The following is a 72,089-nucleotide window of genomic DNA, read 5'->3' on the forward strand; positions in this document are numbered from 1 at the left end:
CAACTCTGTCTGCCACTTGTAACTTCCAAATTTCCAATTTACAAATGTGTATCCTAACTATATAAAAGAAATTGAAGAATTTTCTAGGAAATGCCTATTTATTTCTCAAGATCATTCAAAGTTTATTTATGAATTGGATAAAGTTTGCAATTTGGAGCTGTTCCCTATATTTATAAAGGCACTTGTATTCATTCAAAATACTACAAGTATATGTGAATCTCAGTATGTAAAACTGTCCAACTGAACAAAAACAATGCTGAAGGAAAATGGGAAATTTTCATTGGATATTCTAAGACTCATACCTTCCTGCACATATAATATATTTATACACATCACCTTCCCTTTTTTAAGAAAGGGGCTCTTTATTTCAGCTCATTTTTATTCCATATTAAATATAGATACTGACTGATTTAATGATATTTGGAGATGATGTGCATCAACAACTTGCAACCCAGAAGAACAAATGTGCCCTGGGCTGCATCAAAAGTACTGTGGCCAGCAGGTTGAGGGAGGTGATTCTCCCCCTTTGCTCTCATGAGACCCCATTCAGGGTGCTTCATCCAAGGCTGGGGTCCCCAGCATGAGAGATGTGGATCTGTTAGAATGAGTCCAGGGGAGGATCACTAATCAGAAGGTTGGAGTACCTCTCCTGTGAAGACAGGCTGAGACAGTTGAAGTTTTTCAGCCTGGAAAAGAAAAGGTTCTGGGTCAGCTTTACAGCAAAAAAACCCCAAACAACTGAAATTTTAAAATGCAGATAAACCTTTTCCATCTCCCTTCTGAAGAATATTGGTTGAAATTACTGTCATCAGCGCTACTTTATGATAATTACCAATTCATGCTGAGACAGTCTTCTGGCATAGAACATTTCAGTACAAATGGTTCAATTTTAGAAAAGACCTATCCTACTGAAAACAGGATCTTTCTCAAGTAATGAGTGAGAAATCAGACTAGGCAGTGCTAGCTGCCCCGCCAATAATATGATTGAGTGTATTATAACTAAAAGTCTAGAAAAGCAGATTTTTTTGCAAATTACTGCTTTAATTTGAAGTACTTCCATGTGTGTTCAGGTTTACTGCCTGCTATCAGACACTTGACACAACTCAGACAATGTACTCCTTCCAACCAGGTTTTTTGTCAGAGCAATTGTATAATAATACAATACCAATACTACTACTACTACTAATAATAATGATCTTCATAAAGAAATACATGATTTTCTCTGTGAAAAGTAAGATTTGAAATTTAGACATAAAGAACATAGACATAAAGACAAAAACTTCCAAAACAGAAGCACTTAGACAGAATTTTTTTTACTACTTTAGTACACTTCCACATATTGAAATGCTATCAGAAGGCTAATGGCATGAGGGGTAATGGTTGACACTTGGATTCCTTGGTCTGCTTTGCTACCAAGTCTCTTGTGCCAACTCTGAGCCCAATCTAGAGCAGAAAAATAATTTTAAAAAATTAGGAAAACAGTCTTTTGTCACAGTGGTGGAACAGTAGTAAAGAATTTAAAGAGCTAAAGGGGCATAACCCTGGGATTTAATAAAAGACTCTTTTGTACTCTTCAGTGTACTACAATGGAATGTAGTCAGTTTTTTCAACAACTCATGACCAAAGAAGTGGAGGTTATTTTCTAATTTGAATTATTCAGTGTGTCACAGGGAAATGTAGTTATTAACTTCCCTCATCTCTCCCTGTGGCATACTCAGGTCAGTCTCTTTGCCTCTCTCCTTTTATACAACCACGTCCCAGTGGTGCTTGCCTTGGCTTTTATGTGAAGCAGCAGCTGACTGAGAGGCCAAGACTCCTCATGTTTATTCCTTCACTGGCAGCCCTACTTAATTTTGGCTGAAATCGGTGGAAAAACTCCTGCTTACTTCAACAGGATCAGGGTTCCTCCTGGTTGAAACATCAAAAATTATTTCAGAGAACAAAGGACTTGAAGAGATAGTGGCATATGGTGGGGATGAGCCTGCCTAATCCCAGTTTGATGCATTTATCAGGAATATTGCATAATGTAAGGGTTTTGTGTAATTTAAAGAGGAATTCATATTAAATACGTGAAGGAAACTTGCTATTGCTGTTATTTTTCATGCTAGTGGACATCTTGCTATCTATGAAGCATCTGTGCAAGATTTTTGCCCCAAAATATTAACTTATTTATGAGGAAGCACATTTCATAAAACTTCTCAGTAATGAATACAAAATTGGGCTGGTTTTCTATTATAGTACAGCAAATTTCTTGAGTGTCTGGAATTAGATAGCTATAAAAATGATACAGGTATAAATCTCACAGGCTGAGGTCAGGCAGGACTTTGTACATGCTTGTGAGATGTGAGGAAGGATCATCTTTCAAGATGTGTTGTCCCATTTCTCTCTGCTGTCCTATTTTAGTAACCATCCTGGTCCTGGGCATCAGGAAAAGAAATCAATGAAGCTGTGGCAGTTCAATGGATAAGAAAGACAGGGTTCAGGAGACAGTGTAAAGTTTTTTCTATTTTTTGTAGGAAGAGTCCTTCCTTCCTGAGTCTGGCTGGAGAAGTCTCCTGCAGCACAAGTCTCTGGTGTGGTGAGTGCTGTACACATCAGAGAGGCCCGAAGGAGCTTCCCACAAAAAAGAGGATTGTCCAAAGAATTTAGATGAGAGCAAGGTGTCTTCTGGAGTGCCCTCTGAGCAGGCAGTGAGTGGGCAGATCCCACTGATGCAGAACACATGGTTTGCAGCTGACCAAGCTGGCACAGGCAGTTTCTGAGGCTGCTCACATCTTGAGATGGGCACGCAAGAAAGAGCGGCAGAGTTGGCCTGGGGGCTCTCACAGCTCTGACCTTTTTTTAGGATTTGGTTCAAGTCATTCTAATCTAGTACAGTGTCATGACATTTATGCTGCTTTTAAGAACAGAGTTTGAATCTGATACAGGCCATGCCCTGTGTTTAAGTGTCTTTGATGGCCAAGGCCACTGGGGCGTTTCAGAAAAGCCAAGATGAAAACAGCTTGTAGGAAGAGTGGGATCCTAGGACTGCTTACATGCTCTTTCCTCAGGCAATACAATGTCTCAGGCACTCCTTGGGAGACAATAGCAGCTGGACTCATACAGATAAGCTTACAGCCATTTTAAGGATATTTTGGCCGTGTCCCTGTGATCATCAAAACAGTATTTAAAACTAATAGTTCCTAGGCTGTGTCTGAACTATTGGGCATAGAATTAGCCTAACCAGGCATTCAGCCAATATGAGAATATATGAAAATTTCCATTGTGCCATTTTCCAGCAGAAGATTAGCAAGATTAGTAGCAAAATTTGCACTTCTCACTGTTGTTTACTGATGTCTGTGACTGCTGGGCAATGCAGTAACACATCTGCTAAAGAAATGGAAAACATTCAAGTGTTATCAACTTTGTGAGCAATGCCATATGGGCTATATTTACTCAACTGGCTTGTACTCAGCTTGTCATTACTGTTAAGCATTTTGCACAGAACACGTTCTAAAGGTCACTCAGACTAGCCTGGTTTTAAAGGTAATAAGGAAAACAACCATGTATTAATAAATCATAATAATTCAGTGTGTGCAATCAGATAAATTTTTTTCTAGTTACCAATAAAAGTATTTTGTAAGCACCAATAAAGCCACTGATACCACTTCCTTCATGCAGAGGAAATGTAGACATTTCCAGCACCATAATGCTCCTGAGTGCATTGTGAGATGGAGACTATTTGTGCCTGCAAGTGGTTACTCAGGCACTAGCCCAAAGGAAGTGACATTTCATTGTTCTGCATGCTAAACACAACTGGCAATATTTACACTTCTTCAAAGGAATAAACATTAAATCGGTTCTGGAAAAAAAATGTCTTTGAGGTGACTTGTGAATTCTGTTAGTAACTTGTGGTACAGGCACTGCTTATCATTTTGATAATTGGTTCTGACAGGACTTTCTGAATTAGGAAAGTGATAAACATGCACTTTAGTGAATGGTGGGAATTTAGTTAATAAATTTGGAAAAAAACCTGACTAGTTTGTTTAAGATGTGCAGTGTCAGGAAAAAAGCTCACAAGAAGGGTGCAAAACATTATGTCTAAAAGACAGAAATAAATCACTTAAATGTATGTCACATTGCAGCAAAATACATAATTAAACTAATGCATTATTTAGTGATTTTTTAGACTACATTTCTAAAAAAATAAATACAAGTTATTTGGGGGGTTTTTTGTTTCCTTTGGGGTTGGAAGGTCTGGCATTTAGAACATGCAAACATGCTTTGTAACAACATGCAGAAAAACTTTAGAGGTAAAATGAATTTAACAATTCCCATCTAAACCATAAACATTCAAAGGTAAAATCTCCTACAAATTACACAGAAATTTATTAGAAATATATGTATTTGGTGAGAGTGTGTTTTGTGGGTTTTTTTCTGAAGAGAGAAAGAGAAGGATTTTATACTTGAAGAGAACTGTCCAAGACTTGCTTCATTTCTCCCAGACACTCTGAAAGTGTTTTGGCTTTATAAAGAAACACTTGGCATGTGAATTAATTGACCATGTGTTTTGTGCCTTTTGAATGCCCTGGCACATCTCAGTTGCTCAGCACCAAATAGCAGTCTCTAACTCCTGTTATAGATTTCTCCCCTCCTCTCCAAGGATGCATCTGGTGCCCAGGTCTGACACAGCAGCCTGGATTGCAAAAGAGCTGTAGGAAGGTAAGAGCTGTTAACAAGGATAGAACCATTGAGATGAGAGTATCTACAGCTTGAGCAGACAGATGCATTTATCTACTGAGCACTGATAGGAAGTAAACAAGATGAAAAATGGAAAACCCAAAATTCTGTTTATTTACCGGAATATAGTCGTGGCAATATTAAGAAAGGAACCCATCAGGAAAGTAATCTCATTCTATAAACTATAGTGGATTCTGTGGTGACAAGAACAAAATCTGCTGTTTTAAGATAAAAACATGAGCTTGGAAAATGCAGCAGAGCAATAGAGTTTGCAGTCCTCTGGAGTGTACACATAAAGGTCTGGTTCATGACTCAAAACCCATACACATTCTTCACAGCAGCTCATTTATTTGTGAAAATAATGCACCATGCAATGAATCCAAAGAGGCTTTCCTAAATACCACTCTTCACAGATTTCACTTGGGTAAAGCCAGTGCCAAACGTGGGATATTTTGTTCATTTAACCTTTACAGCAGAAAATTTTAATGCACTGTCCCCCGTTTACATGGAATAGCAGAAACAGTCGGAATTTGACAGGAATTTCTAGAACCAGCTGAACCACATAAGAAACTAATATGAAGGACAAGTTTGCAAAGCTTTGGAATCATTCTGCAATCTTGTTAAATCAGTACAATTGGGACATATGCAGTGTAGACATCCTGTGTCTTTAGATCTCAGATGATTGATGCAGACCCTGCAGAGCCCTCAGTGGACAGTCTTGGGAGAATTGCCTGCCAAGTGTGAGCAATGGCTTGAAGCTTTGCTACTTGTGGTTCACCTAAACTGAAAGTTTAAGAGAAGAATATTAAAGGTAAGAAAGAAAACTATTAATATAGCAGCTTTTAGATAGCTAAACAGATGCAATTATTTCTATAAAAGACCATAACTACAGATTAGAAGACATATTGTAAGACATATAATTACCATTCAGAATAGAACAGCTATTTTAAAATTAGGAATTCTACGTCATAGATAGTTGTCAGGATTTCTAACACAATAAAACTGCTTTGAGAACTGTTTTCATCAGTAAAAAAAAAACAAAAAAAAAAACACATTGAAAGGAAGCCCACATAAATAGGTTAAGAGCCTTAATAAGCCCAGATCTGTTAGAAATCACATTGCATTTTATTTATCCTATTTAAAATTCCAAGTGCTTTTGTATTCCATTAACTGCCAACATTATTATGAATTTGGCTGAATAGGCAGTAGACAAATTTTCTTAAGGTGGAAAAGACATATTTAGGTTTTCTTCTACTGATGTTCTCATTAATTGACAATAATGGTCTTTCAACCTAATTATTTGGAAATTTTTTATATTTCTATGTTTTCGTATCTGGGAAATCCTTTATGTGGTTGCCTTGCATGGATTCCATGAGAGTTTTGTATTTGATGATAAGTAAAGCATGCTCTGCCAAGTGTATTTGATGGGGATGTTACCATTTCTGTTTCTGAAGGATTTTTATTTTGTTGTACTCTAACTTAGTTGAGAATCCCTTCTGTCTTTGCACACCATCCATAAGATAAGTAAGGCTAAGAGATCTAGATACCTTACTGAACATAAAATATACAGGATCGTCCTGGACAGAACAGCACTTCATTGAGCAGTCCCATCTCAATATCTTGTGTATTCAGCTATTTGTGGATCTCCATGGTACCTCTTCATGTGCTTTGTCTCTGGGCATTTCAGTGGAACTGTCCTTTCCTGTGTCCTGACTTCATTTTAGCTACAGGTGCTGCTCCACTTTCAGCATGCATTTATGAGTTTGTAATTGCCAACAGGATCCAAACCCCTCACTGCCTCTTCTACAAGCTCTCATTTTGCCTTTAGCAAGCCCAGAAGCTTCTTTCTTATTCAAACCTAGTTTCTTCATAAAGGATACCTGCCTTCTCTTCCCCTTCATTTTCAGTTGCACAGATAAATTTTGGGATAGCAATCTAATTAAACAGGCAAAAATTCACAACAAATGTTTGTGATTTTTGTATCTTTTTAGCATTTCTTTTTAAAGTATCTACAGTTGTGGAAAGCTAACAATTATAAGAAATTTTTATCCTCTCCCCCTTTCCCCTTGTTTTTTTTCTTTCCTCCACAGAAAGAAGGCAATCAGTTCTATAGATTTTCTGATGCACTTTGGTAGACTGCTAGTGGAAGCAAATAGAGAGGAATGATGTTTGGATGTTTGGAGCTTCCAGAGTAGGAAAACCTCTTTAGAAATTCTAACAGGACATAGGGATGAAAAAGATTTCTACACCCAAGATAACTGTGTTGCTAAATAGAGCAGCTGAAGAGTTGCTATCACCATGTCCAATCTCAGCAAACTTGGAAGAGCTGCTGTGTAATTTTTTCTGAGACCACAACACTGAAAACATACAACAAACCAGGTTAAATACCCATTACTGCTCACTCAGCATCACATATCAGATTTTAAAAAAATACTTCATTTATGTGATCATTGTGTCCCTCACTCAGAAATCTATCTGTATCTACTGTTAAAAAGAGAGACCTTAACACCAACCCCAGATGAGTTTCTGCATTTCAGAGCACCAGCAGAGAAGCACAGCTGAGTACCTCATCAAGATAAGTATGAGCATATTTCATGAAGCACAATTCAGTGGGTAGCCTGGTCACACAGTACTCAAGAAATTTGAGTGCAAAGCATATAATAAAAAGTTCAGATGCTGTCAATTTCCGTGTTACTTAAGAATATAAAGGGAATATTCATGAAAAAGAAAAGCTAAACCAGAAAACCTCTAATCAATTTCTTCCACAAATGCTGCAGCGTCATATCAATTATATAAATGTTCATCTAGTGACATTTTAATCTGCCAAAATAAATCTATTTAATCAACCCCAAATAAATAACCCCATGGAGGTTTTGTGTTGGTTTGGTTTTTGTTTTTTAATAGTTCCTTCCTTATCCTAAGCTGTGTTATCAAAATGACTTTGAGTGCCTAATCAGACACATCAGTCAAGCACCTTCAAGCACAGTGCCACCCCAAGTATGGATACCCCTCACTCAACAGTCAGCTGCAGTCAATTGCAAGTCCTTCAAAAGAAAAGATGCATGTGTAGAGGAAGAGGAGAATTTAAAAGTCAAATTATGGCCCTGACTCTTACAGCTGATCAGCTGAAGCCCTGAAGAATGAGATCTGATTATAATCACAGTCCTAATGTAAAGCTGAAGTGTTATGGGGGCATGCTGAGGGCAGTGAAATCTATCCTGCTCTATTTGGGCGTAACAGATGAAAAAAGAAGTAGGATGACTCAGTCTCCATGTCTTTTTTGGATGCAGGCAGAAGAATGCCTCCCCAAAGTGAGGTTACGTAATAACTGAACAAAATGTGTTCTTGCTTTACTTAAAGTACTAGTTTTAGAATACACAACTTTTTCGATATGAAAAAAGAGATAGGGATTTAATGTTAATTACATGAACACTTCTCATGCATTTTACCCTCTCCTTTAGCTGGGAATGGGAAGAGAGTAACAGAGAGTGAAAGGAAGAGGTATGTTCAGAAAATTTCTATGTGCTTGAGTTTGATGTACTCGATATTTAAAAACAGGCTTGTCCATTCAATTCTGGTTTTTATTGTTGCATTAACACTGCTTATTGAGTTACTACTTCTCTGTGACTCTTCTGACTTACTCTGTTTTTACTTTTATTGAGATGCATCTCTCCCACTGGCACAGGAAAAAGGAAGATTTTCTTTGATTATTTCTTAATTATTCATTAGGCAATTATTATTTATATTTGTCCAGCAAACTAGAGACATTAGGTCTAGGCCAGCAACAGAAATTGTTAGCATTAAATTGAGGCACAAGATATAAATTAGCCCTGCTCCAGAAAGTTTGCAGCCCAGTCACAAGACAAGAAACAGGCAGCAGCAGGTGAATAACTGAGGTAGTTATTGCTCATGCAGTTCAGTGTGCAGAGAGCACTGCTTATCTGTTGTCAACAGTTTTTTAGGTAACCTTGCAGAAGGGGTTTTTCATGGGTTTCAAGGCTATTTGCCACTGGTACTAATGAGTGTTCAGAAGAACATAATGGAAGAAAGATCTAAATAGGTCTTTCCCCTTAAATGTATTTTTATAAAATGCTGTTCTTTTTTTGCCCCTCTTCTTTGAACAATATTTGTGCCAGAATTTATAATAATGGGAGATTATGTAGTTTTTGAAAACCCTGACCAGAGATATATATGTTCTTCCTACGATTCATCTCACAAATGACATAATTTTTTTTTTGTCAGCATTTTGCCAGTCTGTTGTTCAGAATGTGCCAGATAGATTTTAGTGCCAGCTGAAATCCATCTTTTGAAATAATTTATCCAGAAAAATGTACTTCTAAACACAGTGAGGCATAACAGCAGTCAGTCAGTCACCTACAGTGCTAAATTTATATAAAACCCGCTAGGAATGTTATAGCCTTTCCACTCTGCTATGTGCCTTCAGGTGAGGGATAATTAAAGATAGCCACTAATTTGAACATGTAAAAGTAGTATTAGGCCAAAAATGTCTGAACAGCATTGTCTTCCTTCAAGAATTGTCTTAATGCAGCCTGGATATCCCAGTGTGTTGTTTAAAGAATGATCAGTTCTTGTATCTGAATCCTTTACCATTCATGACTTGTTTGTTAAGACTTCAAAAACACACCTTAGGGGAAACTCTCGCAAAAGAAGGGTTAAAAATATGAAATAAAAACATAGAATTTACTGCTAATCTGTTAGTAGCTTAGTTTAAAAGTTTTCCTATTACTCGTAACTTCTTGAAAATAGTAAAATAATTCTAATGCAAAGGCCGGATAGAGTCTGTCTCTGCAATAATTGCAGCATATTTTCAAAATCATGACACCCATTTTAAAACAAGTGTTCTGAGAAAAATTAATGTGTTTATTTGATCATTTGGGTTCTATCAAAACATCCAGAGCAGTCCTATTTCCTATGTTCATTTTGAAACCAAATTAAAGCAAATGATCCACTGAAGTTTTACTGCACAAATTACTAGCGGGTATTAATAGTTAGTCTGACTTTTCCTTCAGGTAATGAGGCCATTGATTTGGAGTCAAAAAGCTACTTATACAGAGTTTCTAGATGTTCTGTAGCAAAGCTTAACCCACAGAAAGCCATCATTTGGGTAGGAGCAATCAGTAACTCACCTTGGATAAATAATCCTATTCACAAGGCTTCTTTTCACTGCTAAATCAGGAAATATATCTGTGGTCTTCTAAAAAAGCTCTAGAAAATGCTGATAATGGGGTTACTATAAGAACTGGTGAATCACTGACAGAGAGAAGATGTTTCTCATTTGTGTTCCCACTTCCAGTGCAAAGGAAACCTCATACAGAGGTGGACATACAAAGCTGTGCATTCATTTTCACTAAACCACTGGATTTTTATTGATTTTTTTCTTTTTGAAAGTTTCACCATGATGTTGCAGATGTGGATTTGACTGTAGCTTTGGCCTGTCTGTGCTGCTTTCGGGAAGGTGAAGAGTGGGTTTTGCTGCCCTCTCTATCTGTGCTCCTCAGACTGAAGATTTTTGTAAGTCATTTGTCAGTACCTTTACTGTCAGAAAAGAGGAGGTTTGCTATCTCGAGCTTTTAAAACCTTCATGCATATTCATTTTGTCATGGTCTTTGCCCATCTTTGGGGTGCTGCTTGAGGAAGTGCAGTTGGTCTGGTACATTAAGTTTCAGAAATATTTTCTTAAGGAACAGGACCATGGAGGTTAGTAGAGACTACTGTGTGCTCATGATGCTTCAGTCAAGAAAACTTTTTTAAGACATGCCTCATAGATAAGTTTTCAAATTTACTAGGCCTTTGTACTACCAAATAATATTTTTGGCTGGGAAAAACTTGAGAAAAAGTCCTTTTCCTTTGTATGTTTTTTTAAAAGTGAAAGTTTTCTGGAGCATAAAAAGATTCTCAATCCAAATAATATATAAAGTATAGGATCACCATCAGTGCACCACACTTGTTGAGAAGAGTTTCCTTTCAGAACTGCGAAGTTCAAGGAATGCGATTTATTCTCTCTTGATTCAGTTTTCAAATCTTTGAATGCAGAGATTTGCTGCATTGTAAAATTTATTTAATAGAGATTGTTTCTACCTGGGGGAAGGAAGAACAAAGTTCATCCACTAATAAAATAGATTCAGGTGACTTCACCAGTATCTGTCAAATTTGAGCATAAATTATATTTGGGGACTCAATAAAAAGAATGGTGCTTTGGTTCACTGACTTTGCAAAAAGTACAATGTCATTAAGCTGGCCTTTTCACTGAGTAACTGAGTATAGTATCAAATATGTTGTATCACATTAAAATAATACATAAAATATTAATATTGAAAAATAATTAAGATTGTGAAATGTAAGATGTCAAATGACAAATGTCTGTAAAATGTTTGGTTTAAGCTTTTGCACATCTCAGATAAGCAATTCAGTACAAACAGGTTGATAAGCTGACTTCCCACAGGCATGTGGCAGAGCACACCTGCCTCATGTGTAGGAAAGCTGTGGCTTGTGATAGCCTCACCTAATGACAGCAGAGAATTTTTTAGAAAATGAAACCATTTTTCTAGGAAGATGAAGTTTCATCTCAGGATGAAATACTTCAATTCTACCCTGGACTGCATATCTTGTATAACAGCTATTGCACATTTGCAGATTTTGGGACAAGAATAGGTTTTAGTGATTCTTCATAAGTCCATGTCTGTCATCCTCTAAGAACTTGCTATTTTATACTTAGATGTTTAAAGTGGAATGGCTTTATAGTTCGAAAAATATTGATGGAGAGAAAAAGACAATAAGAGCAAGAGAAGGATTGAATTGCTGTGGTAAATAAGGCATAAGAACACAAGGTGATGACAGGATAAAGCAGAACAATGAAAGGTGGTTTTGTCACTCATAGCCTGTAGTCCTGAATATGCAAACTTGAGCATGGTGGAGCCTAATTTACAATTTTGATAATTCATTTTATTAAATATGACCATTTCAGATTCTGCTGCTTCAGAGTTAATATTTTGAGAAAGTGAAAAATGTCAGTTTCCTAAGATATAATCAACTAAGTTTAAAAAAGACATGGAAGCATTTCAAACTTGTCTCCTAATATCTTTGAAATTGTAGAAATGCACTATTCTTCCATCTAATTTTTAAACAGAGAAGAAAACAAAAAACAAACAAAAACCCCCAAACAATTGTTAATTTAAATATTGATTTCTTATTACTTTTTGAGGTTTTTTTCATGTCACAGAGCACATTCAACTAATCAATAAAAATCTGTCAGTGTGGTGCAAAACAGTTCTTGGATTCTTAATTTGATAAAAATATGAGGAAAACACTTTTTTTGAAAAATCCTTTAAAGGAAATATCTAGAAAAGGAGGTAATCCTTCTTCCATTGAATAGGCTTCTGTATTTCCAGGAAAGCTGATAATCATGAAGGTTCAAAATTTGTCCGAAGACTTCCCTCCAAGTGTGGCTGTCCTGTTAGTCACATTACAAAATGTGGTAATTGCAAAAATTGTGTTACAAAGTTACAAAAATTTTGTCCTCAGTTCTCAAATGCAGAGCAAAATTTAATCTAACCCCACAATCACAGTTCCTTTTTAGTCGTCAGCACTAAGTTGCTGCCAATAAAATAATAGTCATCAGCATCATCTTGTAAAGACTTCAGGGGTGATCTCCCAGTAAATATTTTTCATCTTAGAAAGTATACTGGCAGTAGAGCCTCCTGAATCAGACTAAGTTATCACTGCTGCTATTCAGATTATGAAATCAATGTACCAGAGGCATCCTATCCATTACTCAGAGATGGTAATATTTTTCCATGGTACTTAGAATTAATTCAGTTACTTCTTTTTGTAATACTGTAGGATTTACATGTTGGTGGGTGTGGACATCTCACTGCCCATTAAACTTCTTTTACATCAGTCTTAAATGTGAAGGCCACAGATCTGGGTTTCTTAGAATGTGAAGAGCCCTATAACGTCCTGGGATTTTTGTGGGTTTCCCTTTTTTTTGTTGTCAGTTGTTTAGGGGGATTGTTTGTTTGTTTTTATCATTTGTTTGATTTTTTTTGTTGTCTGATTTTTTTGTTGTTTTGGTTGTTGTTTTTGTTGTCTGTTCAGTGATTTTTTAAAATTTTAATATAGACAGCAGATGTTCTCCTGTGAAATATAATTGATGTTTAAGTGATAACAGAGTGCCTGAGAGTAGGAAAAGTATCATTTAGCAAAATATAGCTGTGGCAGCAACCAGCACACTATTTATCATCATCTAGTCAAATGAGGCATTTCATTTTGAGTAACTTCAACAGTATAATATGTCAAGACTGGTCAGGCAAAATTATATTCTTCTATTATTTTCCTACTACCATTCAGGTGATTACAGTTATAAACTCCACAAAAATTCTGGTTTTGAATGATTCCAGATGAAACTGTAGCCCCTAATCCTTAAATGGAGAGACCCCTTAAACATGATAAATGCTTCTGTACTTCCTTGAAAAACTATTGCACTTTCTTGACAATGGATTTGGATTGTCATTGAGCTGTCTTTTTCGCCTCAGAATAACTGCTACTTCCAAAAAGGTGCTTTCAGTTTCTTCTAGCCAACTTGTGCTCAAATATAAAATTTGAGCATAGACAAGCAATTAATCATACCTTCTGTTATTAGATACATGTATGTGTAAAGTTTAAAAATTGCATTCTATTCTAAAAATAGGGTCTTTGATACTCTATCTTTAAATGCGTCTCTTATAACTCCAAAACAAAGCAGAAAGGCAGCCATTAGAAGTGTAGGCTCCTAATCTACATGATACTCAAAAGCACATTTATCTGCCGCCCAACCAGGAAAACATTTATAAATGAACCCCATAACTTGAAATTAGCTCATCTTGGCCAGATGAGGATGTGCACTATCATTAGATTGTGTATCAGCATCTGCTGCTTACCACTTACAAAATATTCTTCTAAATAAATCACTATTAGATAAAATAGAATACAAATTAAGGCAGAAGTTTACAATAAATTAAAGTCAAAGATGAAGTTTGGAATCTGTATGAGAGGAGAAAAGGGAAGACAGTGGGACACTGCAGATTCACAATAGTATACAAATTCTAAAAACAAATATACAGCTTTGGTGTTAGATCTGGTCCCAGGTTCTTTAATAAAGAAATTTAAGTCTGCAATTATTCTGCTCTGCAGTACAGCACAGTCAGTAAAGGTTAATACATGTAAACTTTAAAGATACATAAGCTCAGTACAACTTTACTAAAAATTTGAAGATTCAGCACAGCAATTTGGCCCTCTGTTTTTTTGTTTTTCTTTATGTTTACCTAAGCTATCCTCAACTAGTGAAATATATGAAGGGTTTGCCTATTTAAACAGAAGATCCTCTAGTGGCTTGAAGACTTTTATCTTGTGGCTTTTTTTCTTTTTTTCTTCAGTTAATGTCAAACTTTGTAATATGAAAGATAAGCCTATCAACCATCTTAGTCAATTTAAAAAAAGCAATGAGACAGCAGAAAAATATTTGTATACACTGAGAAAATGTACTGCATCTTATTAAGAAAGCAAAAAAACTAATCAGTGGGAAGTTCATGTTAATCTTATATTTTTATTAAATTATTAGTTTTAAATTACTGTATCATTAGTTTATAATAGAATAATTCAGATAAATTAGATTGTGAACCTAAATATGAATTATTTTCCGTTAATATTTATTTTTTTAAAAAGGGAGGAAGAGTGAATTTTCTTTCCATTCTAATATATCAATTTTTCTTTTCAGCAGATTTTATCAAATTACTTTTGAAAATCTTGTAAACACAGGCAAATGCAAAACTAATTAGTCTGATGTGTGATGCAATGGTCCTGCACCCATAGAGGAAGTACAAAACATCTGGAATTCAAAGGGTAAGATCACATGAGTAACTGGCCAGTTCAAGTTCCATGATAAAAAATACTTAGTATTGTTATATGGAAATGGAAACAGAATGTTGAAAGCAGTGCAAAAATCACATTATGACAAATTGAGAAAGAGTAATCAGGCTAGCAGAAAGTGTTCAAATTTGGAAGTAGAAACAAAGTAACTGATTAAAAAACTTATTTGTTTTCACAGACACAAAAGAAGGAGATTTTGTCCATGTATTTAGCTGAGCTTTTGGAAGTCTAATGCTGATGGAGAACTTTGGTAATTTCATGCCTATGAAACAGAGCTATTCTTACTGGAAAGCTGATCAACTAAGTACGTAGAACCTAAATTGCAAACATTTGGACCTTTTTGAATTCCCAAGACTTCAGTGCAAGGAGTTCAGTTTTGTTCACTAGCCCCAAAGCTGAAATGGCAGCACACAATTTCATTTTAAAAGAGATTTTATCTGATGATGAGAAAAATCTCTGGTATGGAAAGAAACCACTTTGTGCTGTTGTTGAAATGAAGATTAAGCAGTCCACACATGAGCGGCTTAAAAATCCTTGCTATTGAGAAAGGGGATTTTCATGTTCAGTTCTAGTATCAAACTAAATTTACTTTCATAAAGCTTATAAAAAGTTTTCCAGACACTTCTGGCATCTCTACTGAAAGTGACATGTGCTATAAGCAATTAATGTTGCAATCTATATTTGAAAAGGGACCTTGACAAACAAATTACTCTTTAAAACTTTTAATTGATTTTTAGCACTTTAGTAACAAGCTAAATGCAAATCACTGAAAGAATATTTTCCAGTCATGTAAATAGCTGTGTGATTCATTCTGAAAAAAAAAGAGTGGTAAATGTGAAAGACTAACTTTCATTATTTTCTATTCAAGTAATTAAGCAATTCCATACAGTTAAATACGACAAACACTTGGAAAAAGATTTATAGACAGTCAACAGCAGCATTAAATAATTTCTAGAAATCTGTAACTTTGCAATTCCCTTAAACTCCTAAAGCTAACATAGCTGTAAGTTATGAAAAAAAATATTGCTTTAAAAATACTCAATAAAATGAAAAAATACAGAAAAAACATAGTAGCAGTTCAAAGCCTTTTTGATGACCATGAAATTTAATAGAAATATTCCATGTGATTTGAATAAGTTTGGGTCAATCCATGACATTCTTATCTGTAATGCTATGTAATAACTTAAATGGAATATATGGAAAATACTTTACATCTACATCTTACTATTTGCCTCGATGTGGGAAAATAAGCCTGCAGTGCAGGCAGGCTCTGTTCCAAATGTTTTGAGGCCATAATGTCAAACCATGGACCTGGTTTTAGAGATGTCCACATGCTTGTGTAAAGCTTTCTTCTGGACAATATGGTTGCTTAAGAAAATTTCTCTTCACAGTGAGGAAATCATAAGAAAACTGAGTGAGCAATGTTCAGTTTACAATTGGTTATGTTCAAAATCCAATGGGACACACTGTGAGCATTCTGTTGTAGGTGATGTTCCTGGTTTGTGCAGGAGGTTAGATTAGATAGCCTTCAGAGGTCTCTTCCCACTACAGTTATTTTTCAATTCCAAATTTATCACCAGAGGTCTCTAAGTGTGCTATGATTAGTAACCAAAAAAAGTAAAAAGGTTAGAGAAAGCTTCTCTTGGACATTAAGGAGAATCTTTTGTCCTTGTGCAATAAGGGACCTTATTGCAAAGATGCTTCAGGGCTTGCAGTTAAAATAATGAATGGACTTAATCAGTTTAAGTTTCTTTAGTTGGAGCATTCAAAGCTTTAAAAATTTTTAGAGATCTTGATAATTTTTGAATAGACTTCTGAATATCATATAGTCCAGCATCCCTGAGTCTGTCAGCTTTGCCTTGATTTAAGGATTATTATGCAAAAAGTACATTTGTATGCAATAGGAGTTCTCTTAACAGCTAAAATTACAGTCACCATTAGTCATCAAGCTCTGTATCAGGTACTAAATAAACAATAGAAAGGTCCAGATGAACAATTGAAAAAAAAAAAACATTTTGCTTTGATAGTCACAATAATCTTGAAGAATGTCTTTATCTCCTCACATGTGACCAACCAAAAAATCAACATAATTTAGAAATTACGTTTTTTGGAATAAACCATTTTCTTATATGGACATTTCTACAGTTGTTTTTATTTGGTGTGCAGATGGTCTATGTGATCTGTGGTGAGATCTAGGACCCAGCAAGTCCATACCTTGTCAGGTGTGGCAACCTGGGTTCATAAATAAAAAAAAATAAATAATTTAGGGGATAGAGAGGGAGACCAGACAAGACAGATTTAGAATTATAGAAAATAATTCTAAAAGATTTGTGGAGAAAGTGGAAAGAAGAAAACAGAAAGCAGAAGACAGACAGGAGGCCAGACAGACAAATAGGCCAGAGATTGAGAGGGATCATGTGCTGTCAGTAAGCACATGATGAAGTATTTTTTTAACAAGATATTCTCCTGTCAGTAGTTAATAAAAATGCAGAATATCTCACTTGTGAGAAGGTCACTTTGATATTCATAATAGCACAAGAAAATCTGTGCATGGCAAAACACTCTGCGATTAGCAATGCTTTTTCTAAAGGACGCTGTCGACAGTTATGTATCTGCACAACTCTTAGCTGTAATAAGGGAGTAGCTGTATTCAAAGAACACAGCTTGACATTTATCTTCTCTAAAAAATAAAAAGATTGAAAACAAGTAGGGTTTCTTTTTGTTGTTTTTTTTTTCTTTTGACAACACTGAAAGTCCTACATGATTAGTTTAATGAAAGAAACTAAAGATCATTAAAGGTCATAAGAACTTGGATGGTCTGAAAACTAGGGGGAGCACAAATGATGAAGAGACTTAGAGGAAAATACTTTACAATTAATATACTAACAAATAACATTTTACTTGGATCAAAGACACTTATAAAGATGACAAAGCATAAATTGCCTTTCATTTTATTTTGAAAAAAATCTCTGTATAGAAAAGAAAAAAGGATTCTGTCATGAATCCTCAAGTAATTTTACCGTAATGTAAATAGGTGGTATGAATAGAATCTCATCCTTCATTTTGTTACAAAATGTGACATTTCTCAAATAATAGATCAACACATCCCAAAACCTCCATCCACTTTAGTCACTCACAAATTACAGAATATAAATAAATATTTTAAACTGTCTAATGATAATTTCATAGGTTTTTCACTGCATAAACCATCTTTGTATAAATATAAGCTCAACGAGTTCATATTTAGATTGTAGATACAAATATGTTTTGACATTTTATTCTCTACAATTTACTTCAGGTTCATCTAATATAAAAGGGAATTTTTATGATTTTTAGAGATTCACAGTCCTTTCTGCTTTATTGAAGCATTCTTCTTACAGAACCAAGGGAAATATATTTCTAATTTTGGACTTAGGAGTTTTAACTCTAAGCACTAGGAGTTGCTGAAAATTTAAAATCCTTTAAATTAAATATTGTTAACAGAGAGAATAAGTTAAAACTAACTTGATTCAGGTTGGTTGAGCTATTGCATTGAAATAAATATGTAATAAGTCCAAATTTATAAAAATGGTAGATCAAGAATGCATCAAAAGCCTGCAATAGAACTTTTTAAACATTTTTGCCAGTGGATTTCCCAAGAAAGTGTGAAGCATGAAGAAATTTTCAAAGTCAGTAACGAGTTATAGAGCAGGATTTCCTTATGGCGAGAGTTTTTAAACTTTCAACTCAAGACCTTCTCAAACATTTTCCTTTCATTTTTCCTTAACAAAAATCTCAACACTTGTCCAAAGTGTCAGCTCACATCTTCATAAAAACAAAAAAGCAAGGAAGATCAGAAGAGCAAATGATTGAATTACTAGATTCTTTGCTGTCCGTAAACTTGTCTAGCTCCTTTTTGAACCTGAAAATACTTCCTCTTTCCCTGAACTCCCATGGCAGCATGCTTCAGGTGTTCATGACCTGCTCTGTAAAATTATATTTTTGTTTGAGAATGGTTACCTAAGAGTTTTGACAATTGTCCCCAATTTCAGAACTGAAATAAATGATACCAGCTCCACTGTAGTTTTATACAGTACCTTCATGGGTCTGTAAATCTCTTATCATGTATCTCTTCAGGGTGTTCCTCTGTAAACTAAAAAATCTCAGGGTCTCTCCTCATAAGGGACATTCTCATGCTCTATTCCCTTCATCTATCTAATTGTGCTTCCCTGCAGCATCTCTTGCTGTTAAATATGTTTCCTGAGATACATATAGAACTGAATATGATACCAAGATAAAGATGCAAGAAAATTTTATGTAGCAGGAAAAATGAATTCTCCATCTGTTTTTCAGTACCCTACCTGAAGATGGGCAGCATTGTCACTGTTTTTTTCAGATTCTGATGCATGTTGACTTGTTAATTTCTGGAAATTATTGATGGCTTGAAGACCTGAGCTGTAATTATTAGCTCCAAGTTAGACATCATGTTTTCTATTATTTTTTCTTAGATATATTCATTTCAGTTTTTGATACTTAAATTGCTTTTTCACCATTTGCCCACTCGGCTTTCTGAGGTTCTTCTGAATTTCTTCTGCAACAGAGAAGCAATGACCTATCAAATATAGTTAAGAATATTCTGAAGAAGATGGATCTTTATTAGTGCTTTCCCTCTTCCAGGTAATTGTGGAAGAAGATATACAACCCTGCTCCTTGTGAACATGCAGCTCTAGTTGGTCCTTAGTGGACAAGAGATCTTTATAGACAGGCTAATAATGACTAAGGAAGATAAAATAAAGAATGGGCTAAAACAGGATTTTAGAAAATCGGTAAAATAACCTTTCTCAGACCATGTTCAATACAGTAGTTTAGTGCTGTGAAAAGTCATGAAGTATTTCAGCCTGTATGCATTCAATTTTTCAATTCAATCATGAAATAGGTTTCCAAAGCAGTTTTTTTTATTGGAAAACATCTACATAAAGAGTGACAAAAAAGAACCCCAACAGCTAATCCATACAAATTGATTTTCTCATTCACAAGGAAAGGAAAGGAAAGGAAAGGAAAGGAAAGGAAAGGAAAGGAAAGGAAAGGAAAGGAAAGGAAAGGAAAATTACTCAATTTGAAAGAGGGTTTACAGCTAGTTTACTGTTACATGTGTTAATCATCATATCTAAGTGCCATTTCAGTTTTTTGTGTTATATTTAGCCTCTCAGATTTTTTGCTAGCTGAAATGCTCTTAATCTCTGTAAATAAACTGTTGGTTTTATTCATGCACCACTAGTGAAAATTTCTTCAGTGTGTTAAACTGACCATGACTTGAAAATACCAATCCCTGCTGGTCTGAAACTGATCTCTCCAGAGACTAAAACCCATTTTGCTAAATCTTTTTTTGCAGAAATGACTGACTCCTATAAAGTGCTTTGATTTTGCCTAACATTGATAAGACAAATTAATTCAAAGGACTCCTTCTACCTAGGCAGGAAAGTGTTATCTCTGTTTTTCAGGTGGACAAACTGAAAAGGCGAAGAGGCTTCCTAAGGCCACAGGGTAAGGATACAGCTGGTGCTTCAACTTGCCAGTGTCTGACTTCTAGTCTAGAATTGTAAATGTCAAATATCCTTCATAGTTAACACATAATTAATAGGATAAGTGTAGATACATTTTGCTCATAGAGAAATAATAACATAAATACAAAATTTATACTAGTCAGTTACTTTCCAACATTTTAAGCAGATATTCAAAGTGTGGGAGAAGCAGCAGAAGGGTGATTTTCTTCTTCCTGGCAGGATATAGTAAAAACAGACCTTTTTCCCTGACTGCACACTTAATTCCATTAGAGTCCAGCTTTGAAGGAAATTTCCTGCTTGACTTCTTCTCATTTCCATTCAAAGGTTTTCATTCTTGTGGTTCTCAAGTGTGAACTTACATGTTATTAAAAAGTATCAGACTAACAACCATGAACAGTAAAGTTTCACATCTATATCTAGACTAGATACTGTGCAGCTTTTTCAAAGGGTGGTTGATTATAGATGTAAAACTGACCCAGTCAAGAAGCAAAGTGGTCATGAAAAGAATGACTCTGTCTTACATATCCCAAGGGTACTAGTCAGCAAATATTCAGACTTCCTTCTCAAAGTGTGATACCAAGAATTATTTCACTCGCACTAATTATGTTTAAAATGTATTTATTTTTTCTGGAAACAGGTGAAAGAGCAGAATTTAACTGAATTATCCAGAACCTACTCTGTGTAGAATGTGAGGAATTGCAAGAGCCTTTTATGCAATGCTGCTTTCACAGAAGCAAAACTTACTGTCACACCGGAGGCAACCCAAATACCCCTCAGGAAGATCCTTAATCATTGGTAATCTTTATAAAAATTATCAATTATTATAGCATATTATAAAATGACTACTACAATATGGTAACCTGAGCACTACTGTTTGTTTAGATCCAATTAGTTCCAACATTCTGAGAATGAAACTAAGGGAATAAACATGACACACAGGAAAAGAGTACTTTCAAAATGAGTGCAAAGCGGCAACATTTGCCATCACTGGAACCAGACAGAAATTGGAGGATTGTGTTTTAAGAAGAATGTTAAAGCCAGCTATAAGAACAGATGAAAGAACTTGGAAAAGTAAGAGAAATCAATTTGCTCCTGTTCAGCTTCTGATCAATGCAAAATGAATGCCTGGTTGTTACACTTTTTGTGAAAGTGAGAGTCATATTTTGGTATATGCAGGAAAAATAGGCAATCGATGCAGACTATTAAAAGACCATATTGAAAGAGAGAAAAACAATTCCATGCAAGAATGCTCATGCTTTGGCAGAAATATTGTAAATATTGAAATGCTGCATACAATTTAACAACTACTGAAACAGAGGCTGGATGGTTCTTTGTCCTTTCTATTGGAAAACCTGAGAAGAGTTTGTCATTTGAAGAATGTAAAAGAACTGATTTCACAGAAAAGCATGTTCATATTTTAATTAGGGAGTCTAAAAACCCAGGACTTTTCTTAAACAACCTTTTGTAACTGGTACAAAATATGCCAGCATTGGTCTTTGCAGAGTATTATACAAGCTCTCTGCACATACACTACATCCTGCACCACAAATGCAGGATGACACATCTCCAGAGCCACAGATTACTGGTTTCCTCTAAAAAATTTCCTGAGGATGAAGTAGTTATGGTCAAAGTCCAGCCACTGAACTGCACCAATACCTTCCAGAGATGCAAGTCAGAGAGAGAAGAATCTGCTGCTTTAGTGGCCCCACTGCAGCCTTGTTGCGCCTTTGTTCTGGGTGGGCAGTGCAGCCTCCCCAGGCATGCTCTGTGCCCTGCCTTGCTGGGTGCTTGTAGAAGTGCATGGGGGCTGACACTCTGAACCACTCCTCAGCACCCAGAGACGTTGTGCAAGAGTTTGGATGAATCCAAAATCAAGGCTAGTAATGAAACAGTAGATACAGTGGAAGTATGCGGGAGATAATAATTCAGATTCCAAAAACTGCACCACAGGAAATTGTCTCTGTTTCTGAGTTATAGCCATATTTTTTATGAGTTTCTCATTATGGAATTCTCTGTGACCATGAGTGTGACTTGATCTTGTCTAGTCTGTAGTAGTTAATGAGATACTCATTTATTGCAGCAGAGTCTATTAAAGTAAACTGCTGAAAGTCTAAACTGCATTGACCTATATTGGGAACCCCAGGCACCTAGAATCAGAGTGGATTTATGGCCTTTGATAACATTGGCAACAGCTTTCTCCTGGTTTTCAATATGTGGCATGTTATTCCTGAATACAGCATACAATCATTTACAGTCTTACTGTTCTTGCCCTATTAGTGTACTAATTATTTTCCCCCATTATTGGCTAAACCCATTTATTTTGTCTTTTTCCAAGCCACAGCACATGTGTACATTCACATCCTGTATTTAATGACACTTCCTCTTCCTGATGAAAATTACTATTGTGTTCTTGCAGTATAATTCTCAACAGATAGAAATAGCAATTCAGTCACTCTTAATAGATGCCATTTAAAACAGAATTTAGCATGAGCAGAATTGCTTTTGTTTCTAGCAGATGCTGTTTCATGATGCTCATGGTGTGCTCCATAGGGCATTCCATGCAGTTTTTGAGGATATTATAAAACAAACTGACAGTGATTAATGTTAATAAAAAGAGGTACAAAATTACCTGCATGCAATCACTGCATATCTCTTTATTAAACCTGTTGTGCTGTTGGCACAACATTTGTGTTCAGGTTGCTGATACAGGAAGGCTTTTGCACACCATGAACATTCAGTTAATACTATCTAGGTCAGTTTAAAGCAATATTATTTCTTTGATTGAGATATAAATTGTGAAAGACATAATTCATATCAAGGCAAATTAGAATCTTTTCAGTTCACCGTACATAACATGTTCTAATAACATTAGCATTTAATCTACTTCATCAGAGGCATGAAACTCAGACTTAATTATTCTACTTAATGGTGGAAAGGACCTTAAGAGCAGAGAATACAGCAAAAATCAGAATTATATTTTATATCAATAGCAAATGTCAGGCTGTGTTTGATGCATATCCTTTGGGGTTTTAGTACTTCAATTCCAAATTACTTTGGTATTACCATAGCTGCATAATTAGTCTTCTCTTATCATTGAATTTGGTTCTTAAGAAAAAACAGTCAAGAAAAAATAAAAAGAAAAAAAGAATACTGTATAATAATGTATAATAATAATAACAACAATAATAATAATACCAACATGATAAAAGATTAATTTTTCATGTATTGTCTCATTTAACTCATGTGAAAAACTGCTGAATTATTTTGTTAACACTACTGCAACTTCACCAATTCTAAAATTTTGTATTATATAAATAAATGGTCCTGTCACCTAAAACATCTTTTTTGGTGACATACTCATATGTTGTGTAAACTAGAGGTGTGTTGGGTTAGCTTTTGCATCCTTTGTTACTACAACGACCTTAAAGAAGTACAACAGCTTATTCAACATCTCATAACCTCCAAGAATGACATACTTTAATAATTTTAATTTTAAAAAAATATAAGTGTTTGTACTATTCGAATAGATTTCCTTTTTTATTTAAAAGTAATGTTATTTTTTTCCTGGTTTTACATTAATTTATTAAAATCTTCCTGTGTTTGCTTCCTTTGTTGCTCTTTATTTTCAAGGTGACACTGAATTTTTTTAATGAAAGCTGTAAGAGACCTTCATAAATATTTTCTGCTGATATAATGCCAACAAACACAGAATCTCATTGGGGATTCATCAAATATCTTCAAATAAAATGGAACATTATAAATGTTAGGATGGTTTCCTTTTGGCCATGCAGCTGAATTGTTTGGGGTTTATTCACTATGTAAAAATAATAAAATACCTCTAGTAGACATGGGCTAATATGTCCTGTGACTATGCTGTAAGCTGTGCTATACAGATAAGCTCTAGGAAAGACAAAAAAGTAAATTCAGCCCAAATAGTTTTTGCTCCACATACTGCATTGTCACTCTCTGAATGTCAACACAATTGCTATTACCTTATCAGTAATTAACTTATACACTGTTCATCTTTGTTATCTGCTCTCATCCTTATTTTCCATTTACTAGAAATTCATTAGTCTCATTTTAGTGGTAAAGAAATCATTCACTGGTAAGTTCAGCTAAGAAAATCTTCCTTTTTTAAAATAAAACTTGAAAATGCCTCAGAACAATTAACTGTTATAGTATTCCCACGGAATGAACACCGTCAAATCATCTTCATGATCATCAGACTTTGGCTAGACTGTAATCCTTAATCCTCTCCAGACATTCAGAGGATGTTTGCTGAACTAAAGGGCTTTCTGTAGTCATTTCACATGAGTACACAATGTGTGGATTTTGTAGCACACTAAGGATGTGCTCTTATTCTTCAATCATCACGACCCAGTCCAGGAGCAATTATAGGCTGAGTTGGAGCTTTCTCCATGAAAAAGATTGAACATGTCCTGTGATAAAGAGGTTTGTTATGTAAACATTGACTGCTCATCCTGGTTTAATGCTACAGGAACTACATTCATTAGAAACAGAAGGCTCTAGTAAATCAGAAATGGAACAGAAGATAAAATTTCCTTGAACCTTAGATTCTCAGGCCCAGAATTAAGCATCTGTCAAAGGATTTGGAGTAGGTCAGGGGACATTTCCTGCTTGAAGCACTGCAGAATTGATGACAAGAAACCTGCATTCCTTCCTACAAAAAGGAAGGTAGAAACTACCAAAACCACATTTATCTTGCCACAGGGCTGTTTCCCCACTTCTGCAGAAGCAGTCAGCTGGGCAGAAAAACTTTTACTAGTACTTTTTGCTTTCAACTGGATTATATCTGAAGAAATGGAATAGTAAAGGCCAGTATAGAGAAAATGCAGATCAGGGGAAGTCAAGCTGGGGAAGGCAATGTCAGGCCAATTTTAATAAAAAACCCTTGGTATCAGTTATGCCAGGTTTCCAATATATTTAATAAATGAATTTACCTCCAAACCAATAACTTTCATTATATTCTTGTGTCCAGGTGAACCACTCAGTATAAAAATAAGGAGAATTCTCAACAAGATCAAGCAAAAGAAGTTAGCAGATTGCATATCTTTCCAGTCTTATGTTATATACTATTGTCTTGGAGAGGCAAGGCTGTGATGTGGAAATCACTACACTTTCTCTACTTTGTTACTTTCCAGACTATTTACTCTGAACAGCCAGTGCCAAAAGTATAATTAGCCTTACTTGAAACGTGGAAGCTACAATGGCAGCTGTCCAGGTGTATAATCAAAATGCTTCTTAGGGGAAAATAAAAGACTGATAAAATAGTCCAAAAGTGTTTTAGGAAAATAATAGAGTTCTTATATATTATACACCCCCAGTAAACTCAAAGAATGGAAAATATGAGTTTAGGATTTTGAGGAACTGTGTACTGTTAAGTATATAAATATAAAATGCCATTATGCCATTATCTTGTTGTCATTGAATTTAGGATTTATACTATTTCAGAGTTTCTAAGATTTATTTCAATGGAGATCTCAGATCAATAGGCAATTCAGTTCTTTTAATATATTTCCCTTTGTATTTAACATATGGTTTTAAGTATTTTATTGTCTAAGGATTTTTTAAACCCCCAAATTATATGACATGGTGTGTAGCATAAGAATAATGGACCTCTTTGCAATATTTTGATACTGATTCATCAAATACCAGTTCAAATTTAAAAAAACCCAAACAAACAAACAAACAAAAAAACAACCCAACCTCTCAACTTTCAATATTAGAACACCAATTTGCACAGACTCATATCATTTACTTATAGGAGATTTTGTTTAGTCTCCCTTCTTTGTCCCAAATGTGTGACTAGCAATGTAATTGGATACATATTAAACATGTTTGTGGGAGGAAGAGTGGTTAAATCAGCCAAATTAAAACTATGAGTTAATTAAAATGTTCACAGAATGATTCAGAATGAATGTGAAAAAATGGGTACAGTCTACATATTGGGCTGAAGTAGAGTAAGATACAGTCATAAGTAGTTCTAAGAGAATGCTGTACATTCTAAAATGTACATTTTAGAATGTACAACATTCTAAAATGCCAAACTGCGTCATTTAACATTCAGTACAAATGACAGAGTTTGGCAGTGCAATAAAGCAGATTTCAGGACTCCTTCTGCCAAATCAAATGCATTGCAGTCACAACAGCTGGTGCTGGTTCAAAGTCACTCAAGGGCCAGCAGATCAGTTCTTATGCTCAAGCTTTTTGAAATGTCAGTAACATCTGTCCACGACAATGAATCTTCATCAGATCAAGTTTCATATGTCTTCTTACTGCTATATAAAACCATCAAAATTTTTTATTTTTGTCCTTTAATATGCACCAGTGGAGTCACATGTCCACCACTGGTTTGGATCTCATTGGCTCTATGATATCTGTGACTACCCATATACCATTTTACAGTTGTGGCACATGAGGTTTTGATAATTTAGAAAATTAACCTACTACAATCAAGAAGACAAAAAATGTTGCTAGTTTTCCAGTATTGTTTCCTGACTTCACAGTCAGTACTTTCAGTATGTTACTTCTTTCTTCTTATATGACTCCATTATTGTCCTGACTTGTATAAATCCTGTATACCAGAATGCAACACCAGTTCAAGGTCTGAATGAACACATTCTTTGCAGTTATATCTCATCATTCTGAACTTGAATTTTGTCCTAAAGGTCATAAAATCAATGTATAATGAATAACCAGTGTTGTTTGAAGATTTATTTTATAGAGAAAAAAAAAAGCAGTAGAATGAAGTAAAAAATCCTGCATTTCTTGGTCTTGTAATTATAAATGCTCAGCTAAGCATTTTCACAGACCTATCACTTGTCCTTGAACCTATAGGATAAACAACAAATTGAACCATTCTAATCTACTCTTTCACTTCAACCATATTATTTGAACTGATGGAGAGAGCAAAAAATGTATTTCAGTTTGGAAACTCAGTGACTGTGGAAATAGTTAATAGATACCTTGAAACATTGAAGGTTCGATGACATGACATCCACTTTTTGGGTCCAGTGATGGACAGACTAATGTGGCTGCTCTCCTAATCTACGTTCTTCTCTCTCAGACTAATCTTGAGAAATCTACCAGAGGAAATATTTTAGCATGCACCTATAATAATGATAGAAATATCCATATCTGAATGTTCAAACAGCAGATCTTCACAAAGCAAATTGCACAATGTGCCGCAGTTGCCCTTCATTTACTGGTGTCATTTCTGTCTGTGACCAATATACCAACTGTGCTACCAAAAATTGATATGCACAAAATTAGCACTGAAGTACCATGGTGAGCACTATGATCTGTCTACTGTTTCCCTGGTCACAGAGTCTAACAGTCCTACAAATACTATTTTCCTCTTGTACCCCATTAACTTTTTGCCCTTTCCAAATTAATTAATTTCATAAGTGTTTTTTCTTCTGAAGACAATGTTTTCCCTGCTTGAGTATAAGATTATATAGTCAGCAGAAATATTATTGGTTTACTGCACACTGTGTTTATCCTAAGTCCACTTCAGAGCCACTTTAATAATTTTAATTGTCCCCTTTAGTATGGACTTTAGTTCCTTTAAAAACCTTAAAAGAAAGAAAAAAACCCTCAGTTTTTCAGCTATAGGATATCTTGTATCAACAATCTAATACGCTGGTAGTCTGTTTTAATAAGAAATTTCAGGAGAAAAAGAAGAGTTGAAGTTTCCCGTTGCACAACAAGTTGTACCTATACAAAGGGTGAAAAGTTAGACAAAAAAGAATGTAAATAATCCCCCAAAAGCAAGACTTAGATTAACTCTTGATCATCTTTACTGTTTCACACTGCATGCCTTTTCCCATCAGCTCTTCTGTTTTTTCCTTTTCCTGGGAAACTGTTTATGTCATTTAGATAGGCTTAATGAAAGAAATCCACAGACAAGGCTACCTAGACAGAAAAGAGGTGACAAAATTGACTGCCTAAATGGAACAAAAGTAAACAATCTTTGTTTTCCAAGTTCTTGGGTTTTTTTCTACTTATCTTTTTTTTTCAGGCTTTGTATAGAACAAATGCCACTCTGATTTCTGGCTAAGTCATAGTGGAATGGCAGAGATAAGGAATCATGGGGATAGCCAGAGCTGAAGGATGCCTCAGAATAACAGGATGGCTATAGCTAATGCAGAGCAGAAAGAGAAATGTGTTATGAAGCATAAAGCCAGGAAATGCAGAAGAAGAAGATACAAAGAAAGCCCATAATTTTTTATCTGCTGAGATGAGAACACTATGGTAGTGAAAAATCAGTCTTATATTAGAAATTGAACCTTGATCTCCTATGGCCATATGCTTTACTCTGTTCTTTCCAATCCTCTCTTGCCATCCTCCCAATGATACAGATGAACAAAAATTAGCTAAATGTTATTGCCTGCACAGAGGACCACAGAATTATTTATTTTGGAAAAGATCTCTGAGATTGAGTTAAACATTTGACCAAACACTAGCTTGTCAACTAGACCATGTAACTAAGAACCACATCCAGCCTTACCTTAAACATCTCCAGTGATGGTGCCTCCACCACCTCCCTGGGCAGCCATTCCAATGCCTTATCATCCCTTCTGTGAAAAATTTCTTTTTAAGCTCTAACCCAAAGCTCTCCTAGCACAGCTAATGACTGTGTCCTCTTGTTCTGCTGCTGGCTGCCTGGGAGAAGAGACTGATCCCCACTGGGCTACAGCCTCCTTTCAGGGAGCTGTAGAGAGTGTTAGCATCTCCTCTAAGACTCCTCTTCTCCAGATTAAACACCCCCAGCTCCCTCAGCTGCTTCTCATAAGCCTTGTTTCCAGACCCTTCCACATCTCTGCTGCCCTTCTCTGGACACACTCCAGCACTTCAATGTCCTTCCTGAACTGAGAGGCCTAGAACTGGGTACTTGAGGGGAGACTTCAGCAGCACCAAGTACAGTGCAAGAACCACATCCCTGGTCCTGCTGGCCACACTATTCCTGATACAGGCCAGGATGCCACTGGCCTTCTTGGTCACCTGGGCACAGCTTGCTCATATTCAGCCCCTGTCAACCAGAACCCCCAGGTCCTTTTCCACTAGCCCACTTTCCAACCACTCAGCCCAAGTCTGTAGCACTGCCTGGGGCTGTTGTGGCCAAAGTTCAGGAGCCAGTACTTGGTTTTATTGAACCTCATGCCACTGATCTCTGCTAATCAATCCTGCCTGTCTACACCCCTCAGCAGAGCCTTCCTATCCTCCAGCAGGTTGACATTCCCACCCAACTTGGTGTCATCTGCAAATTTGCTTATGGTAGACTCAATCCTCTTATCCAGATTATCAAGATAACAAACAGGACTGGACCCACACTGATCCTTGGGGAACACCAATAGTGACTGGATGCCAACACAGACAGGAAAAAGTTGCAATGTCTGCATAGAACAGCAAGATGCTCTTTTGCTTGAAAAGAAATAGATTCTGTTCCATTTATTTATCTGTGTGGGAGCCTGAAAAAAAGAAATCTATGTGACTTCATTAACTCAAGCTTATGTGGTCTAATTCTCCATAACAGGCTATTTATATTCCTCAAACTCTCAATTCCTCAAACAGTAAGGCTCAGCAAGGAATTGGAGAAAATGCAAGTACAAAGGAGAAGTCTGAGGCTATTCTCACCTATAGTAGCATTTCCTTTGGGTCATTGTACAGAGCTTGAGCTTACTTACAGTTGTAGCTTGACAGGACTTGGGACTGCAATTGGGAAGAGAGGGAAACCTAAACTGAGGACAATGTGGAAAAAGAGAACATAAATTATGAATTTAGTTAAAGGACCCATGAAGAGCAGGGGAGCAACAGATGGAAAATAAGTGCAACACTGCATCTCTTGGTACTAGGCAGAGAGACATTCTTCTTCAAGATTGTGTTGGGACTCTTATACTATCAGAAATTTCTCTTTCTCCTGAAAATAAAGCCAAACAAGAAATTTTAATCAGTACCTTCAGCCTACATCAATTTAAATCACACTTCATAAAGTACTTAAGGCAAACAAAATAATTCAGGAGAAAAGTTTCCTATTTAACCAACAAATAGCTTGTAATTACCTTAGTAGACGCTGAATCAACTTAGTAACAAATGATGAATTATTAACTATTCTCACCCAGCCTTTTACTAAATCTGACAGAGGGACACAAGGACAGCACCAATAATATCAAACATTACAAATGCAGCATAATAACACTTCAAGTATTTATTCTTTTTTTTTTTTTTCTGAGGCTTCAAGTATTTATTCTTTTTTTTTTTCTGAGGTGCTTCTCTTTAACACAATCACATCATTTCCATGCCCAATGGAGGTTGCTGAGAGAAATGTTCTCTGCTAAGTTAACAGCATTCTTCTGAAGGCAAGAATTATTTTCTCCTCTACATAGAACTTAATCTGTGTCTAACAGAACTGTTCTGCCTCATTTCTACCAGTGTAAATTTTCAGAAATAAGTCACCAGCAAACAGTTAGTTAATCACACAAATATTAATTCCACACAACTGGATCCATAATCTTTCTTATAATTCAATGGGCAAATCCATGATTCTGGGAAGACCCTTGACAAATTGCTCCTAGAGCTTCCAAGCTCTCAGACACAGTCCTAAAGGCTGCATGATTGTTTCCATTGAACTTCCACTTCAGTTAATGCAAGGCTTTTCTGAAACCTCCTTTATCAATAATTAGAAATATTCTTGCCAGTTTGTTTCAGGACCTACTGGTTTTTGTGTCTGTGTTGTCTCTCAGTTCTTGTCTTCCTCCTATGGTGCTTGCCCAGCCAGAGTCAACCTTAGTATCCTTTTCGTCAGGTTACATAGGCCACATTATTTGTCTTTTTCTTCCCCTGAACACCTTAGTAAATCTTCTCTGCACCATTCAAATTGTTTTATGTCAACGTGGCAAATTAGCACTGTAAAGAGTGTTTATAGTTATATTTTCCCAATAGCCTACATGACAGCAAATATTTTTTGCTGGAGTTTTAGTGTGAGCAGCCACAAAGATGGCCCACTTAAAAAGGGAAAATTACGGAACAGAAGAAAATAGGTCCTGGAAAACATTGTCAGAGAAATTGCCTGCCAAAGTGGGGGCTGGATGGCTGGGAACTTGACCTGTGAACCAGAAATTTCCCTAAAAGGTGCATCTGGTAATTTAGAAGCATAGATGAAATATCAAGCATCCATAGATATCCTGAGGTACCATGAATAAACCCAAGAAACTCTAACGACAATTTAACATCTGAAAAGGTAGAAGCAGCCTGGGAAAATAAAATTAGTCTGGAAGAACTGTAAGCACAATTTAATCATTTAATTATTGGCTGTTACAAAAGAAAAATTTAAATTGGCAATATGTTGACTGCTTTAAGTGGTGTTGTCCTACACACCATTCTTATGACTCAAGGCTATAAAAATAACTGATTATTTTTAGCCAAAATAGATGGCTTTTTCATTGAGTTTTCTCTGGTTTTCTATGTCACACATACTTTTATTTTTCTAAGCCAGTTGAATTTCACATGAATTTTCTGCCAGATCTGAGACTCTCTCTGAGAGTGACCAGATGACTTTGGACTCTGTGACATAAACCCTCTTTGAAGAGATAACACTCTGTCTGTTATCTTATTGTGTTCCCTGTGATCCCACTTTGGTGTTAGTTTGAGCTGTCCTCACACCTCTGGGATGGTTGGATCAAACTTTGGGACAGATTAGTCCCCCTCTTTGAGATGGTTTCACTCCTGAAATCTATTGAATTTGATTGATACCTGAACTATATATATATCCATATAAATAAGCTATCATAAGCATATATCCTCTTATATTGTTATTATAATGTGCCAAAATTGGTGTTTCCATTGTCATTATGATAAGTTGCTTATATAGTAACTTTATTGTAACCTGTAATACATCTAGTGGGTTTCTGTACTTATATTGGTTATTAATTAGGATTGGTTATTCCTGTTATTGACCATTGCCATGCTATTGATTGCTAATGATTAATTATTAATTGCTGATAGTATTTTCTAATAGCTCAATATATTTAGATATATTTGCTTTATTCATCTGAGGTATAATTTCTAGTCTTGATTTCTGTGGCTTTGTGATAATTTGCAACAAAATAGAGAAATTTAGACGACAAAAGCTTCCAAGATACTGTATTATGAAATTCAATGAACCCAAGGTTGCAATCTCTACACGCCAACAGTTCTGGGTAACATTTTTGGTCATAACAGGTCCACATCATATATCCATACATGCTATATGATTTTTTTTTTTCTCTGTGCATTGTGTCTTTCTTTGCTCTTGATAAAAAGAGAAAGAAATGTTTCTACAGAAGCTCACAAATCTATGTGGTGAAGCTACATCAGTGATGATGTTCCTCTTTAGTTCCTCTTTAAACTCCAGATTTGAATTTTGCAGCTTAAAACTTTGCTTCAACCTGTAATTGGCAAGCAGTACGTTTCAGAGCCAGAGTTTGATAAGTCTGTCTCAATTCTATTCCGTTTGCTCTTGCAAACAGTAATTAAGTGTAATTATGTGGAAAAAATGTTGATTGAAAAATGTGTATTTGCAAACCTGAGTTTGAATGGACCTACATTGCACTGAGAATATAGCTTCTCCAATCCCTTTTTTTTATGAAATCACCACAAAATTACAGTGCATACTATTTTGTACAGTGTAACAAACCCCAGGGTAGCTGTAAGAATGGAGTGTTCTGTTCTCCTCTGCAGTCACATTCATCTTTGAAGCACATTTTTAATAAGGGTTTCAAAAATGACTGCATTCATTGCATAGAGAAATTGGTAGGCAGGTTGAAGGGATAAAATGATTCAACTATGAATTTATAATTTTATGTGGATTCTTTGTCTCACCTTAGTTATTCTGTTTCAGGAGTCACTTATTCAGAAAGTTTTCTGTGCCAGAGGAACAAAATTTGTTCTAAGCATACTTCTCTGTGTAGAAAATTTTCTATGCTTTATCTTTTCAGTAACAATACAAACTTTCAGCATGGACTTATCTATTTTGCTATCTTACCAAAAAAAAAGAGGAACCTCCTATCTAAACCACAGAATATTTAAGAAAATAGCGTATGTATGCATGGTGTTTACAAAGTTTCTGGGTTTTTTGCTACAGCAGAGATAACTCAGAAGATAAAATGACAGTAATCTCATGTTAAGATGAAATAGGAAATCCATATACAACTAAAAACTAAAGGGTTTTGTCTACTCCCTTGATGCCACCTTTGAGATTTTGATAACATAGCTGTGGATAAAAGTGCAAATATTCAGAACTGATTTCTTTGTAGCTTCTCTGTACTTTTCTGCCCTTTAAGGAATTGAAAAATAAAAAGAAAGCTTTCATAAAACTTTTCTGTTCTATACCAAAAATGCAAAATAACCATAAACCATCTCTTTCCATTGTGAAATTAAATCCATTTCAAGAAGGAAATAATAAGTTTGGTTTTCCTCTAGGGGAGTATTTTTTTAATATTTCCAGCTCAAATGTTTGTTTCATACATTAAAAAAAAACAGTTTACTCTGTTTGAGGAAAGAGAAACTTATTACAACTGAACTGAAACATCTTACAGATTCTAAATATAACCTTACATATAATGAATACTGTAGATTTACATATATTAAATGAATTTAATTCTGATTAAAGATATAGCAGTACAGGAAAAAACCCCAAAACACTGGTAAGTTAATAGCAGTAGCATATTTATTCATGTTTGTATAACATTTCAAAAAGTTATTTGTTGCTGTAAGCTATCTCTTCTGTGCCAATAGAAGTGGCTATAGAATTCAGCCCAACACTGTTAAAAATTTCAGTTGAAAATAGCTTGTGATCAGAGTTTTCAAACACCTTTAGTTCCTTCTATTTTTGCAGAGAAAAGGTTTCTGGTTTTCATTCAGCTTATACCATGCTGCTTTCCTGACTCTATTACCCTTCTTCAGTTGCAAGTAACCTAATACAGGAAAAAAACCCATCATTTAAATAACATATTCCTAACCTGAAAAGTATTAAGCTCAAGACAGTGTCTCTTTGAACCACTACAAATTGAGCAAGACATTGCAAATTGTCTCATTTAGCAATTTTAATCTACAAATGAGAAAATGTCACTCATTACAATTCTGCACTTGGTTCCCTTATTTTCAAAATATAGTATATTGGCCACAAATACAAAATAAGAATCCATGAGTTATGTTAAATATGACAAATGATTTTTGAAGATTAATAAAAGAGCTCATATATGGTGAGAAAAGGTAAATTTTTATGCACATTTTTCTGTCTTGAAGCACAGCTTTGATATCTGAAACAAAGAAATCTCTGCAGAAACATGTGGGCACTCATGTCTGGGCAAAGATTATGTGTGGAGATCTTTAAATGCCAAACTACCCACGGTGAATATTAACTACCAACAATAAAGAAGACTCAGTTAGAGAGCACTGAAGAAATGGGCGTGAAATCAAATGCATCTATGTCGAATTTGACCAAAGTCACTGGAAGGTTGCTCTCTGTTTTTTTTTTTAAAGGTCATTTAAACCAGAGAAGAGTCATGAAGACTGGGAAAAGACAAACATCAGGTCAAGTTTCCAACAGTAATTTAGAATTAATTCTAATTTTTAAGATGGCCTTGCCCTGCATTTGAGATTGGACTTTGTGATTCCCTGAGATTCCTTCTGACCTGAAGCATTGCAATATTTTGATAAATCTTGTAGTCAGATTTTGAGGCAATAATTCATATGGGCATGTAGCTTGAGACAGAGGGAATCTGAAGCAGCACTTGTATATAACAAGAGAGCATGTGTAATTTTAGAATATTGTCAAGGAAGTTGTCTGCATTATGGATAAAAGGGTGCATTGGTATTAGAATGATTTGTGGGTGGGACTGTGGTTAGCAATAAAGTGATTTTCTCGCTTCCTTTGTAATAGTTTCAGATCTATGGGTTTTTGTGCTAAAATAGAAGTTTATCTATATGCCCTTATTTAACTCTGAATGCTGGATTTGCACTTTGTTGACATGATTTATAAGTGTTTGATTATAGCCGCAGCTAGTTGATGGAGAGAAGCATTTCCTGACTAAAATGTCATCACTTCACCTTTGTGCTTTGAGGTAAGAAATAGGCTCAATCTATTTAAGTTCTTTGACAGTAAACACTATCAGATGCCTTTCCCTGAGGGGCTCATTATCTCAAGTGGCAGATTTTGCCACTAACAGCACACTCAAAAACGGTTTGAGAAGCCAAGGTAAGGTAAAATCTGCTTTGTGTAATGAGCAATCTTGGAGGATATGAACAAGATCGTTTTCATACCTAAGTGCGTGAATAACTGTGAGTCAGCCGCGAACAACAGTGGCAGCAAAAAGAAAGGTGAAAGCAATTAATTTTTACCAGTTCTTGTAGATCAGCTTTTTTATGCTGTTTACCATCATGGTATCTGAAACATTCTAACATGTCAGAGGCAGAAGTTACTGATGGGATGAAAACTAGTCTGGCATGGAAGAGCCATCTGCCTAGTTAAGGTCAGAAAGCAGTGTAAAGAACCTGAGAGAGCAGGAGAGGTGGCTTATTGAAAAGTCTGGGGAAGGTTCATCAGTGGAGATCTGAAGACTGATGTTTGAGTGATACAGGTTTACTTTATCCGTGTTACAGGAGCAGCCCATGAGAAACAAAGAACATTCACAGAATTCAAGTCATGTACCACAAAAAGGCAGGGTATGAACAACTGATACGTGAGAAACTCAGATGTGAATGTGTTCAGATGGGAGGGAAGACTCAACTTTGTAGGTAGGGAGAGTGGTGCCATTGTTATTCTATTCCCTCTTCTTTCAAGTCCCAACAAGGATGCCTTTCCAACAGTAACCTCAAGGCTGCTATTCTGTTGTCCTGAGGTAAATACATCTTCAAATACCCTCCTTTCTCTGTTTGTAAAGGTCTCAGTCACTTTGAATAAATTTTCTGTAAGAAATAAAAATCATTTGGAATGTAAGACAAACATTTATGTATGCATTTCACATTTTATTTTGTTTCTTCAGGAAAAATCTGTTTTAGAAAAACAAATCTGCTTGCTGACTAACTTGATAAAAGAGAAGCCATGAGAACATTTCTCAGCAATATAATACATTCAGTTTAATTTGTCAATATTGGATAAATACTATAATGTTCTGTTTGATGCTACTGCTACTGCAAAATACAGCAGCATAATAATTATATTCTCTGCTATGCTATATTCTGGCAGTTACCAAGGAATTAAAAAATAGCAATGAAAGAGTCAACTACATCATGTCAACTACAGGAAATTATTACCTCGATTGGACAATGAGCTATCCTAAACTCTTAGAAAGAATGATTCTAAAGAATTTATTGAACTCTATATATGATAGCTGCCTTAACTGGATTTTATGTTTAAACCAGGATAATGTGGATGATACATATTAATATGACTATAACAAGAGATGGAGAGACAGTATATTTTATACCCAAAATGATGACAAAACTTCTTCTTTCCTTCCATAATCAGAATTACACTATCTACAGTGCAAATGAGGTGAGCATTGCAAAATTATTTTTAGCCTTACTGTATAGAATCCAGCTTAAGCAATCAGCTGAATCTATTTCAAACCCTTTGAACTCTTTTGATTAGGACAAGTGAAACATAATCAAGTAGCACTGCTGTCAAAGTTCCTGTAGAAATCTGGCAAGCAAACAATCTAACCAGTTGGTTGGACTGATTTAAGCAACATTTTATAAATAGCATCAAGTTGCAAAAAAATCTGAAGCTTTTGGTTAACAGAATGAAAACTTACCAACAAATATTCAGGCCCTAGGAAATTACTATATTCCAACAACAGTTTGGTATATTATCCATAAATATTACTTAGGGCTCATCTGAGTTAAACATGTTCTGTCTGAGATTGCTGGGAACTGGAAAGAGTCAGGAACTTATGTAAATCTAGAGAAGAAAAATCTCTTCGATTACAGTGAAGTACTTGTGATGAGATGGGTGCTGATTACTTCACTTAGAGTGACAGAGAAAGGCAATTGAATGCTGCAGTAAAGAGGGTGATAAAAGACCAATGCAGTCTGATTTTAAAGGAAACCTGTGCTCTTCTTCAAAGTCAAAGTTCAGAATTTAAAGCTCAGGTAAACTACCTGCATAAAAAGAGCTTTCAGTCTGAGATTCAACTCCTTCAAAGAGAAACTGTAGAGAAATAAGCTGATAGTAACTTGTCCTGTGTAGTTCCAACGGAAAAGTAATGCTAACTCTAACACAATATTTAGTGTATAGAAATGCCTAAACCTTTTTCAATTAAGTTTTAGAGGTCCTTAGTCAAGTGTATTCAGTCCCAGAATAAATTGAAATAATCTGACAGACCATTATTTATTCAAAATAAAGTAATTTACCCATAAACAAAACTGCAGCTGTCAAACTTTTTTACCTTTCAAGGTAGGCTGTAACTGCATATGGTAGAAAATGCAGAAAGCAAGGACAGATTTATTGGCAGAAGATGCTCCTGAAGGTTTGTTTGGGGTGCATGTTTTTCAGTGCAAAAGTATAAATCTTTGAAAATCCATATTCTTCTTAAAAGGTGTTTGAGTGACCACAATGACAAGGACAGGAGTTTAGACCATGGGGGTACCACCAGCCTTAACTGTCCCTGCCCTTCCCTTCCCCTCAGGACTCCTACTGGGGAGCCACTGGCCTTGTCAGTTCTCTGAAAGTTCATTCTGTCAGACCCAGTGGACACGATTTCCCCTTCTTCTCAAGGAAAGGAGTGGTAAAAACCTGCCCACAGCAGATGTTCAGAGATCTGATAGAAAGTGATGCTCTGGAAACCACATTCCTATGTTGTGCACTGATGAAATTATTTAAAGAGGAAATCCAGTCACAACTTTGTATATGTAAGGAAAACATAAGCCAATAAAAGAGCAGGAATTCCTGGGGTTTTGTAACAATTAGTTCTACTTATCTCAAGAAACTGTGATTTAACTAGGTTCTGGTAAAAAACTATTTTTTCTGTGAAGGTCTTGAAATACCTGAGCACTTTGAAGTTACTTTTTATGGCCTAAAACTATTTCAGACATTTTCTTATGTCTGTAGTTTCTTCTGTTTTCATAGAGAAAGGGGTTTTGATTTTCATTCAGCTTATACTATGCTTCTTTCTTGACTCCATTACCCTTCAGTTGCACAAACAAGAGCAAGGCCATCCTTACAGTATCCCACTAGAGGAAACCAATACTTTGGGGGTATTTGACTAATGAAGAAGTATTTCCATTCCTCACCCTGCTTAGTGAGCAATGTTGCTGCATGCACAGGATCTTCAAAGATATCACAAGAAGGAGCTGGGATACTTTCACAAAAATAATGAGTCACTGCAGTAACCATCAATCATGAAAGGTGTCTATGTCAGAAAACGCAGAATTGTTGACCTTTTTTTTGACCTGAAATAACAAAAATATAAGCTTTGATGTACATGTTTCTAAACTAAAGTGTCTGTCTGCAAATCCTAGTTTGGGATTCAGGCAATTATCTTGCTAAAGGACATTTAAAAACTGTGTATGAAGATCCAAATATCAATACTTAAGGTTCTCTGACATTATCATGTCTCATTAAAACATCTATCTATGAAAGATGATATTTGATTAACAAATCAGCTGCCCAAACTGATGTCTAGAGCCATCTGAGAAAGAAGTGAGAAATTTTAGTGTTTAAGATTACATTGGACATGCACGTTATCAGTTTTGATGTAGTTGATGTAATGTATTAGGCATTATGTTAATGTAGCTAGTAAAACTGAAGTGTAGAAAGATGCAATGGAATAGAAATATTACTTAATGCTTCCTTGAAATACTAAGATTCAGTTCTCTCTCCATCACTATGAAAAAGATTTTGCTCAGGATGTGATCTTTCTAAATTTTTTCAGTAGATAACCTTCCTTATCATAAATGGCAAAGAATTATTTAAATTTCAATATGCAGTAGTTTTAAAAATGGCATTTGGACATATTATGAAAAGGATGTAAATGTATTTTTTTTTAAGTTCAGAAGGCCTAAAAATATCACTTTCTGTTTAAACTACAGTATTATTGATTTTTGCCCATAAAAGACAGTTTGTCCTTAGTGTTCTAATTAAAATGTAAATTTCCTGTCCAAACTACCTTTCAGCAATAATAAACTGATTTAGAACCTAATTTAAAGAAAAATATCAGGGAATAATATCTTATTTTCCTATATTTTCCTTATATTCCTATAAGCAATATACAAGATCAATGCACTATTTTCATTATTGCCACTAAAATATATTCTTGAAAATACACTCAGTTTAGCACGTGTATAAAGAATGCTTTACAAACCAATATTACTACTACTACTACTACTCTTCAAAGTGTTAACTACATTAAGATTATAATTTACACTCCTGATCTTACATCATTATATTATCATTGAAAATAATTTATTGGCAAAAACCCAAAAAACCCAAACAACTAGGGAATTAAAAAATGGCAAAGTTTGGATTCTTACCTTCTGAATTAAGGTCCTAACATGAGTTCTCTAAGATGAAAGAGAAACCCTTGAGAACAGAGTCAGCAGCAAGGGCAACCCAGGCCTTTTGTGAGCTATTTCTCTTTCTTAAATGCTTTACTTAAGGGCTACAACTGGGTTGTAGGAAAACAAGACTGAAGAACTTAGAAACCAAGACATGCATGCTCTTCCTTTGAACAGAATAGTCCATTCAGGAAAGCAATACTATTCATGATTCAGTTTGATGATCCATTAAACTTCTAGAAAATCAAGCTGTATTTACAAGACTCTCTTCTTGCTTGTCAGCATTTTCCAGGAAGATATTAGGTATAATTGACGTACATTATTCCAGGTGTAAGAAGTCTCTAAAGGTAAAAAATTTGAAATAGTTGTGATCTTGATTCTAAATTTCACTTGTAATTTCTTTATACTTTAATATTTTTGTATGGTTACTCATAACCAGTCCCTCATCAAGTCATATATGCTGGAAAGAGGAAGAATTTTTAAATGAAAATAAATCAGTGGGCTATTTCTGTGTCTTTTATATCTGACTCTTCTCTTGATTAATGAATCCTCTCCTCACTCACTTAAATGCTAAAAAAGCTGCTATTTTAATTTTCACTTTCTCTGACAGCCCTGAAACTAAACTACTAGTAAGCTTTTATTTTATGCAAATCAGCATTTTACTATTAATATTTGGACCATTTCTGTCAAAGGCAGGATCAAAAGATAGAAAGGAACATAAGATGCTTCTTAAAAACTAGGACACTGCTAAAAAATATTGAAAGATCAATTAATGATGGCAATTATTTTTCTAAGGACCCATTCAAGAAAAGTAGAGTATACATTCTCTTACTGTGAGGCAGAGATGAAAGTTATCTCTTCAATGATATCTAACTTGAATACATTTCAAAGAGAAGTATTAAATGTTTGAGAGCCCAAACCAATCCATAGACACAGAAATCAGCTGAGTCCTCAGAAAATGTTGAATTCAGCTGCAACCTCAGAAAATTTTAATTTATTCTTATCTCGTCATTTACTATTATATCTTAAGTTTAATACATAGTCCTACTTCTATAAGAATATGTCAGGAGTTTACTGGATGTGTTTAAACTTAAAGCAAAATCTAATTTCAGAGAAAATCATATATTAGGTAACATTTGTTTCTATTCTTTGGATGAACATTAAATATATTTCCATTAAATAAAAAGACAGGCAATTTCAAAACACACTTTACTGGGAATATTTCATTTTTATGCAAGACAGTTAGAATTAATCATTCAGAATTCTTCAAAAAGCATACAGAAAAGATATAGAGAAACAGGGGATGTAATGACTGCTCATGAATGTCTTTGCAGCTACCCAGTATTCCTCCAGGTACAGTGATCAGCAGACATTCAGGAAAGAGGAGGAAAAATTAAACTGAAATCAAAAACAAAAAAATCCCTCAGTTTTTTGTTTGCTTCAGAATTTTATTTTAAAAATAGCAACTATAGTTATTATTGTGAATATAATTGAATAATTTGGCATTTGATACCTTCAAGTGCCTTTTGCAAAAGGCAGTGTAGGAAGAAAAAATTTGCCTCTTAAAAGCTAAACTACTGTACATGTGTTTGTCAGAATATTGTGTCTCTAAACAAACATTTTATGTCTAAGGTTTTGTTGCCCTCTTGGCTGTTTCTAAAGAACATTTACACATTCTGATTTTGTACACAGGCTGAAAAAGTCAGACATTCTTGCATTTTCTGTTCTGTGGTTGTACTCTTCAAGAATACTGTTCTCACCTAAAATCTAGAATTAGTTTTCTCTCTTCCTTTCATTTGAGCATCTGTTTTTACAATGTCTGACCCCTGATGTCCCAAGTGGCCCCCAAAGTGGCTACTCTCCCAGTAAATCTATCTCAGCTCCCAGAGGGTTGGTCATGGCCACAAGGCTGCAGCCCAGAGCAGCAGCACAGCCTGGGAAGCAGCAGAGCTCCGATGTGTGCAGAGGAGGGTTTGCTCCACCACCACAGGCAAACACTTGGGCTGCAAGGCAGAGCCAGCCCTCCCTGAACAACCACCACTCCTCCCAAAAATATGTGGTTCCTCTTCCTTGCACGGTAGCCAGAGGTTTCCTGGGTTCTGCTGCAGGGGAAGTATACAGTGATTGGTGCCTATTTTGCTGTAATGCCAAAATGAGATTCCTCTTGGAAGCTGTGAATTTTAACAACCTCTAGAACTTATCCCTCTTCCTACCACATAAAAGCAGTATTGACACTGTTACTAAATTCTCAGAACAATGCAGAGCTTCTCAGAAATGGGTACAGCATTCGAAACCATTCTGATATTGGACTAAACTTTAAAGTATAAATAATTTTCAGTACTTCTAACACTTTTAAGATACGACCCTTAATCTAGTCCAGTGACAGATGATAACCACAAGTCTGATATAACAGAATAGTGTCTAAAGAATAAAAGTATTCTTTAAAACAAAGAAGCAGTAAAACACATTTTCTTTTTGAAGGTAGCTGGTTCAGTCACAGCATTTTGGAATTAAAAGTTAATAATGAAGAGAATTACCTATCTACTCATGAGATTAGAAGAAAGAATCAAGTCATAGTACAGAATCACCTAAGCAGTCTTTATATCTCATTTCAGTTTCACAGAAGAAATTAGAAGTAAATGTTTGGGGAATGTGGTGTTCCATTTTAATTTAATTTATAACAGAGAACAATAGAAGAACTGCTTTGAGCAACCTGGTCTCATGGAAGTTCCCCTGACCATGTTAGGGGGTTGGAACTAGCAGATTTTTAAAGCACCATACAACGCAAACCATTCTATTGTTCTATGATTTTCTTGGCATGGAAGGACCTAAAACTGAGGATGGTTCAATCTCACACTGCTATGAGGGAGTATCACATGCTGAAATTCATCTCAAGCTTACTCTTTCCAGCATTTTTTGCTGTCTTTTCCTCACTGAGAATAACAGAATCATCATAGAAAAGGTGTAATGGAATGTGGAGAGGGAACGAACATCACTGTTGTCTTTTGGAACATTTTGTACATTTCCAAAGAATGAAGTCTAAAAGAAGGTGAAAAAGGCTGAAAGAGGCCCCTGGAATCTGGCATGCACATCATGCAGAAACACTAAGAAAAGTGGATTTTTTCTTAATATCTAACTCTAAAATAATAGGGTTTTGTGCCACAGTTCGTACCTTCTGGGTGTGTTGCACCATTTGCACCTAGATGAAAATGTATGAATACTTCAGGGGAGCTCTTTACTTTCACACAGAGGACTGTGGTGTATCACTAACAGACACCACCTTCCACTGAGGTGTTCACACATATATATTTTGCTCCAAGTCTTGCTCATTTGTATGGGACGAATGTAGCTTGCTGCCCAGAAACCTTCTTGACATAACAAAGGCACTGTAGAGTATACAGAAACTGCAGACTTCATTGTATGGCTGCAGCAGCATCTGTGAGATGTTGTCTCCAGTGAGCTGAGTATAGGCATTCTATATTTATCTGAGAAAGTGAATATAATCAAGGATTTCTTAAAGTCCTTGTTACTGTGACTGTTCCAGGTATTGTCAGCTAGAAATCCTGGGATGGACAGATGATATCAGAGTGCTGGGACAAATTCACCTTAACCACAAGGCGGCCAGCTGTGTGAGAAACTCTTTTGGATGTTAAATAGAATGAACAGCATCATTTGCCGTGGGTTAGTTACAGTGGGTTAACTTCTGTTGGGTGAAATTGGAGAAGTCTATACTTTTGTGCAGGAGCATGTCCATAGTCCTATGAATCCTTTTAACTCCCAGTTCCCAACAGTCAGGGGCTAATAAATTTGGAATGGAGAAGTCCATCATGGGAAAAGCCATGGCCAAGGTCTCCAGAACCATTTTCCAAGTATGATTTAAAAACCTGTTGCAGGCTCTTTTGGAAAATAGAAATTGACAGGATCGATAAACTTATGCAATGTTTCACCCTCCAGTGTTTCCCAAAATGTTTAAAGATAAATGACAGTGTAGATATTTTTGTGCAGTAACAATCCAGTTGCTGCACTCTGGGCATCATAAATCTTATGGTAAGGTTAAGAATTCCTCTTTTGAAAATACACAAACACATTAGAAGAAAACAAATGTCAGCACTATGCTAGGATTACTAACTATTGCCTGGGAAAAAAAGGTTGAAATGGATAATAGAATAGAAAGGACATATTGTAGAAAAGCTTTGCTTCACAGACAGCTATCCATGAAGATGGAGAAACCAACTTTTAAGCTGCCAACTTTTATTTCTATTCGAAATAATTTGGCTTCAAACTCCAACTATACGTTCGTTGCCAGAATGAACTGCCTTTAAGGACTTTATAATTTCTCCCTGTGAAAAAAGAAAAACTGTAATTGTGTCTCATTAGTCTTCTCTTTGACAATCTAAATAAAACTCATTAATATTCTGTGTAATACATTTTTAAGCTATTATTTCTGTTCTTCTTTTCAATGTCCTTTTAAAAATGTGGACAACCATGCTGAATGCAGCATTGCAGAATTAAACTCATCAGCACAATAAGCACAAGTCATGCATATTTTGATCAAAACTGTCCTGTTTTTGTAGAAAAGAATCACTTTTAAGCTTAAGTGGCTTATCTTTTATGAACACACAATCCTCATCAGAATCACTATTTTCTAGTTTTGATTTTTTTTCATTGTTATGATTTATGTTTCTTGGTCCTAACTTTGCATTTTGTGGAACTAAACCAGTCACAGCTTTCCAAGTGGAAAATGGTAAAATTATCCGTGTAGATGACTCATCATAATTGTGATTCCTGTACTGGCAATTTCATGTCACTTATAATGGGATTTCTGCAGAAATTCCATACAAACCCTTCTCTTCATCCAGCTAGTATGATTATTCTTTATAATCCAAGAACACTATTCTTTCACTCTACTCTTTATGACTTCTAGGTTAATCTTCTTTTTTTTTCTCCTGCCCTTATTTCTACTCTTGACTTCTTTACAGTGGGGAACCGTGAATCACAGAAAAATCAAGTGCTGAAAGATAGAGGAAAGAACAATGTTTAATGAACACAAGATTAAGGCAGTTTTCATCCTCATAAATAGGGTGGAGGTTGGCATTGAAGGGCAGGCATTTGAGTTCTAGCTGAGTTTATTACAACAGTAAATAGTACCAAAAGGAAGCTTAAAAGTAGTTTACTTTTGAAGTGACTAAAGGAAACACTTGGAGATGAGAGGCTAGTAAATGGCATTTGACGGTTCAGGAATGCACTGAGAGAATATAACCCTCCACTTCATAAAACAGCCCAATTATATGTTTGTTCTAGTCATCAGTGTGGTCAGCCATGTAGATACACAGCCATTAAGTCTTATTGGAGAGGCATTTGGCATGGCTCTTTGTTAGTGTGATGAGTTCTGATTATGCCCACACTGCAACTGCAACACCATTTCCAGCCACCTGTGCCCTTTCTGCAGGCTCATCCCACAAAATGAACCTCATGCAGTGGAGCAAAAGGTAAAAGAGGACTAAAGCAACCATGGGGCTAATTTCCTTCACAAATTCTTCATTTTTCTTCCTTTCTTCCTCTTCGTATTTTTAAGCCTTCAGCTAACTGCAAGGCATTTCCTAGTTTTCCAGAAATCTCACTACTTTGTGTTCGGTGCTGATAAGTCTTTTAAATTGAAAACAGATCCCAATTCCAAAGAAATATGAGAGTTTTAGATCAGCAACTGAATCAAGTAAAAAAAGTGGCTACTAGTTTAACCATATAATAAAATAGACGTGTAATGAAATAGAAAGAGGGTTGAAACCCTCTATACTTCCCCTGTATATTCTATCTGCATTTTATGTAGGACCAAACTGAGAAAGCAGGAGACATGGCTCCCTTCAGTTCCACTCTTTGACAGGGAAATATCCACCTGTAGTACCAAACTGTAGCACAAAAAGAACCACAAATTTTAGCAATCCAGTTTTAGCAATCCAATGCATAGACAGAATAAAGTAGATGTCTTCTCTTATTTTGAAATCTTGACTAGTGGTAATATCTCTCAATTACCCAACTAACCCAGAGGACTTCATGCTCAGCGAAGTGACATTTGCTCAGTGGACATCCTTAGCAAAGTTTACTCAACCACATGAACTACGTGTTCCTTCCAATTTAAGGCATGTGTTTTCTGGTGCACTAGGGACACTGGGGTCCTGATTGACAGTATCAGATATCAGCAAGCATCCTGATGTGTCTCTCAGAGTAAGTCTTAGCAGTGCATTTCAGAATTCTCTAATAAATATTCAAAATATTAAGAGATAGTGTGATTCCAAACTCACTGAAATGTAATTTTTAACAGTTTTACTCTCATTACAGTGATTCAGCAGCAGCTCAAATCACAGAGGCATAGCTTCAGATACACTCTCATCTGAACTGTGTTGCTGAATGTAAATAACTGAAGCAGCATAGAGAACATTTCCTCTATTATAGTCTCTCTGGTTACAGGAAGCAGACAGTAACTAGGGAGCAGCATCGAGCCCCTGTCTCTTAGAGATAAAGCTTTGGCAGCCAGACATCAGGTTTCAGGGAGATCAGACCAAAACAGAGTAATATCAAAGTTCCTGAGAGGTAGTCAGAGCACTCGATAAAATAACATCCAGTACAAGTGTGCAAAATTAAAAAAAAAAAAATCTTTAACATAAGATGTGATGCATAGCAAAATTCTCTGTCTAGTTACTCAGTTCACAGATGTAGGGAGATACTGTCAATTTACTGAAATAACAACTTTATCTGGGTTGATCAACTGCCAGTCTTTTGGTTTCCCAGAAGCCATGGTTTTTTTTTTTTGTTTTGTTTTGTTTTGTTTTTTTCCTGTAGAAGGCAAGCCAGTTGGAGTTCTTGCAGCAAGGAGTCAGAGAGAACATCCACAAATCAGAGGAGTTTTAAAGCAGGGAACAGAGCATGAAGATGAGGTCAAGCGTTCCAAGTGACTCTTCCAAAAAAATTAAGTGGTGGCTATAGAACACTTATTACACAAGACACTGATTCACTAAATCAATCATGTTTTGTGGGTGCTGAAAATCATAACCACAAAAGTACACACAGACAAGCTGGAATGCATCCTTGGAAAGCAAGGACTAACTTAGAGGTAGAGTTTGATATGCTATAGGGGAGGTCTGCCATTCAGAAAAGGCAGCTGGGACAGAAAAATCCCCTGAAGCAGAACAGGCTGGGCATTTGCCAAACAGAAAACAATTTTGCAGAGAAGTGCCTAAGATACTGATGAAGCTAAGGATGAGTCAGAAGTGTAGTCTTGCAATGAAGAACGTTAACTTCATATTGGACTTATTAAAGAAATTTTAGGCAGCAGCTTAAGGGAAGTTATTAGTCTATTCCTTTCAGTATCTGTACAACTTCATCTGGAGCCTTGTGCCCAGTTTTGGCCCTCCCTATACAAGAGCAAGTCTAAAGAAAGGCCATCAAGAGGGGTTGCATATGATGTACAAGAAGACCCAGAGACCACTCTGGTTTACACTCTAAAGAGAAATCTAAGAGGGGATCTTCTTACCATTTGGTATTAGGCTACAGACAAGTTCCAGAGAAAACTTTTTTACACTAATGGTGAAAGTATGAGAGGCATTGGACAAAACCTGGAAGAATGGAAAATCAGTAGATATTTTTTCATACCTTGAAGATGGCCCCAGCCTTGCAATTGTTCCTTCATTGGATCAAATTGTTCCCAGATCTCCAAACTATTCTATTCTACCTATACTTCTCCCAGATTTATTCCATCATTTTCTTCTGTTAAAAAGAAGAATTTTATGTTTTGGATGGTATTCCTGGTGCTACAAAAAAAAATACTTTTTTTTTTTTATTTTTATCCTTCATTATACATAGGTGCTGTATCATAGAAGAGCTGTATCTTTATTGAGTTCAAATAAGCTCTGATTAATGACATTGAAAAGTTTCAAAACACAGAAAAACAAAAGACATTTGCCCAAAGCACATGGCTAGAAACATTTATTTTAGGAAGTTGGCACATGGGAGAGCGAATATTTCCTGGAATAGGTAATAACTGATTTTTTTTTCCTGAAAACTAGAACAAAAGTTCACAAAAATGGAATTACCAAATGGCTTCTTGGAAAATATTACCAGAATATGACTGGGTAATTTGTAGAGTACACAGTCAGAGCTAGTTCAGAGTGAAAATAGTGTATAGAATGCTGTACCTTTTTGTAGCAAACATTTCAGCCGATTCTGGAACTCTAAATGGGTGCCTCAAAACAGCTTTTGTTCAGAGGTAAAAGATTTACAACCTAAGTTTTAGGTTCTGCTCAGGAAATAGTAGATCAGGACTTAACACCAAAGCCTTGGCATTCCCTAAGAGTCATGTGAATGTAAAATACAGGTAATACTCAAAACAGGAGTAATAATATCTCTTGATTATCTTTACTTGTGTGAAAGTCAGACTGGCCAATAACTGCTTTCAGTCTTTTTTCACAGGTAATAAATTAACAGCATGAAAATATCTACCATTTCTATCCCTTTTTCCCCCTCTAAGCCCTAAATCATTTAAGGCAAAGAATAAACCACCAATGAAGTTGCATTCACCAGCAAGATGCACACTGAAAATTCACCTGAATTCTTGCCACCTGACAGATTTGTGTTTGAGATAGAAAGGGATGAAAAATGGATTATTCACATAAGGATATTTTGGGCTGTCTCAACAGGCTTAAGAGTTAATAAACATGATGCCTGAATGAAAAATTCACCATGGTTGAGATTTCCAATGTCCAGACCTCGGTCTTTCTGTACAAAATCATCAGAATTTTTACATACACAGCCTGAAGAAAGCAACATACTGGCATCAAGAAACTCTGAAATACTGTGAAACATTAGCCAATCCCTGCAGCAGGATAGAGCAATTAAATTCTAGTGATAGGAGTGTAAAAGGAAGGGTTGTAACACATTTTGCTAAAAGTGTTCTAAGTAATTTTTCCTAAATATAATGGCAAGACGGGGGGGGGGGGGGGGGGGGCTGAGGGGTGAAGATTTAACTCCCTCCTCCCAAGAGAGATACAGTTAATAAAAGGAATATTTTTCTTCAGCATCATTCACAGAAGTTTTATGCCTATCATGCTATGCATAAAAAAGTCAGGGTTTTTTCTTCATATGTTAAAGTAACTTTTAAATAAATAGCAAAAAATATGTACTCCGGTCAAGGTACATTTCAGCAACTTTTACAAATGTTATGCAGTTCGAAAATCCCTTCATGGCAAAAGGGATCTTCCTTTTTCTCATATGTAGGATTTAAAGCAGGACTTTTTATAGAAGAAAGCATGTTCCACTGTTCTGAACATTTTTAGATTAACTACTCTGCACATTTTATTCCCCAATGCATGAGTATTAGTACTTTTTTCTATAAAATCAAACTTTTGGACAGAAGCAAAAAAAAAATGATCTTAATATATAACAAATATATGATGAATAAAGGACTGTATTCTCACAGTATTCAGAAACACAGGACATACATTGTGTTTTCTGCTTTTTTTTGACCTCTACATTGGCGGGATCAAGCCATACTCTTCACACAGGCAAACTCTCACCCCAGCTCTTGAGAACCTTCCAAAATGTGACACACAGAAAGATGTGGCAGAGGTGTCCTTTGCAAGTTTTTTATTTCATAAACCATTCCCTGTGAAACCACCTGAACCAATTCTCAGCTCTGTCCAGCCACCACTCTAGGCTCAGCCAGGGTGCTGGACTGTCCTAAAAGGAAGGCAGCAAGTCAGATCAGCAGGAAACATCTCAGCACCTGTGGCTACCACTCCATGCTCTTTCTCCTGAGCTCATGATCCAGCCAGCTGTGTCTGAGGTGGTGTTAGTGCAAACTCTGCCTACCTCCCTTCTTGCTGCTGCTGCTGGGCTTTATTTCAGCATCCTGGGGACTGAAGCAATGCCTGTCTGGCCCTGCTAATGGCAAATTTGTTCCCCCTATCTGTCCTATCCTCAAGCCAAATGCCTATCAACCCACACTGTGCTGATTATCACTCCTGAATCACAAATTGCCAGGAACCGATTCTACCATTAATTCTGTGCATTATTGGCCTCATTTCAGACCTTCTGGCTGCTCAGAATACTGGGAGTTGGTGGCAAAGTTGCTAATGTAGTAAGAAAATTCAAAAGGGTTTGAATTTTATTGTCTCAGAGCAAGGACATTGCTGAGAGGAATTAACTGGAATCGACCTGTCAGAACAGTGGCTTCCCTTCTCTTTGTACATCCCAGTCCATATGTGAACCTGTGCATACTGAGCTTAAACCAACTGCTGGAGTATGTGCCTAAAATATGAGAGATGTTGCATCTATTTATTCTGTCTCCCTTTGTGCTCTCTGGACTTTATTGATTTGGAAGAATTGTGGTAGCAGTTCTCATTCCTGTATTCCTCATTCTCATTCCTGTATTCCTCATTCTCATTCCTGTTGCCTTTGAAATGGAGCAAATCAATAAAGGTTTTAGTTCCTTTACATCCCACCAGGACCAGGATTTACCATGAAGTTGTAAAAGTGTAACTGACTAGATCAAATTTTAATAGCTTTGCAGCAATAAGATTTCATATAATCCCAAATAACCTTCTTAGAATGAAGGCTGGGATTTCTTATGAAATTTGGAAAAAGTACTAATTTTGTGTTTAAATCCATTAACATCCCCTTCCTTGTCAAAGTTATAAACATTCAGGTCAATCAAAATATTTCAAAATATTTCATTCAGACAGGTTTTTTATATTTTTCTGTTGGTTTCTGAATACTTTTGTTAAAACCTCCATTTTAATTACTTGTTTACTGTAATACTAAAGTTCTTACTAAAGTAAAAACTATACAAATTTTTTTCAAAAAGAGAATTAGAAAATAACACTATTTCAAGAAAAAAAATCAGTTTGAAAAGTTCCTACGCAGCCTTTGCTTTCAATATCTCATTTTTAGTTCCCTACTTGTTTAGCGCAGTAAAAATAAGCCATTTTCTTCCAAGTACGGATAAATGCTCTGATACAAGCTTAAAAATGACAATCTGATCTAATTTTTGTTCTCAAAGTCCTGACATAATAAATATTTTATTGACATAAGACATTCTTCTATTTATACAATTATCATATATTTACAGAATTATTGATTGCCAAATTTATTTTTAATCAACTATTTTAACAGGTAATACATGAGAAGCACATAGAGGGAAAAATACAACCTTTCAAGAAACAAATATTTCCAGCTTTGCTTCCTCACCTTGGTGTCTACAGCTCATAATCTGTTAAGTCTCTACATTTTTGTAGCAAAATTAGAGGCACTTTTATTTTTTAGGAAAAGTGACTGAAAAATTAACAGAATTAACAAAGTAAGAGAACATCTGAGGAGAAGGTGTTTCTTTGAAGACAAAGATGTCTTCTTGTTAAATTACTTTTGTAGACATTTTCAAATATTTAGTTATTTTTATTTAAAAGTTTTCTGACCAATTTTTCTTTCTTCTCTTTTGGTTTTGTTGGTTAGAAAGTAAGGCTGGTTGCCTCCATTCATGTTCTCAGACCTGAAGGTTTTCTGCAGTGAGGTTGTTCCAAGCCCATCAGTCTGCCCCTCTGGATGAGCCTGGCTTACAGATACACACCATGACTGTACTGGGTCCTTTAATAGGGATCTCTGCCATAAGCTGCTGCCTCTAGTGTCAAAGACATTCAATTATTGTGACAATAATTTCATAAAGTGGCATTTTGAGATCCCCAAAGGGGTGGCTTACAGTAAATACAATATATTTGCAAACATAAAATTAATTACTGCCACACAATAAAATGGGGAATGTAATACAAGAGATTGCTGACTTTTATTCGTCCAAGTCAGAACACTGAGGTTTTGTAAACATTAGTTTTTGTACCCTTATTCTGAGTAGAAACTGCCTCATTATTTTATTCTGATGGTGTGGTAAACTGTGCATTACAGAGGTAAAATAACACCATTTTGTGAGGATAGGAGTCACCAAAATATTTTCGGACGAACTTTTGGGTCACACAGCCAAGACATAAGTAGACATTTATAAACTGACACTGATAAACCAAGTAACAATTTCCAAAGGAATCACCAATTCCATTTCAGATTGCCATTAGCAGAATATTAACAGATATGATATATAGATTTTTTATATATATATAAATTTTCGTGTATAGTCTGACATGTCATGTTTTTTAAAGGTACCCTTCACCTTTAGGAATTTCTTCATATCAAACTTAAAAAAGCCCAGAGAAATCTATCATAAATGGACGCAAAAGATTTTAAGCAGTTGTGTTATAGCACAAAACTACTGTTAAACCTAATGAACACCTGTAAGTCCCCAGAAACAACTGAGGTCACTTGGTCTGTTCAGCCTGATGAAGAGGAGACTGAAGGGAGACCTCAGAGCTGCTTACAACTTCCTTCTGAGGTGAAGGGGGGGGCAGGCACTGTTCTCCTCTCTGTGGTACCCGTGGCAGGACCGGAGGGAATGGCCTGAAGTTGTGTCAGGGAGGTTTAGACTGCTATTAGAAACAGGTTTTCCATGCAAAAATGGTTGAGCACTGGAATAGTCTCCCCAGGGAAGTGATTAGAGCACCAGGCTGATGAAGCTCAAGGAGTGTTTGAACAATGTTCCCAGGCACAGGGTGAGACTCCTGGGGATGGTGCTGTGCAGGGCCAGGAGCTGGACTTGGCGATCCTGATGGGTCCCTTTCAGCTCAGGATATTCTACAATTTTATGATTCTATGAACATTTGAGAGGCAGGAAGGGAATTTCCTAAGATATATTTCCACATGGCAAAACTTAGAGTGTATAAAAAAAGTCCAGTTAGAAAAAGCCCAAACAGAATAGACTTATTTAAAATAAGAAAGCACAGCATTTCTATGTAATTTTGCGAATGATTAAATTCAGGGACTAATTATGTTACTTCTTTGCAATTCCAGCTGCATCCCTCATTAATGTCTAGATTATGTCTAACTATTAATTGAACAGGAATGAGATGAAAGACCTCTAGACGTCCCTTTTGCTAATTGAGGCAGACATAGTTGTGTTGTTTCTCCCCGTGAATTGCCTGTGCTTTGCAGAGATTGGAGTTTGTCTGTTTCTCAATGAGCTCTTGCAACCTTGAAGAGCTAACAAACTACAGCTCCAAATTGTTCAGACTCTTAGTTTTCTCTCAGTTTGTTAACAGTCAAGGAGCAATAAACTGTACCCCAGTAAAAGGCAGCAGTGTCATCAGTGCCATACTGACAAACTTCAGCACTCAGAACTAAAAACCTGGCCCATCACTGAGATCATGGGACTCATACTAACAGCTGAGTTGGGATTATTTCCTTTGCTAACTCATAGCTTGGTCTCCCTGATTCACATACATGTAACTTAGTGAAAAACTCAGAATTTAATAGCTTCCCTGATGGAGGCTCTGTAGTATATAGGTTATCACAGAATTGTATGTGATGGAAAAGAAATTTAAATTTTCTTCTTGTTCCATATCCTTTGCCATGGTCGGGGCACCTTTCACTAGACCAATGGGGATTGTTAAAACCTCCATTCAGCTGGCACTTGAATGCTAATGTATTCCCTGCTTTTTCCTCCCTGTTTTTCCTTATCTCACTCTCCATTGGGAGGGGGCAGGAGCAAATAATGGGTTGTGTGTACTTCTTACTTTATAAAATCTTTGATCTTTTTGGAAAGGAGGAATACTTCTGCAAGTTCTTGAGAGCTATGGAAAAAGCAGTCTGTCACAGTGATATGAACTTTCAGGAGTTTCACACTTTTTAAAACACACTAGTATCCCCTGATTTGCTGCCAGTGGCACATTCCACTAGTCTCCTTAGAAAATGTCATTTCTACTTGAAAAAAAAATTATTTTGCTGAAACTATTCCTATTTATAGATTTTATATTTCTCAGTTAAAAGCAACTGCACAAATCCTTTCCATTTTCCATATCATCTGTTTGGCAATCAGGAGACCAGATATCAAAGTATTTATTAAATACAAAAAGACTTCCAGAATGATTGGTAAATTATAGGATTGCTGAAATTTAAAAACACAGAGAGAAGCTGCAATCATTATGGCTTCTTTTGTACATTGATATATTACAAGATAAAGCTTTCTGCCTTTATTTCAGTGTCTACTCTTCTGGCTAGGAATTGTTCTAGATACTCATGCCATAATTAATAGGCTATATGCACTTTTTCCCCAAGCAAACGTTCTAAAAGTTGGTGAGAAGAAAAATATTTCTTTGAACCCTAAGAATCATGAAGAAAAAAATCACATACCTTTCAGTAATCACTCTAGAAGATTGTACTGGGGAATTGGTTAGGAAGAACTCTGCCTGGGATTTAACCTAACCTGGCTCCTCAGTACAGGCATCCTTACCCCTAGTAAGGAGCAGACCCAAAACCACATCTTCATCATTTACATGTGTAAATGATATGAGGCTGACTCCTCTCAACACTGAATTTCCCAACTGAATTTCCCAACCTGTTCCAGTATCCCTGACAGGAAAGATACAAGGAAAGGGTCAGAAGACAGTGTACAAGCAAATACACATGGGCCCTGGGTTTGCATGTCAACTACCATGGAAATCAGGAAAAAAATTGTCTAAATAATAGGAAAATTAAACACAGGAGCATTTAACAAGGCATTTGAGTTTGTCTATTTCATTCTTTATTTTATAAATAGAGATTCAGTGCCTTGCAAACCTGATTCTACTGCAAACCTTATTCATTACTTTCAACTGCTGATTTGTATTTCCTTTGCTCAGTATTAAGTTACAAGAGTATCCTCTTCTTTTTCAAAGAAAGCAAAGGTTTATGTATATTTCAAAATTTATTAAATTTGTGTTTATTTTCATTTCAATTAATGTCAGTGTCGCTGATGATAAACTGGTTTATAACAGAGAAAATTTGAGTTAATTCCAAACTATCTCACCAGTCTTTCTTGCCCATGTCTTATAATCAGTAAATGCAGTACCTCAGCATATGTTGGCCATGGAAAGAAGTCAGACTTAGCTGCTTTTCAACAGTGAATATATGGGATCATACCTTTCCCCCACTTAACTTGTGTAGAATCCTATTAGAATAAGAGTAGCAACAGATAAAACAGTGGAAAATATTATGTGGGAGGCATGCTGCACATGATCATGCCAATCAAGATCAATTTTGTTCAATAAGTCCTTGTAAAGCTTAGCAATATCAACAGGGCTGGCAAAAATAGTAATATATAGCAATATATATTCCTATTAGAGATATTTTGGAATCTGACTTAGAACTAAATTTATACTAATGGGAATAATACCAAGCAAAATGGATTTAAATATTAGATTTGTTTATCAAATACGGAAAAGCTATCCTCTGTTGTGGAATATCTAACAGGATTTATAACCTAAATTTTCTAAAATAAATTAAAATTAATTGAAAGAAAGTATAAGTAAAATTGCAGATTATGTGGCTTGATGGAACATCTAAGACAGCTAAAATGTCCATAAATAGATGATAAGTATTAATAATAATATAAATCTAACATGAAACAGCCAAATGCAAGTCATGAATGCAAAGAATGAAAAAATATAGCTTGTATATATTATATAGGAAACCATCCTTGAATGGAAGAACTGAATTTAATTCCTGTCATCTGAGATGGTGAGAATTAACTGCAGTGAAAATAATTTTGACAACTCTGATTTTTTCCAGACGAAATTGTAGAGGGTAAGTGCTGATTAAGCTTCACTGCAACACAGAATACAGTGAATTTATACTCTTAGAGCCACAGTCTTTTGTTCCTGAGATACAGATGAAAAGAAGAAAGTGTACTTTCAGGCTTCTGCACAAACACAAGTATCTTCTAAGCCTTCCTGTTTAATTATGATGTTTATTTTAGTACTCAGACACATTTTTGTCTTTCCTGCCATCAAAAACAACATGGGCATGTCTTAACAAGTGAGAAGTAAACCTGAGCAGAAGAAGTAATCTGTCTACAATAGCAAATCAATACTAATTTAGTCTCATTTTGGAGCTGTGCACTCTTCCTTCCAGAGATTTAATTTTATTAGTAAATTTCTGTATAGATTCCAGCATGGTTTGGCTATCTCTATACTGTAGTGCAGTGATCAGCATAACCACACTAAGAAGAAAATGCTAAATGCAAAAGCAATGGTTACTCTTTTAACTAGGATCACATTTCATGCACATGTTTCAGGGTGAATGTAATGGTTTTAGAAATCTCACTATCAGTAGCCTGTGCAGACCATTGTCTTTCATTATTCTGAAACAGGGCTCCTGGTTTATCAGAAAATCACCACGTATCTGAAAACAATTGGATGGGATATGTTTTGAAGATATGTAGACTTAAGTAAGCATAAATTCATACAATTGTTTTTTTCTCATTAAACAGTAACAGCTGGGGGCATTGAATGCTGTAAAGACTCATTCAGGAATCTCCTAAAACTCCCAAGTCTTAAAGACTAATAAAAGCATAGTCCTGTGACTGTGGTGCCCAAAGAAATTGGCCCATTTGGAACACTGCCGACCTTTAATCTTGGTTTTGAAGACCAGCTACCTAGATCTGTACTTAGTAATCTATACAGATAGAAAAGCAGCAAAAATGGACATATGGATACTTCTTTGACCTCAGAAATGCTTTTCAATGCACCCAATGCTGCTGAAGCTAGATATTTCCTAGTGATAAACAGAGTAAAAGAAAATAGACCTAGTTTTCAATATGGGATCTGGGATGAAAATTCACAGAATGATTTATAAGAGAATAAGTGTTCTACATTAAAATAAAATTTCATATCTAATATATGATTAAATGGAAATGCTGAGAGGCACAGAATTTTATCTGCATCATAGAGGGTAAATGAAATCCTTATAACAGTTTGTGTCAAATTTCAGTATATCACTGTTCAGAGTATGTCTTGACCAGGATAAGCAGAAGTGATATTGAATGAGCAAAAAATTAAACTTTCTGTAATTCACTTTGTTTTCATAAAAATATTCCATATTGAGCTCCAGAAAAAAGGAGAACAAAAATAACAAAATAAATATTTATTTGATTTTGAGAATATTTTTTAATAAAAGCATATTGACTTTTCATTTTTAAATTACTTTGCTTATAGATTTCATTTTGGTTTGTTTCTTGGAAAACAATTGGAATCAAAGGAACATATGATTTATGATCAAGGAAAATATTTTATTTTGTTAGAGCTCTCATATAAAAAGCTACCCTTAGGATGAAATAGCTGGATCTATTTTCAGTAGCTTTATGTAAGGAGTCTTAGCTGAATAAAGAGATTTCCTTCCTCCTATATTTTCTTTCTTATTTTTAATTTTTCTCTCTTATATTTTTAATTCATTGTCCTTCTTGAACAGAAGTATAGCACAACAATCATGAGACTAATCAATGAATGACAAGCAATGGATGAAACAAAAATAAATGTCTATCATTTACTCTATCAAATGCTTTGAAAAGGGAATATTTACTTCTTCACTTGCTCAAAATATTAAGAGTTAAAGACATGTGTGGATTAACTACCTATTCAGATGCTAAATACCTGTCATAAATTAGGAAATCAGACTTATTTTATCTGTCTCTAATTCTATGATATTATCAAGATTAGGTCTGCAAGGCTTTATCTTGAACACTGCCATTGCTCAGGTAGAGCAGAGAATTGCTGGAGTGTGAACTTCTCCCATGATCTTGCCCCTGGCAGTGTTCAGCACTGACATATTTAGGGCTGGTATTTCAGCTCTGCAAGCTATAAGCTGATTTCCCAATAGCAAGACAATTCTCTGCTGCATAGCTCCAGTCTATTTCAGTTCTCTTTTTGCAATTCAGTTTTATCTGACAAATTGGTGACTACAATTTATAACTTCACATATTCCATTGTAATATCTGCAGGGCAGTTTTTTGGGTTGGGGATGGACCAGGATTTTTTTCTCATAGTTGTCTTAGATTAATAATGTCCTTTGTATTGCAGAGCTTGATTGTTTCCAATACTGCTCTTTCTCAAATATATAAATAAGAATTAACTAATTAATGTTTATTGAGAAGGGAAGGTGTGAGCCCTGTGGCACAGATCACATGATTATGAATGCAGCAGGTTCTTTCCTGATCTACAAGACTTTTACTTCCTTTAGAAGAGGTAAAGACACTGTTATCTTCCAGCCCCTCTAAAAGTGAACTGAAAAAATTCTCTGGGCTACCATCTTATAAGTTCTAACATGTCCTTTGATAAGATCAACAATTTCCGTGCTTCCAGGAGAAGAGCTGGTGAATTGTTATATTCTCTGGTAAGATATTATCATTTTAATTATATTTTGTGAGAATAACTAAAGGAATCCAAGATTTCCTCCTGACAGAGAGAAAAATGGGCCACACAAGCTCTAATGCATCAACAAATGCTTGAAATGGGAGCTGCAAACTGCATAGGATCACTTTAAAAAGTGATCCTAAACAGGGATTAATCTCTGACAAAATTCAAGGCAAGTAAGGTCGTGTCTTTTGCAAACACATTATCTGTAACCAGCCACTAATAATCTGGGCAATTACCTGGATCAATGCATTAATTGTGCACTTTGACTTACTTTCAGAGGCTACTTCTACCTAGGAAGTTTGCACAGAGCTTATATCATGCTAGTGTCATGCTTTTCTCAACAGAATTCATGCTGCTAACCTACCAAGGAAACTGTAATTCCCAGTCACAAAGAACCATCAAGAAGCTGTTGAGCTAAAGACAGAAAAATCCCAGTACTGCTGTAACTGCAGTGCCACTCCATGGATATGAAATTGTTTTCCTATACTGGGGCCTGTCATTGCTTGGTCCTGTAGAATGGACCAGACTGGACAAACAGTCCACCAGTCATTTTGCCACCCAAAGAACTGTGTGTCCCTAGAGAAGACTGCAGAATTCTCTAAGCCCTACGACACCTTTATATTGTTGGTATCTGAATTGTCTATTAAATTGTCTATTTAATTGTCTATTAAATAAATGCATACTATCCTGCAGCGGACATCCTTATCCAATTCCAGACCTTTCTTAGACCTTTCTGATTCTAGAAAAGGCATAATCTAGGTCTATCCTAGATTTTTTTTTCTCTATTGTTTCAAGTGAGAGAGGTAAGTTTTTAATTTTGACATAAAGAGACCACTCAGTGGTGATAAGCAGAAAACCAAAATTAGCTCTTTGGATCAGTATTCCCTGTTGAAGAACTAAAGGATCTTTCCAGACAAAAGCCAGTTCTCATTCAGAATGAGTCCAAAGTACCAGATCAAACATAAGTGTCATTAGGAAATGCTTTAGAACACACTGGCAAAGAGAACAACAACAAACTGCCAAGACCAACTCATATTTGCTTAAAAGTTACAATAAAATCTAATCCAAAGTTACCATTTTATGACTTGTTCTATGTTACCTCTTTGTCATGTGTATATATATCAGCATGTGAGCAATAGAAGTCAGAAAATATAATGTCATGTTCTGTAAAGGACCCCATAAGAAACTGCTCTTGAGTAAGTTTGATTTACAGACCACTCAGACTTTTTTAAACTATGGGAAAGAAGATAATGAATGAATTGAAACCATGAAAATAGAGCAGAGGGAGATGGTTCTTATTTCTCATTTATATATCTATTATAAAATTATTTGGAATTTGCAGACATGTAGGAAACTATGATCCATTCAACACCATAGACTTCCAAAATCCTTTTCCAAAACATTTTAAGGAAACAAGGTTGGCAAGGGATAAGAGAAGCTATTTCAATTAAGTAAAAGCAATAGATTTCTGATGGGGTTTTTCTCTTTCTCTTTAAAGAAGATTTTTTAAAATTAGGAAAGGCAGCAAATAATGAACAAAACATAACTTGGTATCTACAAAAGAAGATGTCTCTAGAGCTCTCTGGAAAAGCAACAACTGTGAGATATGGTAGTTCTGTATGAAGTCCTGAATGGATGGAAAGTGAGTAATGTGTATTAAGTGAAAGCATTTGATAAGTTTAAACAAGATGAGCATTTTTTTGCATAATGCATTAACAGAGGTTATTAGGAATAGCACGTGTCAAAATGATAGATGGGATTAAAAAGGAACTAGCAAATTAATGAAAGAAAAGAGATTTCTAATACTGTAAATTCTGGCTTCTAGTCAATGGATTGTCAGACACTAGCTAGGAAAACAGATAAAAAAATATCTTAATCCCTTCAGCATCTCCTAGAAGCATGCAAGCACCAAAGACAGGATGTTATGCAAGACAGATATGTGGTCACAGACAGTGGACGCATTTTGATATCTAGTTCTACAATGAACTCACAAAACAGGGCAAGAAAATGCATAGTCTTCTGTGGGATGGGTTATTTTGAGTGTTCTTTCTGTAGACAAAGTAATCTTGCTACTCATTACTCATACTATCAGGGTAACAGCTTCTCTATTCTTCATAACTTCCTATTTTGGCACAAGAAAAACAACTGGTAGCAAATATTGGTAGAACCCGGAGAATCATGAAAAACTCATCTCTGAAGTTACTCAGCGAACAAGACTTTCAATTATTTAGTGTCTCCATTTACAGATCTGTGAACCTTCAGATAAGTACTTTTCAGAAAACAGTTTTGAAGTAACATTTTATTCAGAGCAAATATGGGCAGCTGTATTCAAAATACTATAGAATTACTAAAACATTCAGAAAGCCACACAAGATATTTGGCAATGAATCTAACATATTACAGTCATGTAATAAAAATTACTAAAATATTTAACAACCACCAATCCCTGTTACTGTCAGCTGAGGGAAATGTAGCTGTACATAGTTATGATAGCTATGATGTTCTGTATCTATATTAAATACAGAAAATAATTGTCAGGATCTTCAAGTGGTCTGTTGACTTTTGTGTTCCTGTGCTTTTTGAGTGTTCCCTTGCAGTGTCTGTGAAGGGATCCAATTTCAAGCAGAAGCTGAACTCAGTTCTGGGCTTCGGCTTTGAGTCCTGGCTCTAAACTCAGCAGCTTTTGGAAAGTTACGCTTCTCATTTTTATTGTAAAAGATGGGAAATGAGGTAAGATTTCCTCAGCTTGTTAGCACAATTTATGCTAGTAAATTGTAATAAATTGTTAGCACAATTTATGCTAGTAATTCTAAAAATTTCCACATTTCTCCAACTTAAGCAAATGCTATTCTGCTGGAACTGCTTGTAATTTTACCAAAACACACACCCATTGAACAGACTACACATTAAAAAGACTAAATAATAAATCCTGAACACCAAAACCAAGGAACTCTTTCTAATTAATTGTATGAAATTAATTCGTAAGCGCATTTCTCTTAGAAATTAATGAACAAAAAATATTTAGGAGGACTGTAGTCAATAGATCTACATTTTGAATATGACTTTATTTCATGATAAGTCCTCTTGAGGGCAGTTTGAAGGCTAAGACATGACTAATACTAGTTACAGTATCAATGCAATCATGTTTTATGAGTAGATGAATAGAATATGATTAAAACAACATGAACAATTTACAGATCAAATACATTATTTGCTCCCAGACAGGTTGCAAAGTACCCAAACAACAGTATTCAGTTACAGAATGGCTGTTATAAAAAGGGCTAATCAGTAAGGGCTGCTGACCTTCCTTTAGATATTTCTTAGCTTTTTGTTTTAAAAAAGAGGCCTCTGAACCAGAAATTCTGTGTCTAGTTTGTTCTAGATTTGTTTAAGTATAATTCAGATAATATTTAGACAGCAGGAACTTTCCACAAGCAATGCTGTGGTCAAAACCAATTTCCTAAGAAATAGTATGATGTAATCCTTTAACAGGCCAGACCTACAGAACTTTCCCTTGAAGGTCTCAGGCAAAATTAGATTCCCAAATGTCATACAGAGTAGGAACATCAGTGTCCATTTCCCACTTTGCAAAACGGTCAAAACAAAATTCTCAGGAAAAGGAACTCAGAGCCTCTGGTATAACAGATCTGCCAAGGATGTCTGCCAAAAAACCAGATGCCCTGGCTTGGAAACAGATATAATTAACAGTATTTGCCAGTATTTTATGCTTTATTTTCTTTCCACCTAACAGTGAAGAGTGAGATTTTAAATATTTGCTTGTGTTAGAACAGAAACTTTTCAAATGGTTATAAAAATATTTAGAACACAATGTTTTTCTAATAGAAAAATATTAGCAGAAATTTATTTTAAAATCCATGTAAGTGGAAAAACACTCAGATTAAAATATTTTGCTAGCAACACTACACATTTCCAGCTAAGTAGCTTTCCTGTACAGTTAAAATTGTGGAATATGGTGTCAAGGATATCTGTATTAACAATTAGCAAATCCTTTTTTATTTATATAGACAGCTGCCCTAAGGACAAAGATGTTTGTGTTTTCAAGAGTGACCTTCTGACCAAACCTCTTGCAAAACTTCAAAAAGTACACTTATTTGACTTTCATCCACTAAAGCTGACTTGCAAAGCATGATGATTAAATGTACCACAGGGTCTGTTATGCTTTAATTTTCCTCATTCAGAATTTTCTCTGAGACAAGCCCTGCATGGACATATATTATGTACATTTCTACCCTAGGGATAATTTGTTTTACAGGAAAACATGTCTGCATAAAGAATACAGAAACCATTAATATCAACAGTGTGTATATTTCCTTTGATACCAGTTTCTTGCATTGCAAATCAAATGCTACTCAAATTAAGAGCCAAAATAATTATGGAAGGCATGGAAATAGAAATTGCTCAGTATGTCCAATGTGATAAATTCATACCACCGCTCCAGCAGGAAATACAGTTTTGTTGGCAACCCAGTTAATGTTACCATAACAACACAATAGAATAACTTGTGCTATAAAATCAAATGTAATGAATTAGAAAAAAATACTTCAAGTTTTTGGAAGTCCTGTATAGACTGTGTTTGGTGTACTTTCTCCCCACATGCAGTCAAAATACTTTGTCATTTTCCCTGTTAAACCCAGTAAAGATATTTCTCCTTAAAAAAGACAGTGCAATTTCTAATCCAGGAAAAATGCCAGAAATTTTGTCCCTAGTATATTCTTTAACATTGTCAATAAATAAATAAATAAATGATTAATACTCAGTGGAAAAAAAAAAAAAGCTATCTCACACAAATTGCTTCTTGTCTTTGGAAAAATATAAGCTCTTTCTTGTTTTAGAAAGCCTGAGAAACAGGAGTGGTTAATTAAGGAGAAGTAAAACCAGTTCCAGTGAAACTGCCAAGAACGCAATAATCTTCTAGTCCAAAGTTTGTGTAGGCCATGTTTTCTTAAGCCAATCATGTAAATTACTGGAACATTTCTGATAGCATGTGTATGTAAGCTTGCTGGATAAATTGAAATTCTCCCTTAAAATCCCACATCAACCATAAACCTTCTATGGAAGGGGAGAGTGCAGCTGGACTGGGGGCATCTTATCACCTTGCTGTCTACAAGGAAGCACAGCCCTGGCTTCCTCAAAATCACTGTGCAACACAAAACTATATGCTGTTATACTTCTGCCTTTAATCTAGCTCATTTCTTTTTTGCAAATAAGCAGCATCTATCCCAGGAGCCTCCAGCACCAAGGGTATGTTGGCTTTCACCCCACACAGACTTTCAAGGAGATTTTCCTCCAATTTGAGGCCAGCAGGCTCAACACTCGGTGCCTGTTTGTCTTGCTGGGCAGCAGGACCCCTGGCAGAAGGTTTCCAGTCCCCACACAGCCATGGCACAGGTGCACCTCACCAATCTGTGTGTAAGGTTTTTGGGGAAGTCTCTCTCACATGTGCCTGAGGGCTTTAGGTACATGGCAGCCTCTGTGCACAATCTGCTTTTGCCTGAGAAGGGACAGGTGCTTTCACTGATTTCTTTATCAGCACCCCTTCATCCTTACACAAAGCACAAACACCTTACACTGCTCTTCTGCCATGCAAAAACAGTGCTAAAGACCACAGCAGCAATGGTCTTACAGGGGATGGTTAAAGCAGTGGCCAGAGAAGAAAAGGAGAAAGAGTTTGCAATAAAATAGTTAATAACAATACCTAAATGATGAAAAATTTTGCACTTAATTGGAGACTCAGCTTGAAAAATATCCTTCAGGTATCCTTTTAAGAACAGCAGTTACCAAGATGTAACCTCTTCCAAGTTTTTTCCCTTGTTTTTTTTAAAATGTCAGTAATTATACACATTTTTCTTAATCATAAATTGATTACAAAATTATTAAACTCTTTGAAGAAGACGCGGTGTTATGAGCAATAGTACAACTGAGCGTTTATGAAGAGCTGATCTTCTGAAAGTAAAGCAATATGATAATTAGTAAAAACATCTGTTACCACTCAGCCATGCATGAATTCTGAATTTATTTGAGAATGGGCATATTCTTTGAAACTAAAAGACATCCACACAAGATACAGACTGTACACAAAAGCAAACTAACCAGGAATTTAATAAGAAAGCCTTACTGTTAAATGCTGCAAAGGAATAAAGAATTTTCCTTTGCTCAAGTTCCTAAGCAAAGCACTGCAGGATAACTGGTATTGCTGAGAGAAAAACAACCCCATGGCAAGCAGATTACACTAGAAAAGCTACATTTAAATAGGAAAACCAAAAAATGAATAAGATTAAAAATCTAATTTGCAGTCGTGATTTCAGCAGTTCTCAAAAGCATTATTCTATCATAACTGAAGAAACATCATAACACTCTGTTTATTTATAGTTTATATCTTTTTTTTTTTTACTAGAGAGCTACCTAGCAGAAATTTTCCAACTGTTATTCCAAAATGTTATTCTCTCAGTTCATGTTTCAAGCACTGAAAAATGTACCGCCCATTTTAAAGAAAGAAAAGACTTCAAAAATATCTCAGATTACAGCCTCAAATACTCTCTCTGATTTCTAAGGTAAACTTTTGGCAGTAGTCATTAAGGATTTGTCTGTTAGAGGTATCCCTAAATGCCCAGCAATGTCACGCTTTGCCACTGAGGTCAAAGCGTGTATCTAGTTCCTGTGACTTAATCTAAGGCCTTCAAAGCACCTTGACTTGAGGAAGTTCTACTTTTAGATGGGCCTCATGTAGTTCTAATTTCAATGGAACAGGCCTAATTGAAATAAATCAAAGTAATAGCATGGACCATTATAGCAATTTTACCTTACAAGATATGGACTTCCTGACTGGAAGAGTTTTCTTAGCATGGTTGGTTTTTCTGGCCTGGATGAAACCCATCAGTCTTTGACCCACAGCTTCACTTTCCTATATGCTCTGTTTCTTTTAAATTGGACTAAGTGAAGCAGTTTAGTAGGGCAAGTCATTGTGTTTAAGCAGTTTTAAATTCTCTCCCTTAATAGTCATACTTACTTTGAGGAGGTCCTCTGATTTATACAGAGGGAAAGTCATGGCTTTTAGCAGCTAACTGTTTCTACCAAGATTTCTTCATCCTTTGCTGGTCACTGATAGAATAGTGTGGAAATCCTTTAATCTGTGTACTGCATATTTTGTGCTTTACAACTAATCATCCCCCTGGCAAAGACACTATCTCTTTTGCAAACTGGAATGAGCAGATAAAAGACAATCATGATTTTGATGTATTTTAGGGGTAATCTGCTCACTAAGAGTGTTGGCAGGCTTCAGAACAGTCACTGCATTCAGCCCCTTTGCCATGAACAGTTTCATTCTCCAGCACAGTGCATCCCCAACAGGTTCTGGACTCTGAGGAGAGAACAGCAAAACCTCAAATATTTCAAGTGCCCTGATATACTCAAGGTATCCACATTCCTCTCCTATTCTATGTGAATGATATTCAGGGAAAGATCAAAGGTAAAATTTGAACTGCTAGACCAAAATTTCTTCTGGAGGAAACTTTAATGTCCACTGAAGAAGAAACTGCCATTTAGTTTCAGTGTCGAGTTTGAAATCAAGATTTTTTTACTGGGTCAATAAACTCCACATTTTAATTTTGCTAGTTTTACACTACTTGATTTTTTTCTCCTCAGTGTCACAAAGTTTACGCATGTTGCTTCAAGAGAAAACTAACTCTTTCAAAAAGCATTAATGCCTATGTAAAAACAGTACTAGCTTCCTTCTTTTGTCTTCTTTTTTAAGTTTATAGAATCATAGAATCATTTTCGTTGGAACAGACCTATAAGATCATCAAGTCCAACCATTAACCCAGCAGCTCTGCATTCCTCACTAAATTCCTGAGGCTCAGCAAGGGAACTGGGTGCTGCACAGGGTTCAGCAGGCAGAGAGGCCCACCAGAAAGTGAGCTAATCAAACTGTGTAGGAATATCTTTTACATACTTAATGAGATATTGCTGAGAGATTTTTAATAGAACAGCTTTTAACATTGGTAAGTATTTAGGTTCTTCATAACTTTCCTCATCAAAAATAGGATAAATTATAAGAATCAATTAAATCCCAATAATCTATTTCAAGTGTGTACTTGCTTTCAAATGTATGCTGGATGAACTGATGAATTTTTGATCAAATGAATTCCACCGTCAAAATTATTTTCAGCATAATTTTTACTGGAAAGTTCCCTTTGAGTATAAGAAGTTTCTGTTAATTGTCTTCATTAGCAGAATGTAATTTCAACTCCAAAACTTTTATTTCTCACCAATAGCTTTAAACAGCTGCTTGCAATTTCAATGGAACTGGGGTAATTAATCATGTCTAATAATCAATATTTCATATCAACAGAAATAAAGATTATAACCTATGTATTTAATGATGTGTCCATAATGTAAAAAAAATATTAATGGCTATGTGTATTAAATTGTACTAAGAACTCAAGTATTCCTTAAAATGTTTTATTGATTTGATTACAGCAACAGTGTAAACATTAAAAACCAAAGGATTTTTTGAGTATAGCATGGGTGTTAAGGGTTGTCTAGACATTTTTGTTGTTCAGCTTCCTGTAAAAATATTGCTGTCATAAGGACCAGGATTCAATAATACCAGCTGCTAGTATGGCAAAGATCAGGGTAAAAAGTCAATCTCATGTTTTTTGTGACTGCAAAACTTCTTTGGCAAGAGAAATATCTGCTGTTTTCCAGCTGGTGGAATCCAACAGACGCTGCTTTGCCCTGGACTGTTGATTTATGAGACAATAATTGAATGACATAGCAGCCTTATACTCTGCACCAGCACTGCCTGCTGTTTCACTTCGTTCTGTGCAGAATGGAAGTTAAAGAGCTATAGTGAACCAAGCTTCAGGATTAGAGGCTATATTTTATTTTCTACCAGGAAAAACAAGTGTAGTTTTCATTATTCCTGACAGCAGCACAGTGGTTTTACTGCTATACACTGTGAATAATACCCCCAGTGAATATTTGAAATATATCTACTGCTTAGATTTGAAAACTAACCCATATGAGATTCTGAGATTCAGCTGCTGTATTTGGTGCCTTGAATGTCTCTTGCATTCATTTGGTGAACATATATAGGGCATTTAAAAAGTTGAGGCCTGATCCTTCAAAGGTACAACCATGCAATTGCCTTTGAAGGTCTCAAACACATGAGAATATCTATTCTATGCTTAAAGTGTGTCTGTACACACCTTTTAGGCAAAAATTTTTGTACACATTTTAAAATCATGTTATTTTACTCGTCATACATTAAGAGCCCATGTGAGTGACGTAACTTTAGGTTAGCCTAGAGAAAAATATTTTGCCTTGTAACTACTATCCCTAGAAAAAGCCACTTTAATGAAAGCCAGGAATATGTAAATATAAAAAATTTGATTGTAAAGGGTTTTTTTCTTTTCAAGCAGAAAAATATCTGAATACTAGTCATCAACAGCTGAAGAATCTTTTCAGAAGATTCCAGTATGTTAATGCTCACAGATTGTTTACCTACACCTTATCTTGGTATTTTTCAAACTGCATACAGCACTTCCATGGAACTATTGTTTATATTAGAAATATTATTTAAAAAAATTTTTAAAATCAGATTATATAAAGAGCTTGTTACTTTTCTCCTAAGTGCCAGTTTGGATCTGTAGAGAGAGATTTTGACAGAGTCTACTTTTGAGAACTCATTATAGAGGGCTTTGTTTAATTCTAGTGCAGAATGATATTAGCATATTGCATGGTGTCAGGAAATGAGCTATTCAACCTCTAGTCAAGCTTGTGTCTTTCCACTTTGACCTGTTTCATTCAAATTAAATTATTTTAAATACATACTTACAGGAGAGAAGAAAAATATAACAAATACATCACAAAGTATGGTGTCTTGAACAGCATCATTATGCTGTACTCTGCTTCCTCTTTTCATTGCTAATTAAATGTTTTACTTCTTTGTGGTATGACGTAAACTAAAATACAATATTAGACCTAAGTATCACATTACATCTGGTGACAGCATCTAAGGTCTCTGATCTACCCAAATATTTTCTCAAAGCACGGAAAAGGGTCATTTCCTAGTGCATCACAATGCTGAGATCTTAATGTGACCTAATTACAGAAGTTCACATGTGCCAGCCAACATGTACTATTATTTCATTATGTTTATTTTGATTTCCTTGATGCTTTAAAGGTTTGTCCATGGTCTAGCTCTAACAGTCATCCATCTGATTCTCTTAAAATCCTTCCTTGCCTCCAACATTTTTCACTACTTTGTCCTGCTACTTGCCCAGTAATGTCTTTGTTTCACTTTTAGGAACTCAAATATCTCCTTAAGGTAGTTAAAACCTATATTACTTCTAAGGAGTATAGGCTTCCACATTTTTTGACACTGCATAAATAATGTCACTGTCTTAGTAAAACAGTCCCAGGAGGGAGTTTTTCCTGAGACTTTGGAAGTATCATACTTGTCACCTAACACCTATAAGCACCTGTAAAATAACCCTATCATGTTAAAAACCTAATTTAGCATTCAAAAGTATGAGTTTTATTGGCGCTGTGCTGCTCTTTTTAGCTTTACTTATTTTCTTAATTTTTTGTCTTCTGAAGTTGCATGACTGTCTTATCTTTAGTTGTGTGTTGGAATAAAAACTTGCAACATCAGAAAATCTGGTGGAATCCTTTTAAAATTTTATATGCTGGTGAGCAGTTTAACTACATAAATCAGATTTGGTTTCAACAGGCTTCTAATAGGTGTTAGTACTAGTTTATTACAGTTTTGAGTATAAAATTTCATTTCTGTCTTACACACATTCTTGTCTTTCTTTAACTACCTGCAAGAAGTTTTCCAGAGACATTCAGATAGATATGATATTTTCTCACATTTTTCTTGATTATAAGAGCATGCAGAAAGAAATGATTTAGGAAAAAAATTTTGTCGGTTTTTATGGTTACTGAGGGTTTGACTCCAGTAGGTATTTCCCTTGGTTGTTTACATTTAGAGGCTTTTTCTAAGGTTCTGGTGTGGATAATGCTTCTCAGAACTGGTCTTTCTTCTGTAATTTTCATGCTAAGGGGGTTTTCTTTTAAGCACAATAAAATGGGAGTTCACAGGCATGAGTGAAATTATTATTATTATTAGAATTATCCTTCTTAGAAAACTACATTTTAGGATGTCCTCCTAGTGCTGGATAGTGTGATTACTGTCATATTTGGAAGACTGTTGGCTGAGATTTATTCTTTATATTATGGGTACTCAATATTCAACAGTTAAATGAAGCTTAAGTGATTTCTTATGTTAGCAACATTCCCTGAACAGGGAAGGAATCAGTTATAGTTAATACAGGAAAATGTATTTGATAAAACCAAACAAGTTATAAACTCACTAAATTTATTAGTTACTCAAAGTCAATACTAAAAAAAAAAATAGTATTTTATTAATTTAGGAAGATATGAATAGTGGAAATTATATAATGTTATTTTTGGGAACAGCTTTGAAAAGTCATCTCACAAATATGCATATTCATTACTAATTACATATATACAGTTAAACAAATACATGACTCCCAGTAAACTCAACCTACTCTTGCCCCTTGCTTGCTCTAACTTCATTAACATAGAAGAATTGAATCCTGTGTACTTCACCTTAATGCCAATGTGTCTTTCTCTGAACTACTACTTCACTACATGTCATCCATGAAAACATACATCATTTGACTTGCAGCCCTACACCCTACAACCTTTGTTTTCTATGATTTCTTATCCTATTTCTTAGTTAAAAGAGGTAATTCACCTTTCCTATTTATTCCTCCTAAAAGGTTTATTTTTGTTTTCCTGAATAAACAACAGTTTGTCATCGCCTCCATTTTCATCAATTTTCATATTGTTTGTGAAGGAGTCATTTGCTTGCTGTTCTCTAGAAGATAACAGCAAGCAAATGACTCCTTCACAAACAATATTTTGTCACAGAGCTCAATTTGTAGCGACAGACACATGCTGCATCACCCTGAGTGACAACTACAATAAAAAAATAAAGGTCCCTGAAGAAGGAATGCTGACATTTTGTCTTTCCATATGCCAATATGTGCTCTTTTCATCATAGAATAAGTTTAAACACATTTACTTTGTTACACCATCGTGGTATTGAATTCTAAGTGAAGATGCTCATATTTTCAAAGGAATTTAGATCATTAGAGTCACACATTTCAGTAAGGAAAATGTTCTCATCTACTTTAAAAATGACATTTGGGTGACATTTAAAGTTACTGAGTCAATGGAACAGACTTTTTTTTTCTTTTCCTGAGAATGGAACTTCAAAATGAGCCATCTGTAAAAAAAAAACCAAAAACAAGGGAAAGAAAAAAAAAAGAAGAATAAACTTAGTCCAGTCCAGTTGCAAAAATTATGCTAATTTTACTATGGAAAAGGCTTAAGCTTCTTCTATCTTTATAAAAATTTAGCAGATAATATTTCTGTCAGAATTCCAACCTGACATAATAGGGTAGTACTGTCACACTATCACCAACAAATTTGAAAGGTAACACTCCAAAGCAATTTTAGTTTGATCTTCTCAGGTTATCTGACATGATACCCAACACATTTTTTAATGAGACTGAGAGAGGAACTGTTTGTTAACTGGTTGTGGGACATAAGTGGCACAAAACTTTCACAGACACCATTCTGAAAGGTCAGGTTTTAACATTTGTGATCACCTGTTGAATTAAATCCTAGCCAGCTGCCTTCTGGGTGTTTAGGTTCATACTTCCAAAAGTTTCTACTTAACATTCCAAGCACTTAACCTGTTAAATTATTTGAACAATGCCAATACCAGCTCTTGTACATACTCAAGGCTCCTACAATTCAAGCACTAGGTTGGCTCTGCTCAATAGGGAAGAGCCATCCACTGCCTTCTTTCTGGGATGGTAATCCCACTGGGAATCTTGCAGCACACTAGGCTAGGTGAAATCTCAGGGAACAGGACTCTTCTTTCTGCCCTACTCTCCATCAGACCTATGACACTGGAGGTCTACCTCATCCCCTCTCCTGGGACAGACGAAAAGCTGAACTTCAGCGTTTTCAGGAGAGCTTCAACCACAGGGTGTCCTGGCATAGTTTTGCACCTTTTCTTTTAGCCAAATTATTTGAATCTGTTCTTGAAGTACAAATCTTCATCCCATTGGTCATGGCATACTTTGAAGAGAAAAAGCCTTGTTCCTGTTAAAAAGCTCAAGCAATGTAACACCAATATCAGAGCTGTCTTAGTCTTCTTCAAGAAGAAATTACAAAGGAAACATGTACAGAGCACTAAATTAGAATCTCAAAACACACAGAATGAGCACAGGTATTTTTAAACACAAAAGAGACTGTTAGGTCCACCAGGTAACAGGATTATAAAGCATATGTTTTCACTTCAAAACATTTTATTTAAGTTTTGTACTATTTGGTATTTGTAAAAGGCTAAAAAGTAAAAAAAACCCAACAATCTACTTACAATTCTACCATATTTTCAAGCTGCAAACCAGCAATTAGGAGCAAAAAGCTGTAGACCATGGGCAGGACTGAATGACTTACTCATTGACAAGCAATGTTCTCATTTAAAGACATATCAAGAAATCAAAATTATATTTAAAAACTATTATGTCCTTTTTTAAAATTTTTCTTTCCCCAGAGGTGGGTAAAAATCAATGACAGAGAAGAGGAAGAATGTGGCAGGCCTGGAGAGATTGAAAGTGCAGCTGAAATCTTTGTTGTACTGTGGCCTAAGTGAGAAAAAGAAGAGCAAGATAAGAACCAAACCTGATTCTAACTCCAAGCAGGAGCCTTGCTGGGTAATACATCTTTCACAGAATCTCTGAATTGGTAATCACAGAATTGTTGGGGCTGGAAAGGAACTCTGGGGATCATCCAGTCCAACCCCCTGTCAAGGCAGGGTCACCTACAGCAGGTGACCCAGGAATGTATCCAGGTAGGTTTTGAATGTCTCCAGAGAGGGAGACTCCATGACCTTCCTGGGCAGCCCCTTCCAGTG

The 72,089-nt window shown here is 35.6% G+C and overlaps 1 long non-coding RNA gene across 1 annotated transcript; it reads left to right on the top strand.

The window, feature by feature from the left end:
- The first annotated feature begins 14,239 nt into the window (after positions 1–14,239).
- Positions 14,240–23,793, top strand: LOC139593824 (uncharacterized). Its single transcript, XR_011680402.1, has 4 exons — positions 14,240–14,616; positions 20,124–20,166; positions 20,824–20,981; positions 21,069–23,793. It is a non-coding gene; the product is annotated as an uncharacterized lncRNA (long non-coding RNA).
- Positions 23,794–72,089: the final 48,296 nt, after the last annotated feature.

The sequence above is a fragment of the Agelaius tricolor genome, unplaced genomic scaffold (genome assembly GCF_023055355.1).
Source record: "Agelaius tricolor isolate 1412-34295 unplaced genomic scaffold, bAgeTri1.0.p SCAF_1, whole genome shotgun sequence".
NCBI lineage: Eukaryota > Metazoa > Chordata > Aves > Passeriformes > Icteridae > Agelaius > Agelaius tricolor.